Here is a 60,948-nt window from a genome sequence, read left to right as displayed (position 1 = left end):
TGTGAGCAAAACGTAATCGTTCAACATGATGTTGCTGAAGCAATTCTGGGCCTTTAGCTGGTCTTCTGGAATCAGCCCACATTCATCCAGACGTCCTCTTACAGTTCTCTCACGCACTTTAACTTGTCATATTTTCTGGAAGGCTCTTCTGGTCTCAATAGCTGTGGAATGGCGATTTCTTAATGTGTTTAAGACAATTTAATGGTTGTCACGAGCCGAAGTTACTCGTTTTCTCCCTGAACCGGGTCTTCTGGAATAACTTCCTGTCTCTCTAAAGCGATAGTACACTCGTTGTATGGTCGATCGAGGAATCCCAAGAACTGCAGCCACATAACGCTGACTGTTCCCACCTTCTATCAATGCAACCACTTTTGCTGAATCGGTAGGACTTAGTGACATTTGTATACAATGAAATACTCCAATATTGCCTCAAAAGAGCTTACCAGTCTGTAGACATCTTCAGCTTAGCTCGAAACGAGACCGAGAAGTTTACACACAATATTACAAGAAGAACGAATCTTCTTATCAGATCATTGTTGGCTATTACGTATTCAGTATTACAGTGTTACGTATTACAAAATAAATGAATAACTAAATAAACCTCAGCACACCTACAATTATTTAAAAAATCCCACAATTTTTAAAAATTTTAAAGAAAATGTAGTTGGCCCGGTTCTTTTGCAGATGAGTGTATATTAAAGAACAAAAGTACGGTGTCAAAATAAACTAACATATTATTAGCAAAATATTATGCAAATAAATTCACTGATAATGTTTATTTATCGTACTGAGAACTACATTCATTAGGCTTATTTGGATCCTTTGAATCTCCATTTCTCTTGTAATTCTGAAATTGAAAATAGATCTCTCTTTTTTGAGACGCATTTGGGGTCTTCAATTTGTTTTATTATGTTTTCCTTTCTAGAGAATAAAATGTCTTCCATTTCTCGCCACCTCAGTAATTGCTGCTTCTTACTATACATGAAACAACAGCTCCAACACTTCCAAAACTTTCCCTGGCCACAATTCCTCCTCATAAGTATCTACTATATAACTATGTGCCTTTAGCATTAATTTAACAGATTTCGTCTTCTTTTCCATATCTGACTCACTGTCTGTAAATATGGAGAGAACACTGGAAGCACCATAATCTGTATCCAATTCAATTTCATCGCTCTCATAGTCACTCACAGGGACGGTTGTTTTCCTTCTACCCTGAAGTTTTCGTTTTACCGGACCATCATTCGTGCTAGTGCCATTGATGCTGGAACAGCCTGTTTCTTTGTTTACTTGACTATTATGTTAAATGGTGTTTTAGAATATACTGAGATACCGTATTTGCAGAAGTAAATAATCACATTGATCACATTTTATTGAAACAAATATTTCAAAATGAAATACAACTATGGTCCACGAAAAATTGTGGTACATAGTTGAGGACTGACTTCTAGCCTTGAGGTTAAACATTTTTCACGCAGAGTCCTTAACCTCTGCCAGTATAATTATTACGTGAAAGTAAACACTATATAGCCAGGTTTAATTGTACAAAGAATCATATATCTATAACGTACCAGTTCTACAGAGGAGAGTTTAATAAAACAGTCAATCACAAATTGAATGATTTCGTGTCTTCACACATTCAACAGAACGATGCACACCGACCTGGTTAAGCATTCATATCATTGCCACGTGTAATGGAAGATAGAAGCATCTATGGGGAACATAATTCCATCACAGTGGCGCCTTAAATGGCGAACACCGAACTTTTGGGGGACTAAGTAGTACATAATGCGTTTTGGACCATAGTTGGGTGCCTGGACCATAGTTATGGGAAATTACGGTACTTAAGAAACGGAGAAAAATAGTTAACTTTAAAACATATTCAGTACATCTGATATATATATATATATATATATATCTTGATTACACAACTTTTAACATTATATCGGTTGCATAACGTATTATTTGTTTTTCTTCTGTTAAATTTTATATTACCTCGTTAATATGTTTCAGCCTGCTATTGGCCATCTTCAGATCTGGTTGTTGCTGGTCTTGGCACCTTTTGTTTGTGTTTGTGGGGGTGTGTTTGTGTAGTGTAATGTGGAGTCAAGGAGTGTGTGTGTGTGTGTTCTGAAATAGAGTTGTATGTTGAGAATTTCATTTGGATGTGTTTTTATATGTCTGTATATTTCGTATTGTTCTAGTGTGTTTAGTTTCTGGCTATTGTTACTTTCCTTTGACCACACACAACAATCCTTGAAATGCGGTCGTCTTACCATTCCGCCCATTGTTTCCTTTGACGGGACCCAGTTGCACAACTGTCACAAGCGGCGTCATTGCCAATCTTTAGCCTTGCAAAAGTTTGTGTAAGCCGTAATACAGAGTCTTTCATAAGTAACGAATCTATCGAAAAATTAACAATTTTACATAATTTTTTGAAGTGATGTTCTTCCCGCGAGAAAGAACCCTTGCCGGTGCCGTAGATTCTATTTGGAAACACCCTCTCTCCCGGCCGCCAGAGCTATTAAACGAAAGAATAGTTAGTCTTTTAACCCTTCAGTACTCGCGTGGATTACAATAGTAATCCACTGATATTTAATCCTGTATTACGTCACCGCCTGCAGCACTGCGTAGCTGAGCGTCAATGCAATTTCTCGTCACAGTCTAAGTGAGGCATTACTGGTGTTTAGACGTATTTGTCGCAACGCTTTGGAAAGTTATACGGAGTTTTATCAAGTTATACGGAGTTTTATCAAGTTATACGCAGTTTTTCCGAGTGGATTACCATTGTAATCCACGCGAGTACTGACGTCAGTTTCTTGCTCAGGTAAGTGAAATAGTTTTTATATGGTTATGAGTGATGCAATGCAGGAACTTTATGAAAAAAGTGTGTGATATCGTTCCATCCTCTTTGTAGTTGGCTCCAATGAGTACGGAAAATACAAGCAATATTTGCAAGTGGCTAGATGAAGATCTGGATGTTGGCATTGAAAATGAAAGTGATGATGAAAGCAACAAAGAAGATCTTTTGAATGAAGTTCACGATTCTAATTCAGAACAAGACAATGAGGAGGAGGATGATGATTATGGTGATGGTGATGAAAGACTAATGTCTATAAATGATGGAAACTGCTATACGGGAAGAGACAACACTACAATTTGGCAGGAAGAACCAGTATCTCTACGAGGGAGAAGAAGAGCACAAAATATAGTGATTCATTTACCGGGCCCTAAAAGAGCTGCAAAAAAATGCGCGGACACACACAGAGTGTTTTGACTGCTTTATTGATCAGACAATAATCAATGTAATAGTAAGGTGTACTAATATTTATATTGAAAAAGTGAAGCGTAATTACGGACGTGACAGAGATTGCAAATTAACAAATGACGTTGAAATTCGAGCACTCTTAGGTATTTTGTATCTTGCCGGTGCTTTGAAATCGGGAAGACTGAACGTAAGAGAACTATGGGATAAAAATGGAACAGGTATAGAGTCAATTTACCTGACTATGACCTACAATAGATTCCAATTTTTGTTACGATGTCTACGCTTTGATAACATTCATGACAGGCAGGAAAGGAAAGAAATTGATAAACTGGCTGCTGTACGTGAAGTGTTCGAGTTATTTGTTCAGAATTCACAAAGGTGCTACATTCCAAGCGAATATGTAACTATAGACGAGCAGTTGGTTGCATTCAGAGGACGATGTCCCATGAAAGTGTATATACCTACTAAACCAGCAAAATATGGGATCAAAATTTTTACTATGGTGGATGTGAAAACATATTACACTCATAACTTGGAAATTTATGCTGGTATTCAACCAGATGGTCCATTTCACCAAAGTAACAGTGCACATGCAGTGGTGAAGAGGCTGGTTCATCCCATCAAAGGAACAGGAAGAAATGTGACCACCGATAACTGGTTCACGAGCATACCTCTGTGTTTAGATCTTCTAGAAAATGACAAAATTACACTTGTAGGAACCTTGAAAAAAAAAAACAAAAGAGAAATCCCTCCTCATTTCACAACTACTCAAGACAGGGAAGTTAACAGTACATTGTTTGGATTCAATGAAAACTGCACAATTATTTCGTATGTACCAAAGAAAAACAAAACAGTGTTAGCATTATCAACCATGCATTATGATAAGGCAATGGATGAGGAAACAGGAGGAAGCCAGAAGCCTGAAATAATATCTTTCTATAATAGAACTAAATGTGCTGTGGATGTCCTGGACCAGTTATGCTCAGCCTATGATGTAAGCAGAAATTCACGCCGCTGGCCTCTGACTATTTTCTTTGACTTACTAAACATAGCAGGTGTCAATGCTCTTGTTGTTTATTCTGCAAACAAACAAAAAATTCTACGGAAAAACTTCCTAAAAACCCTTGCTCTGGACCTAATGAAGCCACTAATTTCCGAGCGTATCACCCAACAGACAATTCCAAGAGAAATAAAGAGAAGAGGAGAGCAACTGTTAGGCATTCCACAAACAGGTCAAGAAGAAGGAACACGGCCAGAAGGTATTGGTAGGTGCTACATGTGTGGTAGAACAAGAAACAAGAGCACAAGACAATCTTGTTCCCAGTGCTTGAAGAGAATTTGTCCTACTCATTCAGATGTAATTTGTTTGAACTGTGTAGAAGAAATGCATAGGCCTACTCAGATAATTGAATCAGATGTAGATTAGACTCACGTGTGTAAAGTGTGAAATGCAAACATAAACATGAAAGTGCATCAATATCCTTCTTACAATACACAAAAACATCTGTAAAATATTACAAGTGAAGTGAGAATGATTGTTACATCCCTGAATTTTTTCATTGCTACACCCCTGAGTGAGGTATTCGGTTATCAAATATGACGTAAGTAAGGTCAGCAGTAGTGAACTTGCGTTTCCCGTGGGAGAGATTAAGAGAGATCAAGAGTTCAGATGACCTTCAAACATCGAGTGAGCAACAATGCTAGATAACCTACATAATTATGATGATAGTGAACTAACTCATAACTATGATGCAACAATAAATTATGACTCAAAGACACGACCAGTGTTGAAATATTATGCAAACATGTCACTTGAATGCAATTTGTGTACTATCCATTTCATTATTAATATTTATATTTAATACGTTCCGTTATGCGTACCATATCTATTCTTATTACTGTAATAACTGAAAACAATATATTTCTTAACATTTAAATCTAATTCCAATGTTTAAACCTTGTCTGTAAACAAAAACAAATGTGGATTACCATTGTAATCCAGGTGAGTACTGGCGTTACGGATTTTAACGCGAGTAACGAAGGGTTAAGCTTTATTAAAACACATTAAAACACATAAATGTAAAAACAGTTTCAATTGTTGACAAATTATGGTGTACAATTTTCAAAATTTCTTCCATTCTGCTGAATTCACAAATGCAAGCGACGTATCAACTCTTCATGGACTCTGGTGAGCATGCCAGGCCTAACTATTTGTATCGTGTGTTCAATTCGTTACACTAATTCAGGAATGGTGAGTGGTTTAGTCGCATAGACACGATCCTTGATGAATTCTCAGAAAAAGAAGTCCATAGGAGACAAATCAGGTGATCGTGGAGGCAACGGATTGGGCCTGTGCGACAGATCCACCTGCCTGGAAACACTTCGTCTACGGAATAAACGCTTAATTTGAGCGACACTGTTTCCAAGTTCAAACCAGGCAGAAATGTTCCTCTTCTGCAATAACGTTAAGCGGCTACGTGGCATTTTATCATTCCAGTCTAACACAACAATATGTATACGCATGGCCGTGTGCCATTATCCTTGACGTATAGAAGGCCATGCTGGTATCAAATGCACTTTACACATGGAAAATTAGCGTATTTGATTCCAAATCGACTGTACGGGACCGGAAAGAGTTCTTTCTCGTGAGGGTGAACACTATTTAAAAAAAAATATCAAAAATAGTTCATTTTTCGATAGATTCGTTACTTATGAAAGATTTTGTATAATATTGTAACTACTGTAATGGTTACCTAACAATTGTTTTGTTTTCTTTTGTTGCAGGTAAGTTGTAATCTCTTCATTGAGGCTTTTGTGTTTTCTAGACATAATAAGTTACATAATCTAGTAAGTACTAAACTTAAGTTGAATTATTCCATCTGCAACTGTTTGCATTAACAAGTATTGTATTTTATGAATTTGAACCTAAGTTTATAATCACTAACTACAATTTAATTAACTTGATGTGTTATGTGATGTTATTATTATTCCATGGCAAGTCGTTTCAAAATATTAACTTTATGTCACAAATTACGCCACCAACCACTGAACGAAAACGCGTGCTTTCGAAAGTTATCTTGATTAAAAATTAGGTATATACGGGTTGATACGATTTACAAGGAATAGTAAATATTTTATGGGGTTGTATTGTGGCTTACTCTGACTAAAATGTCCCAACAAACACTCATCTAATGTTAACCTGCTGTTACATAGAATCTAACGATTTTTATATATTTTCTGTTATTACTTCACTGTTGTTACAGATGTGGAGCACTTCCTCCAACAATGCCTTCTTCCATACCTCTGTTTTGTTGCGATTATCGCATCCAAGATTGAATTACAAGCCTGTTCGCAGTGTTATTAATAAAGTGGTGCACCAAGTTAGATAAAATCTAGCGCGGAACTGATTACGTTAGTCTTTCGTGAAATTTAGTGCAGTGCGGTTTATTGATTATTTATAGCACCTTTCACGACCTTAACGCCGATTAGTGTTTCTTCCTTCTTCTGAGTATTTTCTACACTCGTTTTTATTACAGTTTTGTTCTGTATATACCAAGCATTTTATTTGTTTGTTTTATTTTACTTTATCGTAAAACAATATAAGAATTTATTTCTTACATAGATAAAATTACAGTATGTCTGATGTACCAAGAGAAAGAAAATATTTAAACAATATCGTTGTAATAGTTCTTCTAGCCCAATATGTTAAGAACACACAGAAAGAGCTGTGTTTATCTGCTGTGAATATAAAAAAAAATTACTCTGATTCAGATTAGTAAAATATGAAGTGAAAAACATTTTGAATTTGAAATTAGTTTATTTCAGTCAAAACTGTTCGTTGAAGTATATTTAAAAAACTTTGTTTTCATTCTTGGTGAATTTCATTTTAAAACAAATTTATTTATTAATTTATGTACTCACTTAGTCACTTAATTATTTACTTATTTATTTATTTGTTTATTTGTTTGTGTGTTTGTTTATCTATCTATCTATCTATCTATCTATCTATCTATCTATCTATCTATCTATCTATCTATCTATCTATCTATCTATCTATCTATCTATCTATCTATCTATCTATCTATCTATCTATCTATCTATCTATCTATCTATCTATCTATCTATCTATCTATCTATCTATCTATCTATCTATCTATCTATCTATCTATCTATCTATCTATCTATCTATCTATCTATCTATCTATCTATCTATCTATCTATCTATCTATCTATCTATCTATCTATCTATCTATCTGTCTGTCTGTCTGTCTGTCTGTCTGTCTGTCTGTCTGTCTGTCTGTCTGTCTGTCTGTCTGTCTGTCTGTCTGTCTGTCTGTCTACTTATTTATTTATTAATTATAAAACCAGAAAATATTAACTATATTATTTTACTCAGATAAATAAAATGAGGACTGAAAATATTTGAACTTATAAAATATTAGGCTATTTGTTTATTTCAGTGAAAATTGTTGTTACAGAATATTTCAAATACAGATTTCCAATATTGTATAATTTGTTTATAAAAAAACTGTTCTTCTTATTATAAAAGAAAAACATATACTGTAACTGTTATGTATGTACTCAGAATAACAGTATAATGATAATAATAATAATAATAATAATAATAATAATAATAATAATAATAAATAATGATGATAATAATAGGTCTAAATTATTATTATTATTATTATTATTATTATTATTATTATTATTATTATTATTATTTCAATTCAGTAAATTTGGAAGCAAGATTGTGTGGACCGATTAATACTCGTAACACTCAACAGAATGAAGTCTTTACTTTTTTGGGAGTAAACAGTAGATTTAATTTTCTTTACTCCTGCCCGTTTTTGCCGTCACATTGTTCATCACAACGCTTGTATAGTATTTTTAATATATGGATATCAAGAGGATTGTTCGTTTCGACAAAATAATATAATTTTGGATTATAATTATATTGTACAGAGTGTAACAAAAGTTTCTGTAACAGTATGTTAAAATTATTCTCTTGTTTAGTTTCCATTTTCTCAGGAACCATGACCAAATTTTGTGGTGTAGGAGTAGGAACTAGTTGATTGTGGTGTGATGCAAACCTTTATTAATAATTTGGTTGAAAATGTGATATTTACCATCAAATATATATATTTGAAAAAAAAAAAAACTAAAATTTTCACTGTACCAGAAACTTTTGTTACACTCTGTATGTTCTTTATTTCCTCAATAGCAGCAGGCATACTTTCGTATGAAAATTTATTAACACAAAGCAATCCAGTTGTATTGGTTTTGTAAATCGTATTGTGTAAGAATAAAATATAATTTGACACTTGATTAATTAAATATTTATTTCCACTCAAATGACTATCAAAGTTTTTATAAACAAATATTATGACATATAATAATTTGTTTTCGTATTACATTTAATATATTGCGAACGTTTTCGCCGCATGGCATCTTCAGGCACAATTTCAGAATATTTAAATTATTACATATTGGATGATTACAACAGTATTTAACAAATACCAATGAATTGTAAACACTTAAATGAAACAAGAATTTAAAATATAACATATTAAGACAATAGTTACATTTAGTAAGAATACCACCGTTAAATTATTTGAAACATTAAAAACATAGTTATAGTTAATATCATATACACATCTACAATTTGCTACACAAAATGACTTCACTCATCAATATATATTTAGAAGCTTGTTTAATTATAATATATAATTTATATTGCATAAATTATATAATTTATATTTGTAGGATATACTAATTCACTATTCAATAATGTAATGCGGCAATGAACGTGCGGGTTCCTTAAAAGCCATTTGTAATAATAATAATAATAATAATAATAATAATAATAATAATAATAATAATAATAATAATAATAATTATTATTATTATTATTATTACTATTATTATTATTATTATTATTATTATTATTATTATTATTATTATTATTATTATTATTTATTCCGGCGAAGTTAAGGCCATCAGGCCTTTTCTTCCACTTAGCCAGAAACAAAAGAAGCTGTTACAGTCTTACAGACCAATATTTAAAGAGCACTAACAAAAATTTATATAGTCATACAAGCACAAGTTGAGTAAAATAATTCATAGATACTAAATAATAATTACAAAATAATATAAAGCTAGAAGTTACACTCAATGACTATGCAAGCATTAAGTGAACCAATATTACAAATTACAAGAATAACATAATTGAAATATAAATTGAGGGGGTCTCGGCAAGAAAGTGCCAAGCCACATTTTTGGCCAAATTGAACTAATCATGCCATTTGAAGGGAAATAATACATTTAAAATTATGGTGTCAAGAGTTTCTGCAGAAAACCTAACAGATGGCTCTATCATCCGTTGTATGTTCTTACCCTAATACTTCATGCATCTTCTATTAACGGCAAGACAATGTCAAGCAACAAAGATAGTTTGGAGAGAATGGTAAATAGGAGGAAGCTTAAGTTTTCTAATGAATCAAATGATGAAGGAAGTAATTCCAGCTCTGATTCTGAATATTTGCCACTTTCTGAAGAAGAATTAACATCAAAACTGAAATATAGTTAAATGTTGCTTGGCATTCTATTGCCCTCAGAATGTTAAATGTAGATGTGTTGCTTGGACAAAGTACACATTTCATTTCATAAAAGATGTTTCTAATTGCTTTTTCATTATTTATTTAAAGTAATAATACTGTCCATTAATGTCTAACGTTTTGTTCCTTTTATTACCTTAAGTGAGTCAAGATATTCTTAAATTTAAAATTGTTGCTTGGCATTTTCTTGCCCTAAATTTTTGCAATATGTTGCTTGGCATTCTGTTGTCCTAAATATTTAATATTTATATGAGTGCATTACCATATTATTGAATTGCCATCAAGTAGATTTTTGAGTATAAATATATGAACCAATTTGACTTTTATAATACGGTATTTTATTTCTGGAAGAAAAAATTCATTATTAAAATATTGTTTAAAAAATCAGCTTAAACATTAAACCGCTATAAATATAATAATATTTGAGATAGGAAAAAACAAAAAACATCACAATGCTGGGCAAACAACAGGGTTTACAAAACATTGGGAAGATGTCCGTCGTTCTCTTGTTCAACGTATAGCATTCTGTCGGCGACAACATGCACAGCATTTTGCAGATAATATCTTGGAATATTGGCAATTTCTTGCGAGATGGCATCTTTCAGTTGCAGTAAGGTTGTTGGATGTGTCAGAAAAACTCGTTCTTTAAGGTAACCCCACAACCATAAGTCGGCCGGATTGAAATCTGGAGATCGTGAAGGCCACATTGTTGGAAAGTGCCTACTGATGACACAATCGCCAGACATCTGCGTAATTTTTTGCAGAGATAAAGATGTGGGGTGGAGCGCCATCTTGCATGATGATTATGTTTTCCATATCGTGATTCCTCTGTCTAGGGATGACGAAGTTCTGTAACATGCTGTAGTAGTGCTCCCCGTTTACTGTAACAGTCTGTTTTATTGCAGTATTGTCCACACCCGTGGAGTGACGGTTAACGCATTTGGCCGGGAAACCAGGTAGCCCGGGTTCAATTCCCGGTCAGGGCAAGTTACCTGGGGTTTTCCCTCAACCCAGTATGAGCAAATACTGGGTAACTTTCGGTGCTGGACCCCGGATCCATTTCACCGGCATTATCACATTCATCTCATTCAGACGCTAAATAACCTAAGATGTTGATAAAGCGTCGTAAAATAACCTACTAAAATTAATGGTGGAGTTAACACGCGTAATTGAGGTTCGTTTTTTGACCAAAGTCATCAGTAAGCACTTTCCAACAATGTGGCCTCCGCGATCTCCAGATCTCAATCCGGCCGACTTTTGGTTGTGGGTTACCTTAAAGAACGAGTTTTCCTAACACATCCAAGAACCCTAAAGATGTCATCTCGCAAGAAATTACCAATATTCCAAGACATTATCTGCAAAATGCTGTGCATGGTGTCACAGTCAGAATGCTGTACGTTGAACAAGAGAACAGCGGACATCTTCCCAATGTTTTGTAAATCCCGTTGTTTGCCCACACTGTGATGTTTTTGTTTTTTCCCTATCTCAAATATTATAATATTGTGACGCCCACGTGAGATTCGATCTCACGACCGACGGAGGAGAGGCTAAGTCGGCCGTGTTTTGGGCGGGTTGCGCGCGCATCTGCCTCCTGGGGCATGGCTACGCGCGGTGAAGGAGGGGAGCAGCAGCGTGCGAGATGATTCGAGAATGGACACACGCGTCGAAATATCGCGAACTATCCAGAACTCGTACTTTCTCGCAACGATAGTTTAGCTATAAAAGAAGAAACGCGAGCGAACTTGAGCAGTTTCAGTTTAGTCATCCAGTCAGTCAGTCAGTAAGGCAGTGTTGTTAAAGTCAGTAGAGAGCAGTGAAGCCAGTTTCGAGACCAGAGCGCGACTTGAGTTGTGTCCGTAACTGTGGAGCCTGAAGCCCGGAGTTCGAGTGCAGTGAACCGCAGTTGGAGGGACCTGAGTTCGAGTACAGTGGACTGTCTCTGAAGGTCTGTGGTTCGAGATACTGTGAACTTGAGTGACTGAGCTAGAAGAACTGTGAACTGAGAACTGACCGTTCTGTGTTGTAAATAGTGCTTTGTAAATATTAGTTAAGATTAACAGTTCATTGTTGTTCGTAATAGTCCAAGTAAATTGTCATTGTCGTCTGTGGAGTGCACTAACGAATATTGTGTTACTGTGTAGAAAGTGAAGAGTTATTGTTAAGAATAAAACTACATTGTTGTTCAGTATAAAACTTTACAATATTTATAGAGGTTTAATATTTGAACTGACTTTTGAAATACCCTATATTTTAGGTTACTACTGTTTGTCTTTTGAGAAATAACGAAATTAATATCAAGTTTGTTTGTCTTAAAAATGGTAAATAATAGTTGAAAATATAACATTTCTAATGTCAATAAAACTTCACACTATAATATAATTAGTAATTCTTTTGACCAAGACAGTGTCAAGCCACAGAACAGTATACATTATACATTAAAATATAAATTTGTAATATAAAATAATAAAAAATGTGTATAATATATTTCATATTTTCATTAAAAATGTATCAGGGAAATTAATTATATCTATAGAATCAAAATTTAACTTTTTCTGTGATTTGAGGATTTGATCAAACATTCAACTTGCATTATCTCAAAAGTGTAAAAATGTGGCTTGGCACTTTCTTGTCCGGACCCCCTCAATTATAACTATACATCACTGAGGAAAATTGCATATATTCACACATACAGACAAAGGAGAATTAAACCTGATTATTGGTCACGTGTTTAAACAATTTACTTTTAAATTGCGATATCGTTCGACAGTTCCTGAGGGAGCTGGGTAGGGAGTTCCAGAAACGAATTACTGATACTGTGAAAGAGGAAGAATAGTGAGCTGTTTTATGGCAAGGCATAGATAATAAAGGGTCATTTTTAGAACGAGTAGTCAGGCTATGATAAGAGGACAAGAAATTAAAACGCACCGAGAGATAGTTAGGCGAAGAAGTATTGATGATGCCATTTAGGAAAATTAGTGTGAATTGATAGCCTATATCTTCGGTCCTGTAATCTTACCCATTGGAGCGTTTCAAGGGAAGGTGTAATGTAGTCGTATTTGCGGATGTTGCAAATGAAACGTATGCAGGCATTATGAACGCGCTGCAATCTTTGGGCAAAGTTAGAATTTAAATTTATTAGTAGAATGTCGCAATAGCCAAAATGTGGCAGCACCAATGTTTGTATGAGAATTGTTTTTAATTGAAAGGGTAGAAAATTTTTCAGGCGATTTAATGAATGAAGGATGGAGAAGACGGTCTTGCATGTGTGTGTGACTTGGACATTCCACTTGAGGCCCTCGTCCATGTACATACCTAGATATTTAAATTTGTAAGTAAGTAAGTAAATTTGCCTTTAAGTACTCAAGGATATGGTGTCCTATAGTACTATGTGTGTCAACTTATTTCTATTGTAATGTGTTATTACAGCTTTTATTTATAATTTTATTAACTATGAAATAGTCATATGTCAAATATTTGCTGTTAATTCATTTAATCTGAAGACGTAGAAGTGTTATTGAAGGATGGTATATGCCCTACTATCGTTGTTTTCAAATTTAGATTTCGTGTAAGTGTAGTAGTATACATATTGAAGACGTTTTTTGAAATCTTTCAAAAGGGACCAACCAAGTTTTATGATTAACGTTGAAACTTAGGCCTATATACTTTGGTTGTAACGTAGCTTTACTTATGATAATGATTGATGACGTGTAGATTATGAATGTTATTTTATGACTGGGGATTAGATTTTTAGGTTTTTAAAAAGTCCATTTTACGTTATTGGAATAGGTGAAATAATTTCTTTTAGGTTTTCTTGTACAAACTGTGAAAAGAGTCACAAAAATTGCAAGATTTTTAAAAATGTACGTTTACAGTCTATTTGAAATAACATAACTTTTCCCTCGGTGGTAAATATGGAATTATATGGAATTCACTGCGTAATAAATGTGATTTTACTTATTTTAACAAACAGAAAATATAAAAATGCAATGTTAAAACCAGAAGCATCAAAATGAGACAGACTGCACAGAGGATTCAGAAAAGTTTACAGCTCGTACGCGCAAATGCAAGATCACAGTTTTCTATCAGCGAACATGCCCGAAAACTTCACGAATTTCAACAATGCGCCTTTTTCGCAGTTCATTCACCTCAAGAAAAAGTTCAGTCACTTCTTACTCTTCTACTGGCATGTCATATCTGCGATCAGTGTAAATTCCAAAATACATACAGTCCCAATCAGTGTCCTTGAGAGGGTGAAGCCTCTGATGAACGGCCCGCTATACAAAGAAAGACAGAATTCCCTGTTAACCATTTTATCCAAAACAACAAAGTACTGAAGGGATAAAGATCGCAGCTTGGGTCGCTTTGTCCAATGCGTAAGAGAATAAAAATTGTAAGGTGTATTGAAATTTCTAAATATATAAAGCACAGTAAATATAGAAAAATACATATTAATTATGATTTAGGATTTTTTAGTTCTTAAGATTCAATTTAGGTTTTTATGGGTTCAACAGAATTTACATGTATGACTCTTATGACCATGATTCGGGAAATTATCTAAAAAATTATGAGTTTAGAACTAAGGAAAAAAATTGGTAAAACCTATAAATCCGGTGTCTACTTTTGACTATCATCGATCATTCTCTTCTGTCTTAAGGCACGTATGCTGGTGCTTTCTTAATATTCTCTTCTTCAAAGTATTAATGAGTTTCCTTTCTGTATTAGCCTGTTTATAAATTGAAGGTTTGCTATTGTTTCTTAAACCGTATGTGTCCACCAAATGTCCTCTTATTTGGTAGTTTTTTAATTGGTTATTTAAAGATGCTGTATCAATAACTAGGTTAATTAACGTCGTTAGGATCGGTGATAACGAGATGGTATTTGGCGAGATGAGGTCGAGGTTTCGCCGTAGATTAACTCACATTGAGAAAAACCTCGGACAAAGCTCAACAAAGTAATCAGCCCAAGGGGAATCGAACCTATGTTCAAGGGAAACTACGGATCGACAGGCAAGCGCCTCAGTCGACTGAGCTACGCCGGTGGGTCTCTTATACTTGCTCCATATTTCACTGCATTGGGAGCGTCTGAGGAGAAACACAGCTCTTGGTATTTTGAGAGTAAATATACATTTTTTGTTTTCTCTACATATTTAGTGTAAGAGTCATTAACGAGGTAAATTTTCTTGTAACATTTTTTCGCCATCAAGCTTGAAATCCATAATTTCTCTTGTTTTGATTTCAGCTGCAGAAAAGATATCTTGATTTTCTTTTTATGATGCTTTGATTAAACAAGAAATTAAATTACTTCTGGGGATAGTATAGTAACTTTTTTCCTATCTGGGTTTCCTTGTGATGATGATGAAATCCCTCAGCAGGAATGAATTAATTAATTAATGACCTTTTACAAGAAAGTGCAATTTAATTTTGTTAAATCTACTATTCATTTCATAAAAAGCTATCAGAAACCTTACAATTGATTTATTTTTGTTTTGGCCTGTGCAGTTCTTGGCAAAAATGTGAAGTGTTTCAGCATTATGTTTGATTTTATTATTAATATACCAATTCAGTCAAGAACACAGTTCATCAGATTCTTTCTCATCCTTCCCCTCATGGTAAACAAAGCATGTTATTTCGTGAGACTCCAGATCCATAAACATCCACCGAGAGTGTCTTAGACAATACAGAGCTTGAACTGGAATAAGGAAAGAGAAAAATCGAAGACATTCCCGAGAAAACGGGTAAGCCTCAAATTGACATTGTCGAGTTAAGCGTTGCAGTCTGTTGTTGGTTATGTGATCTATCTTTTTCAAAGTTGTAATATCCTCCAGGGATCGTATTAGGTAAAAATTTAATATAATGAGCCAAAATTCTTGTGTTTCACGATTTGCTTTACTCATAGGCCAAATCTCAAAATAATAATAATAATAATAATAATAATAATAATAATAATAATAATAATAATAATAATAATAATAATGATAATAATGGTAATGATGATGATAATAATAATAATAATAATAATAATAATAATAATAATAATAATAATAATGTTATGTTTAAGGAGTGGAAAAGACAATTTTTACATCGTAGTTCAGGCAGTTCAAGTTAAGAAAACATTCACAAAGCAGGTAATGAGCTTTATTATTCATTCGCTGGGTTAATATTGTAATAAACGAAGCAAATAATTCCTGATATGTAAGTTAGTCCCAGGTTTCTTTAAAAACGTTGTCTATGTATAACTACTAAACCCAAGTCTACCCCGCCTGCTAGTGGTGAAGTAGAGGAACGGAATTTTTGTGCGAATTTAATTCCACTGCCGCGATTAAGAAAGCTGAATTTTCTACTTTATTGCTTGTATCCTTTGTAGACTCAATAGGAAGCTCACTACACTCCGTGTCAGACCAGCAAGTTTCTGTGCATTTGAAGTAGGGAACTATGTTGCTCATTTAACAATAGCTCTTGGAAGAAATACTGTATTTAAAGGACCTTTGTATATTGCAACTCAGCAGGTACAGAATTATAAGCTTTAAATCACCACCGCGTCTTGATTGACAGTTACCGCTTGTCGCTGGGCTCGTGCAAACGTATTACTATCCTGTTTGAAAGTGTCGATTGCCAATCTATTCGGTGTTGTAATTTGTGTAAATATTGCGTGTTTTTTGTATACAATTAGTTTTTAGTTTAGTTTAGTTCAGCTTCAAATCGCTGTGCAAGAATAAGTCAGTGTAGTTTCCTTCACTTAGTTTGCTCTTTCTTGTCGTACTGCAACAATGGACAAGTCGCCAGAATGCTTCAAAAATTGCGAACCCAGAAAAGAATATTGAGTTCCAACGAAATAACTATGATGTTCAACGTGTATTTGTACTTTCGTACTGCCTTTTTATTCAATGTAACTGAAACTCCTAACATACGGCGTTAGCCACAAAATGTTATTACAAACTGGTGCTAACAATAAGATTTGTGATGAGTTACACTAATTTTATTCTTTAATCCTATTAGTTAACCCTGCAATGCACCCGGATGACGCGTCACCCCAGATGACTTCATTTTCTTCTGTAGTTTAGTATAATAATCTAATAATAGCTTGGGCTATTGAACGACAAACGTTTTAATTACTTGTAGTCGAGGGAAGGAGAAGAGAAAAGTCGTGGGGTAACAACATACCCCAGGTGAGCAGTAATGAGTCTAAAATAGGGTGAGCAGTCCAGAGTTAAATTGTGTGCGTGATATGAAAGAAAACATTTTTAGAATGGATAGTGTACACAAGGAGCCAATACGCTCTGCCGTACTTGCCCTCCCCCACACTCCTGGACAATTATTACCGATTGTTTGGCTGTGGCTATGGTGTGAGGGTTTGTTGTCCCATAAAGCCTGCAGTAACTTGCTGGTCTGACGCGGAGTGTAGCAGAGACATCACAAACAAGCTTGTGTTGACTCCAGTACGTGTATGTGTAATGGCAGTTTTGTCTTGCTGAGGCGGCAACTTCTCATACTTATCAATCGTGCTGGTTGCAGCCCTATTAGGCATTACGAATTGAGATTTGTTCACATCTACAGATAATGAACGTGTCAGACGCGTAGCGTGGCAGACACGACAAAAAATTAATGTTCTTCAGTGTATTATGTGTAGGAGCATTCATATCTAGAGTAGTGTAACTGACACGTACAGACCAAAGACGTTTTGTAGTACAGTACAGTGCCTGCCACATTATGCATTTGGCACGTTCAATGTCTGTAGATGTGAACGGACCTTCAATCGTATAGAAAAATTTTAGTCTTGTTATTTTGATAATCTTATTCATGCCAAGTGACAATAATGCGTAAATGTATGTTACTTCAGACAGCAAAATTGATTTTATAGTACCGTTCGCATGCTTCCATAATTTCCATATGTAAATCTTTCAGCCTCAAGAAACATATTTTGTGTTTCCAGGTAATAGAGTTAGAATTGAAGGATTCAGGACCATAGCGGGCCTTCCTTAACAAAAACAAAACAAAGCTAGCTCACCTTCTAAATTATGTGTTCAAATTGGTAGCCCTCATCTGCTTTACAGTGTGTCACTCGATCATAGAAACCATTTAAGGAATGATTTAACCAGGCTTTAGGAATATCTTGCACCACTTCCATTTTTATTTAGCAACACTGAATTTGTACAGAAGTATCAAGTGTGGGTACTTTTTGGAAAGATCGTAATGAGCTTTATTCAAAAATAAAAAAAATATATTGGGTGTTCCATTTAAAATAAGAGAGTTGGAGTTACTTCCGGTTAAACCGGATGTAGAAGAAACTCGGTAATACCATTATTGAGTTCTTAGTATATGGTTATCCTCACATACCAAGTTTCATGTCACTGAACTATATGCTTCAAAAGTTATTTAGGTGGTGCGTTTATTATTTTAATATTCGATACACTTCTCTGTTTGCTTGACTTAGCAACACTGAATTTGTACAGAAGTATCGAGTGTGGGTACTTTTTGAAAAGCTCTTAATGAGCACTATTCAAAAATAAAAAATACATATTGGGTGTTATATTTAAAATAAGAGAGTTGGAGTTACTTCCGGTTAAACCAGAAGTAGAAAAACTCTTTAATACAATTATTGAGTTCTTAGTATATGGTTATTCTCGCATACCAAGTTTCATGTCACTGAACCGTATGCTCCAAAAGTTATTTAGGTGGTGCGAGACTTTTAACTAACCCTGTATATTCCTATACCAATATTTTAGGGCTTGTTCCGATTTATATTGGATTACAATAAATTAGGCACAATCCATATTGCTATGATTACTAACATCGTCGTCATCGTTGTGAGTTTATCCAAAATTATTTATTTATTATTTAGTCAGTGACATCATCCATTCGCCCAGACTTCTGTAGGTTTTGTTCTTCTAATGCAGTGACGTGTCTGCAGTGCCCACTCCAATCCTTTGCTATCACTGCAGAAAGTCCCTTCATTGTGAAAAAAATATTAAAATGTTATGTTTTATTTAACGACACTCGCAACTGCCGAGGTTATATCAGCGTCGCCGGTGTGCCGGAATTTTGTCCCGCAGGAGTTCTTTTACATGCCAGTAAATCTACTGACATGAGCCTGTCGCATTTAAGCACATTGAAATGTCACCGACCTAGACCGACCGCCCGCAACCTCGGGCATAGAAGGCCAGCGCTATACCAACTGCGCCAACCAGGCCGACTTCATTGTAAATATTTCTGAGTTAAAGTAATGTTTCAGCATGTAGGTTTTCACGGCAGGCAAGAATGAACAAGGATTTTCCAGGATGAGAAGCCGTGGTGTTTACCAGACTTTTCGTATACTGCTGCGGCAGATATCTTCAGTGGCGAAGTACAATATCACAGTGCTCCACTGTATCTCAGCCCGGAAAATCCTTGTTCCAAAGTAATGTTACCCATTGTATTTCTTATATTTTTTAGTTGGTTATTTGACGACGCTGTATCAACTACAAAGTTATTTAGCGTCGATGAGATTGGTGATAGCGAGATGGTATTTGGCGAGATGAAGCCAAGAATTCGCCGTAGATTACCTGGCATTCACATTACGGTTGGGAAAAACCTCAGAAAAACCCAACCTGTTAATCAGCCTAAGCGGGGATCGAACCCGCTCCCGAGCGCAACTTCAGACCGATAGGAAGCGCGTTAACCGAATGAGCCACGCCGGTGGCTCCCATTGTGTTATATGCTCGAATGTTTTTATAGTTTTTCACCTTATCACAGGCCGACTCAGTCGCAATGATTTCGCAGTTGTAAGGAAGTATAATTGAAGAGTTGAGCGCCATAGTGGGCAAAGTGCCATTTATTAAAAACGGAGAAAATAAGAGTTAAAGTTAAGTGAATACCATAGTTTAATGTAGATTTACATATCATTTAGTTTTAATGTGCATACTTTACATTACTTGCTGTATGTTTCATTGAATTTTGGTAACCACTTAATTTTAACCTTTGTTTTCTCGTTTTCAATATATGACATTTGGCTCACTATGATTCCGAACCCTTCAATTGAAGGACTCTATACCATCTGCTTCCAAAATCTTGTCTACCTGCCATTGCTTTGTCTTGGGTTTACAACACTCACTTTGCCTATGGCCGAATGATTAGCCTCTCTGCTTTCAACTGTAGCCATTCGGGTTCGATACCGTTTGAGTCATGGAGGAATTTGTGGTGAATAACATGGAAGTGAAGGATTTTTCTCGGGGTTCTCCCGTTTCCCCTCATCATTATCATCGTTATTCCAGCAGTAGGTACTCTACAGTCACTCTCAGTCTGTGAGATCTCGACATAAGTCTCCAGAAAAAAATGAAATATTGCTGAATCACGAAGGGCAGCCTGTTCAGAGCGGCATTGTAATCCACTCCTCTTTTTTGCAATCAATCGACCATATCTCCCCTAATGGCAAACCTGTTTGCAGTGCTACGGGGCGTTGTCCATTACAATGACAGATTATACAGGAAAATTGGATGGAACTTGATTCTGAATACATTTTTCAATATTACTTGAAATCATATTATCTCAATTGTAGTCTCCCGCTGATGTGCTAGCTCTATAAACCGACTGGGCATCCGATAGAAACTCACTTTATGATTCTACATGCACAAAAATAGGACTCTTCCATTTACTTCCCCATGCTGTTATACTTTCTTCGTCATCTTCCTTCATCTTCCTTCTGCCATCATTTACGAAGCATAATATTGCAGTCAATCCATATTTTGTCCATATAAAATAAAGTTTTGTTTGACTGTCTAAACTGCTTCATAGCAATAATGTATCTTGTGCACCAATTCACAACACATACTTTTAATGAAGAACTTTCTTTCACAGGCGCTTCTTTCATACAAACCTTATTGTTTTTATCTAATTACGGAGTGAAGAATTATTCCAGCTCTGCCGAATTTTCTGTTCTAAATCCGAAATCATCTATATTGCCATGTATACAATTAGGGGGGAAAGAACTGGCAATCCTACTCCATTATCTCCTGGTCTAGTTGCCTCATAAGTGATTCCGTATTGGTATTACTTATGACGTTCAGACCTGTCTTCGGACAGTTGACTAAACAACAATATATAGTACCGGTGAAGCGTGAACTGTTGACTCGCAACTTACTCTCTGTACCAAATGAAGCTAGTATAATCGACGTACACCTAACTTGTATTCACAAAGTATCCAAACGCAGGACTCTAGTGATTACAGAGAAATAAAATTCTTACAGGAACAATAAGAATACACAAGAGTTAAATCCATGAAGGAACGGATGGATTTATCATATTGGAGATTAGATATTTGGAGATTAAAGAAAAGTATAGAATACTACGTAGAAAAGAGTCCGTTTTGCTTACAATAAGAGAACGCCATACATATACTATTGTCTTCAAATAAAATTATAGAATCATGAAAATATTTATTGAATTTAATTCTAGAACTGAATTTAAGATTTGCATGTAGGAAAGTATATTATGTAGATCGCTAAAAGAAAGAAACTTGAAGAAATGAGGAACGTTATTACATATAAATATAGTAAAGAAATGGAAGACGAAAGCGAAATGTTTAGAAATTTCATAATAATGAAGACTAGTTATGTAAAGTGAGAGATCTCATTTTTTAAATTAAAGCATAAGAACCAACTAAGATGAATAATACCGGTATATGTTTCGTAGTAAGTAAACAAATTATAACGACTATCTGGAAAACAGAGATGTCACAGAATCGCCATTAACTGATGATTATTATGTAAAGTGTATATGATTTGATAACTGATAGCCGAATTGAATATACAGGGTGTTTCAAAAATACGGGGCATAATTTCAGGTATGTATTTCCCACATGTAGACAATCAAAATAGTTCATTACAACATGTGTCCGGAAATGCTTTATTTCCGAGTTATGGCCTTCACAACATTGAAATTCACCGGAACGTTTTTCTTTCCGCAGGTCGTTGCCGTCAAAGGAGCCATTAAGAGGGCACTCTGACAGTTCATTCCGAGGCGAAGGTTACATTCAGTGTTGTGTAGGCGTTAGACTGTGCGACATGTATTCAAATCAAGAGCTGGCAGAGATACACTTCATGTACGGTAAGGCGGACGGCAATGCTGCGCTGGCTCGTCGTTTGTACCAGGAGAGGTACCCACAGCGACAATGTCCAGATCGGAAGACATTTGTACGTCTCCATTACCGTCTGTGCGAGTATGGAAAATTTAACTCTCCTGGTTTGGGAAGGGGACGACCAAGATCTACAACTCCAGAAGTATAGGAGGAGATTCTGGAGGCTGTGAACATGACTCCTTCTATCAGCACACGAAAGGTAGCGTTGCAAGTCAATGTTCCTCATATGACTGTCTGGAGACTGTTGAAAGAGTATCAATTGTATTCTTATCATTTGCAACGTGTACAGGCCCTGTCACAGCAGATTACCCTGCACGAGTTAGGTTCTGTCAGTGGTTCTTGCAGCAGTGTGGTGTAAATCCGAACTTTCCTGCCTTAGAATTATTTGCAGATGACGCACATTTCACACGAGATGGCATAACAAATTTCCACAATCAGCATGTATGGGCGTATGAAAACCCATGTGCATCTGTTTCATCTCATCACCAGGTGCGGTTCTCCCTCAACATGTGGGCCGGTATCATTGGTGATTGATTAGTTGGACCCCATGTACTTGTAAACAGACTTACAGGGCAGGCATACACAAACTTCCTGGAAAACACCATACCTCATGTTTTAGAAGACACTCCATTGATCAATCGTCAACACATTCACTTCTTGCATGATGGCGCTCCTGCACACTTCAGTCGTACGGCTCGCCGGTACTTGGATCGAAGGTTTTCTGATCGATGGATAAGTAGAGGTGGCCCAATTGCTTGGCCTCCACGCTCACCTGATCTGAAGCCTCTCGATTTCTACTTGTGGGGCCATTTAAAATCATTGGTTTATTCGTCTCCGGTGCCTGATTTGAAATCCCTTCGAAATCGAATTGTGGCATGTTCTGAGGACATACGCAATACTCCTGGAATTTGGGATCGTGTTCGCAGGTCAATGAGACATCGATGTGAGGTCTGTATTCAAGCAGGAGGTGGACATTTTGAACATCTTCTGTAATGACAACGACCTGCGGAAAGAAAAACGTTCCGGTGAATTTCAATGTTGTGAAGGCCATAACTCGGAAATGAAGCATTTCCGGACACATGTTGTAATGAACTATTTTGATTGTGTACATGTGGGAAATACATACCTGAAATTATGCCCCGTATTTTTGAAACACTCTGTATTTCTTACTAAAGCTGCTTTATGCACAAAGTTTTTCGCTTATATAAAATGACGAATTGTTATATGCTTACGAATTACGACGTATTCTATCCTTCAGAAGTCTAAAAAGAACTATACATTGAAATTGCAGGTTGGAAGAAAGCAAAACAACAATGACATTGTATTTATATTTTAGTAAGTAAAATACTACCTTATATTTAAGCCATGTAGTGTGGATTGTATCAATTTTACGAGCTTAAACTCAGAAATTTCTTGAATTTATGAGGTGTGTCGTTAGTACCTATACTATTTAACCATCTTAAATTTACATTAGGATGTATTTAAATAAAAAGTATTCACTCAATTGAATGTAGTATGCATTTGAAGACATTATTACAAAAACAACTCTTGTCATAATTGATATTTTTCAGGAGAACAATAAAAATAAATACAACAACATATGTCAACTGTTTCCGAACAACTGGTGTTTATCCTTGTGGCTATTGCACCTGACGTGTGTCATTTTTGGAGTCTATAAACATTTTAAGTAGTATCAAATGTGTCCTTAACTCAATTTCATTAGAAATGACTGGGCTGTTTTTGTAATGTCTTCATATGTCACCTGCCTCATATAACTGTACAAGAAGATTGATGAAAGATTGAAATTAAGTAAAAAATTTTTCACGCAGTTGAGCGAAATGGCATGTAGTGGGCGTGGCCTTTCCTCGACCAACTTCGTCTCACGTTATAGCTAACTTATGCCGCTCCAGTATTTTACTTCCTTCAAGGCTATGACACGGAGAGTTTACAAATTTTAGTGCGTAACATTGCAATGGTCTCCTAGCCAGCCAGCCAATCGCACAAAGTGCTGGATATCTGTTTAGGAATGTATAAAGCCTAAAATGTAAGTTGTTGTTTAGTCAACTGTCCGAAGACAGGTATGAACCTTCACAAAAAGCACCACTTATGAGGCAAATAGGCCAAGAGATAATGGGATAGGGTGGCCAGTTGCTTTCTCCCTTTATTGCATACACCGCCGATTAGCTATATGCTACACTAATCACACAAAAAATGTAAGAAATTTAATTAATCGATCTACCTGTCTGTCAGACTGCGAGATAGTTCAGCTAATCTGCTGATATGTAGCCGGACTTGCGTTCAGAGAGCCAGTTAGTCTGCAGCAAGTCGTTCATTCAAGTTGTCACCAACACTGCTGGTAGTAAAAACATGCAGGCATTCATAGGAGTGTTTTGTCAATTCGTCAAAATTTGTAGACGAAAACAATCGTGAATAGATACAGAAATAAAATTTGGAGATCCCTTATTACGTGTTCCGCATACAATACACTGCTCATGTGCAGTAAACAAGAGTCCCTGTATACATATTACTTGTGGATATACGTGTGAAATTGTTCTCTACATACTCGTGGATCCCATCAAAATTCGCTCAAATTTTAATTCCGTACCTGTACAGATATACCGAATTAAAATTGGAGCGAGTCTTGATGGGAGTCGAACTGTATATAGGCAACAGTTTCACACGACTGTCCTTATAGAGCATATATACAGGGAATCTTGTTTACTGCACATGCGCAGTGTTTCTGTACATAGTCAGCAAGTCAGATATCCAAGTTACTCAATGAGCAAAATTTAATATTGTAAATCAGTGAGTGAAAACGATTTTAAACCTGTCAGTCCAACGTACAGTCTCAAAAAGGAACCTTTCATAATCGTTAAGTTCAAAACCTCCTTCAAAATTTATACACGCAGAATTATAGTCATAAACTTGTAAACCGTATGTAAGTATTGTGCCATTGATTTTTATATAATATTATTTCTATTAACAGATTCGTTTGGTAAATCCTCATAAATATTCAATGAAATGAAAGCAGAGGTCATAATACATGTAGACAAAGTTAAACTGTAACATCCAATTTACATCATTAAACATTGTTTGTATCATAGGCTGTGACATAGTTATCCATATGTGATGAGTTTATTCTAATATTACCAGAACAGAATATAGGCCTATTATCCTATTTACAAAATAAATATTTCTATGTTCTCGTATTAGAGTTGGTATTGATTGCCAGTTTTCTGTGAGCAATATTTTTTAACAGAATGTTAGTCATTAAGACAACTAGAAGTAGTAATTGGTAAAAGTAGTAGTCAATTTAGTCACACTTCCAGTCAGTCCGAGAGCTAGTCACTTTATCCACACTATTAATCAATCACTGAAGAGAGCAGGACTTTTATATGAACTACTTATATAGGTCAAACTATGACAGGATAAACAATGAAATCCATATCGTAAGTATTAAGGTTCGCGTGTTGCATTCCACTGAAACACTGAACGCCGCAAATGTTAGTTAATGTTACAATTGCGACAGGAAGTCTATTACAGACTGACAATTCTTCTGCTGCGCCCATTGCAGTGGCGTATTCCCGTCGTTAGCACGTGCATGGATGTTCGCTCCTCTTGCTACGAGAGCCTGAGTCCCCTCCAGGCAGTTATTCCACGCAGCGGAGTGGAGACATGTTCCACCAGAATTTGTTCTTTCCTCCAAAGATGCCCCGCGGTCCAACAGTAAGTACAGTACGTCCGGAAAGCAGCAAGCGTAGTGCAAGGCAGTAGCTTCATCCCTCTTAGATTTGACGTTCACAGGCGCGCCGGCGTCCAGCAAGATTCGAATCACATTCACTTTGCCGTAGCTTGCCGCCACTTGTAGAGGAGTCTTTGTTTCTTTATCCGTAACGGAGATGTTTGTGCCCACCTGCAGTAGGCCCATCAACAGTGTGACATTACCGCTATAGGACGCCTCGAACAGGCGACGCTCCCTCTCAGACTTGCTGAGTGCAGCGAGTTCCTATAACAGATAAGTCAAATTTAATTCGTATTAGTTTTAATGACAACAGTATGCTGATAGTATGGCTGATAGTATGGCTTATTAAGCATTAAGAATAGTATAACATTCTAAATAGTACTAACAGCAACGTAGGTGATATTCGCACGTGTATAAATAAAATTAAAAGCAAAAATAACATAATTATTTATACAGGATGTATCAAGAGGAATGTAAAATACTTCAGGCTAATGTAGTTTGGGTTAACCTACATCGATTTAACTTGATATATCTATGTCCGAAGAAAAACGGTTGCCGGTTGGGGAGAAATTAATGGGAGAAATACTGGAACGTCTTGCGGTTTCGTGTACCATTCTTGACGTGGTGCGCGAGATCTTTTCCACACGACAGCATTTGAGCACCGCAACGCCTGCGCAACACATAAAACTGAATACACGTTCACTTGACATTTAATTCGTGTATTCGCATAGTGAATAGGCAGACATGTTTTTTGTTTATGGACTTTGTGGTGGCAATGCATTGGCTGTTATTATTCGGTTGAGAAACTTGTGTCATCCAGTCTGCTCTCAAAGAAGCTGAAAGCTAGAGTTTATGAAATAGTTATATTACAAGTTGTTGTGTATGATTGTGAAACTGGACTCTCACTTTGAGAGATGAACAGACGATAAGTGTTTTAGAATAAGTTGCTTAGGGAAATATTTGGGTCTAAGAGGGATGAAGTTACAGGCGAATGGAGAAAGTTACAGAATTCAGATTGCACTCATTGTATTCTTCACCTGACACAATTAACATTAAACATTAAATCCAGACTTTTTAGATGGACAGGACATGTAACACGTATGGGTCAATTCAGAAATGCATATAGAGTGTTAGTTGAAAGATCTGAGGGAAAAATACCTTTGTCGAGGACGAGACATAGATGGGTGGATAATAGTGAAATGGCTTGAACGGAGGTGGGAAATGATGGTAGGGACTGGATTAATCTTGCTCAGGATAGGGATCGATGGAGGGCTTATATGAGGATGACTATGAATCTCCTGGTTCTCTAAAAACCATTTGTAAATAAGTAAGTAAGTTGCATTAATTAACGGAGAAAAATAGTTGAAATGAAGAGTTCAGCGGTTATTTTAGATCTCACAGTGCAAAGAAACATTTCTTTACATTGGTAGCATAAGAATTCGGGGAAATTTCATTCTAGCCTTGCTGTTTCCCCTGAACTTGTATTGCCAACTGCTAATTATATTCGACATTTCGTAATTTACCCGATACTAGCGAAACAGCCACTAGTTTGGCAGCATTGCTTCTGGCTGATGTATTGTACTGGTGTACAGTCTCAACAGTGTATTATATGTTGAAAATTCAGGCACATTAGATTGAAAAGTACAGATATCAAACAACCTTGCCCTCTTTTCATTTTTCGCTATTTGCACCAAGTACGGAGTTTGTCTATGTCGCCGCCCTTTTGAATCACTCTGTAGTTACCCTGTATTTCCATTGCTATTTTGTGGAAAACCGCATATTGCAGTAGATGGCTGAGCTGTGACCCATTTTGAAGTTGCACACTATTTCGGCGGGCTACGCTGTACACGATGTGTATCTGTAGAGAGTTGTGTCATGTACTAGGGTGAATTCTTATCTAATAACAACATACACATTTCATTCCATGGGATGGGACCTACAGATTATATACAATGTGTCCGTCTTATAGATTTAACATTACAAACTTTTATAACTTTTGTTGTATCAGATTCTGATCAAAATTTTTTTCATGTAGCTTTGCTTAGTAGGTCTATTGCAATTTATGAAATTTATGCTTGCAGGAATGACGACAATGATCACGTGATTAATATATGCAAAGACGATGATGTGGACACCACAAGAAAGAGTTTTCTCTGTTCTTGGACTGGATGAATCGAAGTATGTGAAGCGTGCACAACGAAATTTTCGCCGTGAATTTAACCTTGGACGTCATGACGATATTCCCTCCTATTTGAGCATTGTGAACTGGGACATACTGTTAAGAGAAACTGGTAGTCTTTTGTCTACTTGTGGGAACCATAGAAAACGGAATGTGTTCGCGGAAATTGTGGAAAGGACTCGTATGGCCTTCGTAAGAAGTCCGAGGAAGTCAATTTGATACACCAATGTAGAGCCACGGTCCACGGTTCATGATGTAGTGCACAAAATATTACTTTTACGGATCTACAAGATTCAGTTACATCAGCGAATCTTTCCTGATGAGAAACGTAAACGACAAACGTTTACTGCAGACATTTTGAATAAGATTGAAGAGGACGGTGCTTTCCTGAATAAAGTGTGCTTCTTTAATGAAGCGACTTTCCACATATTATATAGCAAAGTTAGCAGATTTAATTGTTCTATCTGGGGTAATAAAAATTCTCGTGAGGTTCTTGAGATCGAAACAGACCCTCAAAAATTAAATGTGTTGTGTGCACTAATGAAAAATAGGGCAATAGGCCCGTTTTTCTTTGCTGAGAAACAGTGACAGGAACAAACTATTTAGGTGTGTTGGAAAAGTACGCTGTGCCTAAATTACTTCTTGGAACCATTTTCTATCACGGCGGGACCCTCCCCACTTCGCAGTCCAGGTGCTAGAATTTTTGGGTGAGACGTTCCTCGGTTGATGGATTTGAAGGGGCCTGAACCATTCGCTTCGCCTCCACTATCCCCAGATATGACCCCACTGGAGTTTTTCCTATGGGGATTAGTGAAGAACCAAGTGTATAGCACTCCTGTGGAAAACTTAGATCGTATACGGCGAAACATTTATAGACCTATTCACATTGATCTTGATACGCCATTCAAATAGTTCCTTTCATAATCTTGCGCCGCTACATGCCTCAATACACACGATTATCTAGGCCTCAGTTCTCTTAAAACCACCAACACACCAACACCAGCACATACAAATGTAAGTATTCGAATGCCGTCAAAATTCATTAAAACAATTATATCCCTCATATCAAAATTGAAAGTAAATTAATAGTTAATATTCTTTTAGTTATAGAACTTCTTCATTTATATACTTCAATAAACCTGAGGACACGTAATAGGATGTCATCACATTAGAGTAGCCATTTCAAAAGCCAATGACCTCTCTAAGTAAGTAATCTTATAATAATTATTACCGCTGCCTTAAATCACTTACATATATTTGGTATTATAGCTCATCTAATTATTACGAATTATAATATTGATTTTTTTTACTTAATTTTCAATGAATGATTAAAATTCATACCTAACTCATGATTTATCTATTACGAAATTTATCGTACATTCCACTACATTTGTAATCAACGAGCATTTATTCAATATCTTAACTAATTACACCTAACAGTAATTCTTTAACATAAACAACATTAGTTCAATATTGAACGTTTTTAGTAAGTAATCTTATAATAATAATTATCTGCGTCTCTATATAATAACTTGTCTATATTTTTGCATTTATTATTATTTCTCAATCTTTATTTTCAAGTGAAACAATTACAAAACATACGAACATCAACTACGCAAAATATCTTGTAACTTACGACAATTTTCAGCCATGATTACTCTAAATATCTTATTATCTCCATTATAAATTTTACATTTTAACATTGACAAATTTTAATCACTGTATATTAATTGTAAAGTAGTCATCAACGTCAAACAACATCCATTTCAAATGCCAACGGCCTCTCTAAGTGAAATAATTACAAAACACACGAACATCAACTACGCAAACTATCTTGTAACTTACGACAACTTTCAGCCATGATTACTCTAAAATATTTTATTATCATCATTGTAAATTTTAAATTTAACATCATTGACAACTTTTAATCATTGTATATTAATTGTAACATGAGCTATATGTATAAAATAAAATATTCGTCCAGCCTAAGTTCAAAACCCAAAGATTATCTCAATATTCATCCTGTATTATGTCATATTTTACATAAAGCTCATGAATTTCATGTATCACATATATTGTTCTCTATTCCTTGTTATTTGCATAATTTACTATTATAGGTCCAGATTATATGTTTTGTTATATCTGAAGATGCCCTAAACGGCGAAGACGTTCATATATTGTTATTAAATAGCAAATAAACATTTGCAAGTTGATATGTCTTAAGATTGAAATTCATTAAATACTTATTAATGAAACAATTATCGCCAACGTCCACACTGCAAATGTTGCTGAATACCTGCATAGAGGTGGAGTATAGGTTGGACATCTGCCGGACCACTGCGGGTGCACATGTTGAAATTATTTGAAATGTATCGTAAGTGGTATGACTTTCTCTATCAAAAAATATCAGTTTTTCATTAAGTATGGCCTACTTTACATATATACTCTCTTAAAATGTTAAATCTATAGACCGGACACTGTGAGTAACCATTTATTTTCTCTCCTCTTTCCCTAAAATTTGCCAGGATTGTTACACGTTATTTATAGTATGTAGTAGTCTTGAAACTATACAGCTGCACATTGCCGCTAATATCTCTGAAAATGTATTATTGATGCAATTTAGACGAGCTTTGTTAATAGAAGTTTTTGCTGACTGTACTTGCAATTTAGCCATTCAGCTATTGTAAATGGAAGACCTTGGTGGTGCTAAATATGTAGATACAGAAATGCATCTTTAGTTCTGAGTATGATACTGTATATTTAACACTTACTGAACTTCGTTGCATACAGTCTACCGTTTTCCTCCTCTGTTTCTGCTGTACTTGAATCTGGAAACTGAGCTGTTGTTTGAAGATAATGGAAATCAGAGACCGATTACGCTAGTATTTATAACTGAATATAAGAAAAAAAATTCTGTAAATCATTGCACTTTTTTCCTTGTTTGAACTTCCTGTAAACATGAACTTCGCAACGTTAATCTTTTTAACACATAATAGAATCTCGCTTTACACAGAGCTATAACAAATAAAAAATAGAAAGATTTATGAATTAAAAAAAATAGTACAGCATTTTTGTTTTATTTGCTGTAACCAATATCCCCTCCAAGGTTTATGAAATATAATATTTAATATACATCTTTATTACGCAACTTTTAACAATATATCACTTCGGAAAACGAATTAGTGTCTTTCACGTGTTAAATTTTATGTTACTTTGTTAACATGTTTCGGCCTGCTATGGACCATCTTCAGAACTGGTTATTGCTGGTCTTGACGCCTTTTGTTTTGTTTCCTTTGGGGGTGTGTTTGTGTAGTGTAATGTGGAGACAAAGAGTGTGTGTGTTCTGAAATTGAGTTGTGTGTTGAGAATTTCATTTGGATGTGTTTTTGTGTGTCTATATAATTCCTATTGTTCTAGTGTGTTTAGTTTCTGGCTTTTTGGTTGGATGTGTAGAATTTCCATGTCTGTGTTGATGTCTCTGTAGGTGTGGTTAGTATTTGTGATGTGTTCTGCATATGTGGAAGTGTTTCGTAATTTTGTTATGGCTGTGATGTGTTCTTCGTAACGTGTTTGAAATGATTTGCCTGTCTGTCCTATGTACAAGTTGTTGCAGGTGTTACAATTGAGTTAGTATACGCCTGTGTGGTTGTATTTGTTTGTATTGTTTGTATGTTGAGATGTTTTTGTAGAGTATTAGCTGTTCTGTATGCGATGTTGTAATTTAATTTCTTTAATGAGGTTGCATTCTTGTGTGTGTTTTTTCTGGTGTATGAATATTTCTGCTAGTGTGCTGGAAATGGGTGATCCCATTGGTAGACCTTCGGTTTGAGTGTAATATTATTGTTATTGTATGTGAAGTAATTTTGTTTTGTGATGATGTCTGTAATGTGGATGATTTCTTTAATATGTTCTTGTGGTGTGTTGTTGTTTTTTGAGCATTTGTTCGAGTATCTGTAGTGTATCTTTTAAGGGTACGTTTGTGTATAGGTTAGTTATGTCGAAAGTTGCTAATGTTTTAGTGCGTGGGTTATGTTTGTCCAAATGGAATTCTCATCACACAACTCAATTTCAGAATACACACACTCTTTGACTCCACATTACACTACACAATCACACCCCCACAGGAAACAAAACAAAAAGCGCCAAGACCAGCAACAACCAGTTCTGAATATGGTCAATTGCAGGCCGTAACATGTTAACAAGGTAACATAAAATTTAACACGTGAAAGACACTAATACGTTTTTCGAAATAATATTTACCATATGATTGTAATAGAAGTAAATTTCATATACGGTCCAAATTTTTATTAGTTCCTTAATTTCTCCATTATCTTCTAATATAAACAGGTTGTCCTATTACCAACATATATCCTCTTGATGGCAATTCACTTTTATTACCGTTTATTTCATTTCATCAATAATTGTTTATTACAGTTGCATATATTGTACGTGTGTAATTAAAGTATTATTTAGTGGACATATTTGAGACGGAAATTATGATAACTTTCCAAAATGCGAGTGTGAAATTGTTTGACATAAGCTAAATCGTTCAAGAATGTTCTTCTCTGAAAAAATTTATAACGGCTTGATGACGCACTTGTAAGTCCTCTAATACCTGATGTTCACAGAACTTCCATACTCCATTATCAAGCCATCCCAATTTACTAATTATGAAATACAAAACGGAAGTGTTCTAATAAATGTTGCTGTGTTCCCTCCAAGTGTTTTATATAGTGAACGTGTGTTATCACTTGACTACCTCGACACGCAGATTACCATCCTGATCATAACGATTCATGGCAAGGTTAGTTTATTATTTAATTGTCTTGTTTTCCAACTAACAAGTGTAGACGATTAGAAGAGAGAGAGCCCGAGTGCGGCGCAACAGTTCCTCAAAATGTTTTAAATTTACTGATTATCTTAGGAATTGAAGCTGTTCACACAATATTACGTAAAGCAACAATATATGCATAAGTTAGTTATTTTTATTACCTGCCTTCTGTTCTTCTTCCAGGCATTTTTGCTAATGCCATAAAGACACATTACAACAATCACAGATTATTTCAACAAATTATAATGTCGTGTCATTACTACTATAAGATATTTTTAATTAAATTTGTGCACATATTACAGTACCGGTACCTTAAAGAAAGAGTGAAGATGACCAAGCTACAATAAAATCAGTATTTTTGGACATTTCGGACGTTCCTAGGGACTCTCCTCAGCACTCGTCAGAGGATTCTGGTTCATAAGAGCTATTATTAAAAACATTATGTTGTAAATAATGCTTAATATATCCTAATTAAATTTTCTTTTTACAAGTCAAAGAATTTTCGTGCAATTTCACTACCAAATTCGTATACTAACACATTAATATTTGGTTCTAATTCAAATAATAAAATGTTCGTGCTATTTCACATTATGTCTTTTGTTTCCGGAGGATATCCAATTGGTGATATTGAGGGACTATGCCAGTCTATAACATTACTATCCACAGTTGGTTTGATGGTAGAAACTACAGTGCGATCCGTATGGGAAGACATAAAATAAAATGACTACAAAATTTATAATGGAGATGCTGTGGAATTGATGTCTGTTTCAATCTAATACTGAAGCACGGGAGTTTTGTATAATCATTTTTACCGCATAAAAAGCAAAAGGAATTACTCAGCAACGACCGAATAAACAAATTGCCGTTTACTGCACAACAACGAGCGAAATGTGTCTTGTGGTTTCCTCAATTTTAAATTGTAAGTCGGCGGTTTCAACGGGAGTATGGTGTCTGGGGGCTCCGAGTTACAAGTCGATAAAGTTATAGTTTCGCACTTTAAAGAAACTGGGTCTCTTAATTATGAGAAGCGGTAGAAAGGAAAAAATTCGAGGAGTCATTAAAAGTAATAGTGTTCCTATAGAGCTGAAGAGTGCGTAGTGGACTGAACACGATAGTAATATCCGGACTTTATAACAGGAAGCTACTTGTTCTTACTCTCATAAAGCACTGACATACAAAACCGTGTGCATTTGTTATACAACATTTACTCACCGAATTTTTCACTAACGGACATATTTGAACAGAGTAAAGTACTAAAATGTAAATATAATAGTGTCATTTCCTAACGGAGACAATAAAGATATATTTTGTTTAAGACTTCATTTCTTTACTTTTTACACTAAATAATTTGTTTGTTTAGTCAAATGTCCATACACAAGTTTCAGCCTCATAGGTGACACAATAAAGACATCACTCATGAGACAACTAAGCCAGAAGATAATGGGAAGGTTGGCCAGTTCGTTTCACCCTCCATTGCAGTCATCGCTGACAAGAAACAAATTACATTAAGCAATATACGAAATAACATATAATAGAATTAGCCGGGAAACCATTATACCATTTACTGTATAGAGTCGTAGAAATTTTTTACGGTATGTAAAATAAAAGGAAAAATTTGAAGTTATATGAAACATATTTTCTGATTAGCAACCGGTAGGAAAATTAATAACTGGAAAGTTATCGTCCATTGCACAGCTAATGATACATACAAGAATGGAGACATAATAGGTAATAAGTTTTAAATGTATTAGTATAAGACGTGAAATCCATACTAAATTTACTTGTGGCAGTAGTAATATTATGTAAGAAAACTATGAGCGACATTCTGATTATTATAGTAAAACTCTCCAGTGTTACATAATATATTAACTTCACAAATGGAAGTGCAGTATTTGTAATGTTCTGTAGTGAATATTAGAAGAAGGAGCATCGTAAATTGCTAACTTACCTTTCGAAGACCTCCCAGAGTATCTTTACCATAACAGGCCTTGGACTGACAGTTCTCTAGTTTATCTAACTTCTTCAATATATTATCACCATTCTTGTTTTGCAGCTCGTTGTGATAATCCAACTTCTTCTCTATAAAACCGTTATGTTCCTGGATTTTCTTTTCCAGAAAACTGTTATAATTCTCAAATTTCTCTAATTTTTTCTCTATTATTGCATCCTGTTCAAGTATCCTCTTCTCCAGAAGATCATTATAATCTTTTAATTTCTTCGTTATGAATGCATTCTGATCCTTGTATGTTTCCTCCATAAGACTTTTTAGTTCCTGCCATTTCTTTTCTCGCAAATTTTTATCATCGCTTATTCTTTTCGAAATCAGAATATTCTGCTCCTCGAAACACTTATCTAGAGTTTTTAATTTATTTTCCAAGAAACTCTGCTGTTCCTGGAAGTTATTTTCGAAGAAAGATTGCATCGTTTCAAGTTGTGTGTTGTATGTGGCGTTCAAGTTCAAGAGTTCTGCCATCGTGCCCTTGAGATTTCCATCCGTGGCATTCGTGATGGTATGTACGGCCAGGTTGAACAACTGCAGTAGTAACAGCTGCAGAGGTGCGGGCAGCGACGTCTGCGCTTGCACTGAACCAATGGACATAGTCTGCAAAAGAATACATGATTACCGCCAGCATTTAGAGTACAATGCACATATCATAATATACAGAATGTATCTTTATTAGACCGACACACTTTGGTATCGGATAGAGAACTTATTTTTAAAACTTTTTGTTAAGGAATCCCCGTATTGTGATGTTTCATATCAGCACAACTATGTAATTACTTTTGTTGGTCAAATTAACACAAAAAATTGAGGAAATCAGATATTTGAAAATTAATGAGTCCAAATCGCGTACTCTGCATAATTTTCGGTAAATTTAATGTAATGTAGTAAGATTTTGTCAGTTTGGGAATAGTTTCTAGTAAATCGTTTGAGTCTCAAGACTAGAACCAAATCCTACTAACAATGTCGTGTGCATATCCTCAAACTCGGTCCATAAGGAACTTTTAATGATGTGCCTTGGTATACTCAGGTTAAAAACTGCGTGGAAATGACACTCAACACAGGGGATGTAATTAAATGAGGACGAGCATAATGTCTAACATTGAAGATATGCCTCGAAACATGGAAGCATGCACCCAGCGTCCATATATTCCTTACCAGAAGCGTCAAAGAAAAGGTTCTCCATCTGATCAAAAATTTGTCTAATTAATATGCATCCCTGGTATAAATTCGTTGACTTCTTTCGTTACTTAAATATGCCCATATTAAACTAATGATCAATGATGAAATTCTTATTGTAATTGATTTTACCTCACACTACTTAAAAAATGTAAGAGTCAAGAAATTATTTATTTTATTTTATAATTTATAACAGTAAAATTGATATTAAGTATATTAACATATCTAACTTTATCTCACACAGAAAATAAGTTACTTTATATTAATGTGTATTTTTAACGTTAAAAACTGAACAGTAATTAAATTATTGTATGTTCACTAAAATGGAGAAAAACTGAAACAGATTAAAAATAAAAATAAGGTACAGATTGAAAAGAATAAAAGTTCCTAATAAGCGAGTATAGTTTTTAAATTCACCTCTACATGCTGGATATCAGATAAGATATGCCTCTTCTTGCGGAAGATTATTGCAATCCTGAATTAGAACAGCCTGGAAGTCTCCAAGGATCTCTACACCCTTCATGCAGGATGTTACAGACTTATGAATTTTCCATACATGCTTTATAGGATTAAAGTAGTGACTTGGCAAGTCAGGGCAATAAAAAGTCCCTTCCTACTTGAACCATTCACAAATCGTTCCACTAATATGGACACGGGCAAGTGAAACGTTCTCCTAGGCCATTAGCAAATGAACTCACAATTGGTTGCGGAATGAAGTTGAAGTATAAAGTAGGCTATGATTAATTATATTTTTCCCAAACCGAACACTGTTTGTTCTGTGCTTCATCACTTCTTGGTACAACATGATTGTTTCTTGTATTTGTTTTGTTATTTATAGAAAGCGCTGTTTCTTCATAACAGAGAACGCATTATTAAACTGATGCTTTCTCCCTATATGCCACAAACTAAACACGTCATGAGTTTTGTCATTTGATTGGTGGGATTGGGTCATGTGACTCAGACTCAAATTCCGCTGACAAATTGTCCGATGCAGGAACGTCAAGAGACTTCTAGCTAGGGAAAAGGACAATGTTCTGAGGAATGCGTCGAAAGAAATCTGGCTAGGGCTCCGCAATGAAAAGTTCGAGAATGACTGTCGCCCTACTAGATAAGATTAGTATTTACGTAAGGTCTTACTTGTACGAGTAAGCCTAATACGTATCGTACGTGGTTATTTTTATTTATCTGTTATTTAGCCCGACTTCTGTCTTTTTGCGAGCACATATGATTAATACTGCAATGGAATATTGCTAATTTATAGGTTTTCTTGCCGTGTTTAGTACGTGGCTTTATGTTTATTAATTCATTGTTATAGTTTGTTGGTAAGTTAAAATAACGACTAGAGAACTGAGAAATAGTACCAAAATAACAATCATTTATGTGGTTACAATTACTGAGTGTCTTTACTGTACACGGTTGCGCTGCAAGATGGGCATTACGTCACCATTTGCAGTGACGTTGTACTGTACCTACATAACCAATGCAATTACTGTTGATCAGCAAGTGAGCTAATACAGTAGTTTTGTGTTATTTCAATGCCCAAAATGCCGAAGATAAAAATTATTAAAAAGACTGGATTAAATAAGAAAGGAATTCAGTAGGCCCTACTAAACATTTCAGTAGTAGAGATCATAAAATTACGTGTAAGCATACTTTGTGCATATAGGTATTGTACAGACAGCAATACTTATATTGTAGAGCAACATTGTCGAACAATAATATGTACTGTAAACAATGAAAGCACTACAGAAGCAACTGCGTCTTCAAATTGGAATCCCATGCTAAATATGAAATCTGAGTTGAACAAAAATTTGTATAGAATGATGTTTAGCGATAATATTCCATTCAAATTTTTAAAAGGTTTTTAATGACAAGGAAGCTTCTTCACTTAAGACTAAAAAATTTATACTCCCTCAAAATTTATTATCAAATTTAAATACAATTGAAGTAATCTTGAAAATATGTCAAAAACACGAAACATCTGGAAATATTTAATTTATAAATGATTAAAACTCTACGTGTTGTGTAAAATCTGTCGCACATCATTGATGTGACAGAGCCTGAACTGATTTAAAAAAAACTGGCGAAAGGTTTATATAGTGTTCTCCAAAAGAATTGTGGTCAATTTGAAATGTGTTATAGAAGAGATGCTCTGATTAATTCTTATAAAATAACTGGACAGAATACATATTTTAAATTGTGTGTCCTATTTTAAATATGTGCCCACCACTTTGTTCAATGTCTAAAGAAGTTCGCCGCAATGTAAACTTTGCCTTGGCAACTAGAGGAACTTCATTTTTGAAAACTGTCCTTTGTATATTGTTGTGCACTGCAATAAATGACCTGGGAAGACGGATGACTTCTGTTTTCTTTTTTTTTTAAAGTAAATAGATTGCATGAAAAATAAATGTAGATTAATCACATAAGTGTAAAACATTAGAAATCCCAGGTGTTGAATTTATTTTAATGCTAGAGCGAATCAGGTTATAAAATACTATTAAATAAAAGAATGTCGTCCACATCTGTGGAGTAACGGCTAGCGCGTCTGGCCTCGAAACCAGATGGCCCGGGTTCGATTCCCGGTTGGGGCAAGTTACCTGGTTGAGGTTTTTTCCGGGGTTTTCCCTCAACCCAATATGAGCAAATGCTGGGCAACTTTGGTGCTGGACCCCGGACTCATTTCACTGGCATTATCACCTTCATCTCATTCAGACGCTAAATAACCTAAGATGTTGATAAAGCGTCGTAAAATAACCCACTTTAAAGAAAAAGAATGTCGTATTTCGATGTGCAGCTGTCAGCATAAACAGACTAAAGCAAAGAATAGAGCATTGTATGAGTCTCCAGCCTATCCTGTGCTTTTATGCCTTAGCCAATCGCTCGCTCATTATAAACAAAGCTAGTGCATACCTAACTTCACTTCTATGTTCATTTCTTCGCCTCACTAATAATGGCGAAGAAGGCTGAAAAAAATGAAGTTTTCATACATTTGGTGTTCCCGTTTTGAAGAGGCCAATAATGCATATTATGTAGGCATATTCTAACACTACTAGTGTAACGGCCTGAGGTTGATTACTCTCACAGTTTGTTAAAAATACTGAATAAACAATATTTCTAAGTATCGAGTTACCCTGCCATAGAACGTTATGATCGGGATGGTAATCTGCTTGTCAAGGTAATTGAGGAAAAACACATAATATAAACTCAAATTCCCTCAAAGAAACATTTATTAATAATGCAACAGTAAAAATGACGGTACTGCGTCTTCACACTAAAACTCCAGTCACTGATAATTTACGTTTGAAGTAAATTAGTTGTTACTATTCATTCATTGGCCTGGCGTTCGTCAAAACTAGAGCTAGGAATGCCATCTGTCTTCGCCAACACAAATCAGTAATAGATATTGAAAATCAAACTTGTCTCCCACAACATAACTTTAAATTACGAATCTCCCTACAATTAGTATAGCCCAGTTTGAGGAAGACCACGTACAAACACTCCACGTTGTTGATATCTTACTGTTATGTTACACATAACCAACCCTGTAAACATACACCAAACCTGTTACAATCTGGTCGGGACGCTATCACAGTCAACGCAGCAATGCTTTCTCACTTTCGCTTTCAAGTATGGTCTCACACTCCATGTATTACTTCACAAACAGAGAAGACCGTTATAAACACAAAATAAACGGCCTCGTTCGATTCTCGGTTGGTCTGGTGTCACATCACAGCTAGAAGCTTAAGACGCACATATCTAATACCCGCCGGTATTTAGTGAACCGCTTTCCTACCTTCTCACTTCACTATAATTCCAAGTCGGCTGCACTCCTGCCTGTAAAGATTATCGAACCCAGTTCGATTCCCGTTCAACTTCAATGCTCGTACTTTCCGAACTTTCCACCTTCGTGATCCAATCGCGAATTCCCACAACCAACAACCCCGGTTACCACAACGTAACTGCTCGTAGGTCTGCCCGCTACTCTCCAGCTAATTACGTCGTCAACACATCCTTCTTCAACGAGCCATCCCAATAGACTGACGCTACTACTAAAAATTTATGCTCCCCTAAAATCAAAAGTGTTATGCTCCCTCGCCAAAATATCCAATCATAAATCCAAGCCAAATCACGTGATACACTACTCGCTCCTTGTGCGTGAAAGATAGTTGAGCTATAATAGAAGAAAAGAAACAAGTTATCTAAAAGAGAAGGTAAGACTGAAAATGGAGAAAAGATAAAAGCCATCTGTGATGACTGAGGTAAACTAAATCCACAACGAAATACGAATAATGGAAAGGAGAAAAGAAAATAAAAGTAATGTGCCGAAATAAAACGGCACACTAGTGTTCGGAAACGTTACCTCATCAGAAAGTAAGATGTTGCTGAATAATTTCCCAAAATATTTCTTCCATCTGTTCAGGATTGATGAGATTCTGCAAGCAAGTCACCATTCTCATCCTTGATCACGTTTACCCTTGCCTGATATCCGTTCTTAAATACTTTCTTTGTACCCTTATATAAATCTCGAATGTTTTTATTCTTACTGTCTGTTTCTACCTCATTCAGTTTTTCCTTCAAGTAATCTCTCTTTTTATTCCTCAGTGTACGACTTGCTTCCCGTCTGTCATTGAAATAATTGTCTCTATTCGCCTCAACTGGATCCTGTAAGAATTTCAATTTTGCCTGTTTCCTTCTTTCTACTATCATGCAACAATCTTCATCAAACCACGGTTTCTTTATCTTAGTTTCATAATCCTATGCTCTGCTCGGCTGCAATTTTGATACTATCTCTGATACTTTCCCACATGCTATTAACATCTAACTCTTTCTCAACTTCATCGGAGCTTTCTAAAGTGGCAAACCTATTTGAAATTTCAACGTGATAATGTTGCATAGTTTCCTCATCCTTTAATTTCATGACATTAAGTCTACTTATATTAACTTGTTGCTCTACTCGCTTGGCTATTGATAGTCTTTCTCTTAATTCTCCAATTACCAAATAATCAAGACACCAGTGCCACTTTCAAAAAGGTTGGGAAAATGAAAGATCACATCTTACAAAAGAATAGAATACAGATCCAATAGCTTGACTGTAAGCACAACATCAGGTGGCTTTGTTACCGAAAACTTTCAATTTAAAGGGAAGTGCAACATTGATCTCGCTTCCCTTAAAATGGGATATGTATGTGTATTTATTTACACTGCAAGTGGGCAAGCACCCGGTGGCAGTGGTATACACAATATAAACAATACACAATAAAATTTACAATACACAATACAATTATACAATAAGAATACACAATACAATTTAACACAATAATTACAATTAATAATAAAACATAAATAAAATACGTAATTTTACAATACAACCTACTTAATTATGTATAGGCCTTACATAAGTTTCAATAATCTTTCACTTTACTTTCATCTCACTCACTGTATGAAGGTGAAATAAAACTGAAACCTGTAAAGACTGCTGATATGAAAAAGTATGTCTGTAATTAATCCTCATCACCTACCACGCTATGAAAGCCTTATTCAGAAATATGCAAATAAGCAAAGTGTTAATGATGAATCTGGTAGTGAAGTGTGGGACTCTGATTAATGCCAAGTACTCTAATTGAACATAATGAAATAATATTTTATATAACTTTAAATATTATTGATACATTTAAAATGCATTTCTAATATTAAATACAAATATTTAACATTCATTACTCAGTATTTTTCCCCAATAAATTCTTTCTTGTGGCAATGACATTCAAAACAGCACAAAAACATGTTTATCAATTGAGTAAAGATATGGGAAATTTGGCTTTTTATAACTTGCCGACATTGTTTCTGGCTTAAAATATTCCTAATTTATAGTTTTGTGAAAAAATAGTTCGGTAGTGTTAGTAAGTTCAGAGATATACATAAACTGATTATCCCAAAATTTTAGTCAGTGGACGATGAAAGAGTAGTGGAACGGAGAAAAATTCTCTTCGGCAGCGGGATTTGAACCCGGGTTTTCAGCTCTACGTGCTGATGCTTTATCCACTAAGCCACACCGGATTCCTATCCCGATGTCTGATCGAATCCTCTCAGTTCAAGTTCCACCACTTGGGTTCCATCTAGTGGCCTGCCCTTTGCACTACGTCATAGATGTCTACCAATGTAGGACAACGTCCACATATGTGCGGAGGTGCACTCGTAATGAGTGACTAATTGGCCAGGATCCGACGGATTAAGCGCCGTCTTAAATCATTAGGTGATTTACGCATATCGTCGGACTAAGCGCCGTCTTAAATCACTAGGTGATTTACGCATATCGTCGGACCCCGGCAATTAGTCACTCATAACGAGTGTACCTCCGCACATATGTGGACATTGTCGAACGTTCTTAGACATCTGTGACGTAGTGCAGAGGGCAGGGAACTAGAGAGAACCCAAGAGGTGGAATTTGACTGAGAGGATTCGATCCGACATCGGGATAGGAATCCGGTGTGGCTTAGTGGATAAAGCATCAGCATGAAAAGCTGAAAACCCGGGTTCAAATCCCGGTGCCAGAGAGAATTTTTCTCCGTTCCACTACTCTTCCATCGTACGATGACGCAGAATATCTGCATGGAAATATCATATGTACTTCGGTATATTAAAATATGTATTTAGTCAGTGGACTTGTGTTGGTCTGCATATCATAGCTTCAATTTACAAAACATAGTGCGAATCTGATAATCACTTTCTGAGAGATGCTGATACAAACAAATATAATAGGCTATTATAAGTTTTCCTGCTTTTGGTTACTTTGAGTACGAGTTAGTTTTACGTCGATCTTACTAGCTTCGATTGATACGGAGAGCAAGCTGCGAGTTAACAGTTCACGCTGCAGTGAAGTAGTTTCCCCTAATGATCCAATCCTGTGTGTTTACATCTAGTCATATTTTCCAGTGTACCTGTGTGTATACGTCGATGAATAACAGGAGTAGCACTCATATACAAAACACCACTTAAATTTAGTAACAATAGTAACAAAATGTTTATTTGAATGCAGCTTATATGCAGTAAAAATGATTTTAACTAGGGATAAATTAAACTAAATAATTTTCAGGAATCAGCACATTTTTCCTACACATTCAATGAGAAAACCATTGAACCTGAGATAAAAAATTATTTACTGAAATATATTAAACAATATTAAATATTTATGGAGTGCGTGCATCACGAGTCTCTGCACATTACAATCAGTGACAATAAAAATATAAGACTTTCAAATGAACTATTGCTCCTTCTTTCTAACAAAATACATTTTCTTCTGTCCATATGAAGTGCACACTACCAAACCAAATTCTTCTACTAGAGCGCTAATTTCCAATCGTCTAGTTTTGTTTTGCTTTCTTATGTTCATTGAACACCAGAATTGAACTGTTTAAGTAGATGGCGCCTATCTATACTTCATACATGTCTATACTTTGTAGAAATTGATAATGGATAAATTTTCATTAATTTACTGACATTTGCTGTGCAGCCAATCGTCCTGTATTTTCAAGTCTCCACTTCAATCTTGATGCTGGTCGGTTGTGAGACAGTACTATAGTCAGCATTTCATCGGTGAAGTCAAAATTGATACTAACAAATATCGCACGCATTTTGCTGTATTGATATATTTATGAACATATTCAGCCTTTTTACTTGGTTATTTAACGACCCTTTATCAACTACTGTAACAGATTATTTTGTGTCGATGTGGTTGGTGATAGTGAGATTGTATTTGGCGAGATGAGGTCGAAGATTCGCCATAGATTAGCTGACATTCGCCTTACGGTTGGAAGTCTAGACCGCGGATCTTTAGAGGGGAGGGAGCTATTTTTGTATTGATAACGTAAGGACTTAGTACCGTATTTACACGTTTCGTGAACAGAGATAATTTGTATAAACAAAAGCCGCCCTAAATAAGGGTTCGATAGATCGGCCTACTAATCAATTCATAAAGAATAATAAGTAAACAAAACAATTTTGTGACACTTAGAAAGAAAAAAAAAACATTAAGATAAGAAAACGTAGGAAATCATTTACAATAAAAATTTTGTTGGGTACAAATGATTACTAATTATAGCTAAGGATGATTTTAACATTTGAGATCCTATGGCATCAATCGTTGCATCAGAAATTTTATATTGTTTAAGTTGATCTAAAGTTTCACGTGGGATCGTGCCACGGGCACCGAACATGAGCCCAAAAAATTTACAATGTGTAATGTGGTATTGTACTCCAAGATGCTGACAACAAGGCTCATAGATGACTTGTTTTTCACGACACACCTCTTGTGGCTGTTGCTCATGCATCTCAAAACGTATTGTGGGATCAAGAATGACACCCTTATCCTTCTACCGATCAATTATGATGATATCAGCACGTCTAGTAGAGCCATCAGAAGAGACGCAACCAACCTCCTCATAAACCTCATAGGAAGCATTCTGACGGATTGAAGCTGCGATAAGAGAACTGTATTACAGTTCATCTTAATGGCTTGCGTCCACTGACTGCTCGAAAGTCCCTTTTTGGTTGAGATCCACGAATTACCTTTCTTCCAGTGAGAATAGAAAACAACTCCCAAACCTTTACTTTTCAATTTGCTCCATTGATGAAAAGAATCTGCACGTAATGCTTTTCTTAGTTTTTGAGAAGAAATACGTTCAGAGCAATCGAAGGTAATTGGTAATTGTTTGATGCAATGTTCAATTTCGTTTGGAAGATTTCGAGTGGCTGCTACATGAGGGTTGTCAACGTGTAAAAGTCTTTGACAAATACTTAAGTGCTGAAGGTAAGCTTCCCACTGGGCTTTAAATACTCCTAAACCTCGCAATCTTCTTGGTGCATACAACATAGCATCCGGGGTGTCAGTAGGAATGTTAATTATTTCCTTAACAGCGGTGCGAATAATTTGTCAATATCAGATAGAAATTTCACTTTAAGATCTTTTAAAGGAGCACATTGGAAGGGGTAAACCAACTGAGGCCAGATATATTCATTTAATATATTTATCTTTTGGTCAGGCATGAGTAAGGGTGAAGTGACCAGCTGATTAAGATTTTTTGTCGGTGTATCAATTAGTTGCGCCGCATTAAATTTTACTCCATCATTAAAAGTAATGCCAAGATATCTTATACCTTCATCCGATTTGATGCAAGATATTTCTTGTCCATCGATCAAGGTGAGGGAATCAGAGCAGAGACATCCTTTACGTAGGTGTATAACATTACTTTTATGCGGGTTTACTTCAAGACCAATTCTAGCTAAGGAATTCATAGTCAGCGATGTTGAATATTGAGCGGCAGATTTATTTTTACACAATAATACTAGATCATCCGCAAATGCAGAATGGAAAGATTATTTAATTGAGGTGATATATTCTATCCATATTCTCCAGAGATATTACTTTCGCTTAATTCCTTCATCACGAAGTCAATGGCAACATTGAATAGAATTGGTGAGAGTGGAGCCCCCTGCGCAACTCCTTGCTTGATCATTATAGGGGCTGTCTTTGTAGTTTTATTAATAGTGATAGTAGTAGAATTTCCTATTAAAAGCGATGTTATAAGCGTCTTGAGTTTTGGAGGTATAGGCATAGCATTGAGGGTTTGTTCAATGTGTTGATGAGAGATATGATCAAACGCCTTAGAGATGTCCAGAAAAACTACACAACAAATGCTTAAAAATGCTATTTGAGAGTGCCTTTTTTTTTTTAGATTCTACCTATTTTCCCCAATTTGAAAATAGACATCTAAGTTTTATTCTTTTTTTTGTCTCTGTTTGTGAAGTGTTATTAAAAAGATCCAAGTTATATTTTGTGAAAACTGCAACAATTACTTTTCTCATTTATATTGTCTCTCTTTCTCTCTCTGTGAGTGAGAATGATTCTATGATTGATGTTTGAATCTAGCTAACTTTACTGATAACAATGGGCGCAATCACATTTTGGTAATTTGAAATACGCTAGGATTTCGAAATTCAATATCAAACTGTTTGTAAAAGTCTTTTCTTTAGTTGAGTTCAGTTTTCATGTCAGTGCAGTGGTGACAAGGCCGAAAGAAGCGAGTTCCAAAGAAAGCCGTATAAGGCAGTGGCTTCAAGATTTTACAAACTTTTCGACTGTTGAAAAAATTATATTCTGCCAGGCATGTAACAAAGAGGTTAGTTGTTATGTTTTATTTTTTCGTAGTTATTTCTTGATTTTGTTTCAGAGTTAGTGTTCTTTCACGACATTATTAAATGAATGCGATAGGCATAATATTAAAGTAAGCAAATATCTAGCAGATGATATTGATTTCAAATCATCTTAAAGTATGAAATAGTTTACATTCTGCGCACTATACAGGATTCTCTCTTTTTTAGGTTTCCAGTGATAAAATGTCGCATATAGTTCAGCAAACACAATGACCGTTACATAAAGCAAATGTCGAACAGATATTTGAAATTAAGTAAACTCTTTTGACACCATCATCTGAAGTATAAAAAAATAAGTTTTATGGTGACTTATCTCAAGCTGTTGTGGCAGCTAACATTCCATTTCGGAAACTAGGAAATCCAATATTCAAAGCGTTTCTTGAAAAATACTGCCACCAATCGGTCCCTTCTGAGTCAACTGTGGGTAAAAATTACTTGGACTCAACCTACGATGACGCAATGAACAGAATCCGACAAGATTTTGGAGACTAACATATCTGGATATCGGATGACGAAACGACTGCGATCTTGGTCGATAGCCTACATTGTGAATTTATTTGCCGAAATATTGAATTCATATGCTACATCCCGAGCTTACTTAAACAAAGACACTACCGAACACAAACCAGGAAACAATCGCACATTTTGTCAACATTGGACCGAAAGTATACTAACTTATATCAAAATAATGTTGACGAAAATAAAGTGCTTCTCGCCTACACAGATGCCACAATGACGTTGCTTGGGGTGTTCTATCCGGTTATATTAAAGGTGACGAGTCTTGCCCAAGGTATGCGCCGCGTAGCAGAACAAATAAAAGTAGAAATTAAATGAAATTACAGCCTAATCCTCTGCCCTAAATGTTACGCAACAAACCATTAAAAACACATTTGTTGGTATTTCCTCTACAATATCCTCCAAGATTACTATTATAACGTATCCCGTTTTCCTGAGTTACGCATTCCAATATTCAACTTCAAATATTATTTTTCTCAACATTCTGTAACAATAAAGAATTAATTATTATTTTAGACTTGTATGTTTAATTCCCTTCTCTGATTTATCTCTCAAAACAGTTCTATTTAATTCCATTATACCATATTCATTATACCTTATTAATTTGCCGCATATAATTTGAAGTATACAGTATACTAATATGTAACAACACTTTCAAATAACTTACAGAGAATTTTAATACAAAATTAAAAAGCGTAGAAAATACCAACTCTTCCGAAATACAGTAAGTTATCGATCCTTGTTACCTGTACAGTGTTCAGTGAAGGTAAATTGTACACCATCCTTGTTTATGAATATCTTCGTTAGTTTAAACTGAACTGATATTAATCTTTATCCGACCATTCGTTACATCAAGAACTTTTGTCGAGTTTTTATTTTCTCTATACAAATTTAATTAATGTTGCACAAATTCTCAACAATCACCAAATGATTCTTACATTCTAATTATTTACAACAATATTTCGCACTTATGATACAGCTTCAATAATTGAAGCGTTGGGCCGAATAACGGTCTATGTTACAATTGTTAAAAATCTAATTTTAATGGAATAATACTCCATATTGTCTTGAACAGCTGTCACAAAAATTGTTTTTCAATATCTGTACCAGAGGCGCTTCTAGACGAGTTGCAACCATGCATTTCTTGGTTGGAACAACGGTCTATGTTACTAGTCACTTATAGCGTATCCAGTTATTTACAACGTATCGAAAGTAAAATAGTGGATGGAGAAAGATAAAATAGAAAATTTCTATCTTCATTGTATAATAAATATCCTTGACTAATAGGACGCTCTGAGACAAATAATTTATATTGTTATGCCTGTTTTCTGTTTGGGGTGAAAACAGGGTTGCCAGAGGAGTCTTAAAGGAAGGGTGATATGATTACGGACAGAATGGACAATAAAATATAATGATTGTACAGAAAAAAGAGAATATAAAATATAGATATAGATTTTCCCAGCTGTTTATTATTAATTGTAAAATACAAATTCTAAAAGATGACATCACATGTGATAAAATATTTAAATTTCAAAGTTTCAAAGTGATTACAATGACAAAGTTTATTCATACCTAAATTCATATTTATTTCGTGACTTAGCATATTACAGGTCCAAGCCCATCATCTAACATACAGTATACACTTTCAGAGCTTATACAGGATGTTAAAAAAAGTATCCAATATTTTAGGAGGTGATAGTATGCATCAAAACAAGAAAATAATGTCTAATAAACATGCGTCCTACGACACATACTTTCTGAGATCTGAACACTTGTTCATAGGAGGTGCTCAATGTGACGTCCATTCATGGAATGCATTTTTCTGCCCTACAATATAGCAGACTACCAGATAATCATACCGTAACCCCTGGCATGGAATACTGATACGTCGCAAGGAATACTGAAAACAAAAGTCTGGTTGCGGATATGAGCGGGGTTCGGCAGAGATGGTTTTGTGAATTTTCGTAATCAATATAGTGTAGGCTGATGAAAATCCCCATGGATTTGAAGGAATAAGGCATCAGCACCGATTCTCAATCAACTTATGGGCAGGTGTTCTTGGTCATAGATTAATAGGGCCGTACGTGCTACCACAGAAATTAACTGGGGATCGTTATTAGGACTTTCTTTTAAAGTATTAAAACAAATTTCAAAGAGTGCGTGATTCCTTATGCCGAAGGGCAGAGGAATGCATTGCCATGAATGGACGTCACATTGAGGATCTTCTGTGAACAAGTGTTCAGGTCTCAGAAAGTATGTGTTGTAGGGCCCATGTTTATTAGACATTATTTACATATTTTGATGCATACTAGCACCTCTTAAAATATTTCATACTTTTTTTAACACCCTGTATACATATTTTTCATTGGACTTCAACATTTTCAACAAGCTTTCTTCCCTTCTCTGTGCCATGCATATTTTCTGATGAACGTTTCTTTCTAAATGTTTAGAAATATCGTATTTCATACTGAATTGGCTGTCTCAAACCTTACACTTGCAAAAATCTTCATTTTTCCTACATGAAAACCTACATTGTTGAGGAAATTGATTCAAATTTAATGAAATTATGTAGGTCTCGAAGAAAATAATTACTAGGTAATGTTAAAATTATAAAAGTGACATCAATTTTCTAAAGAAGAGACTTTTTGCGTCCCGCCTTCAATCGGAGCGGACTCGGGATTTTTATTTGAAAATTGGGACATTCCCTGCAGATAGAAAAGCCGAGAAACATCTGCTTTATAAAAAAGTATATGGTGAGAAAAATTTCAGCATAGCCAGTTTTACACCTTATCTTCCGTGTTGATTATTATTATTAATATTATTATTATTATTATTACTATTATTATTATTATTTGATTACTGATATTATTAATATTATTATTATTATTATTATTATTATTATTATTATTATTATTATTATTATTATTATTATTATTCACAAGTATTGACAGTTATTTCATTCCATTCATTAAACACACTTAAATGTACAGCAAATTGTACTTACTTATTAATCCGTATTCAATTACATTATCTTAAATCCGTACAGAAATTAAACGGAACCATAGCGATATCCTGTCTCTTTTTTGTACATATTTGTATCGTTTAAATTAGGCATGGAACTTTCAGAGAATTTTTGTCTATTTGATTCAAAGCGTTTATATATTCCACAGGCAAATAAATTTGCTTAATGTATCATATCGCAATATTAACGAAATAGTGTCAATAGAATTAGTCTAGTTTTAAAAATCGGTGACATTTTCAGTAAGATGAATTGCAAGATTACTCATGGGTTCATTTGACATTCGCCATACACTGATAATCGTATGATTACTGATTAAAACCAGCCAATAAATAGACCAAACTGGAATAGAACCAATAACCGAGCGCTAGTTCGGCTTACGAGTCATCCTAGCTCTCCGTAGACCGAAACGTGGCTTTCTGACAATGTATCATCCATCTCTAGACAATTTTAAAATAATTCAGGAAGTACTTTTACCAAAACAGAGAGAGAGGGAGAGAGAGGGAGACAGGGAATTTAAGCAAATCCCAATGATTGCGTGAGACATTTATTTATTTATTTACTGACTTATTTATTTATTTATTTATTTATTTATTTATTTATTTATTTATTTATTTATTTATTTATTTATTTATTTATTCTGGTGTAGTTAAGACCATCAGGCCTTCTCTTCCACAACACCAGGAATACAAACACAATAATAGAAATAAACAGAAAAAAATACACTATATACAAAGTAAGCTACACAAAAAATAAAGAGAGAGAGAGAAAAAAAACACTATATACAAAGTAAAGCCACACAAAAATATACACAGGTTGCAGTCACACAAACTTTAAATGAGTGATTAAGTATCATAATTAATTGTATCCTAAGTAATTAACTAACATAAACAAGAAACTTTCAATTTTAATCTAGATTAAAAAGGAAAAAGAAAAAAAACACAAATCAATACTTCTAGCAATACCTAAAAAACATTAACTGAGACAAAATTTTCCAATTTAATTTTGAATTGTGATAAAGTCCGGCAGTCCCTGACGTCATTAGGTAACGAATTCCAGAGGCGAGGTATTTCTACAGTATAGGAAGAAGAGTATAAAGACGTTCCATGATGAGGGATAGAAAGAAGTGCTTGATGTCGGTTTCGAAGAGTTGTAAGAAATTGAAAGCGCGATAACAGATAATTCGGAGTAGAAGTATGTATGATTCTAAACAGAAGAGACAGTGAATGTATTGTTCTTCGTTCCTTCAGACGCACCCATGAAAGTAACTGGAGCGAATGTGTTATATGGTCAAATTTACGAGTATTGCAGACGAATCGTATGCACACATTATGAACATGTTGTAGTCTCTCAGCTAAGAGTGAACTTACATTAGTTAGCAAGGAATCGCAATAATCAAAATGGGGCATTACAAGCGTCTGAATAAGATTCTTTTTTAGAGTAAGTGGTAGAAATTCTTTCATATGAAACAAGGAGTGAAGTAGAGAAAATATTTTTTTGCAAATGTGTGTTACTTGAGTGTTCCAATTTAGATCGCTATCCATAAAAATGCCAAGATTTTTAACTAATTCACTGTATTTAACAATAATCCCATTCAATATTAAATGTGGTATAGTACTACTATCAAGAGTGCTCCGTAGACGATTATGTCCCTTTACGATTGCTTGCGATTTCTCTGGATTTAACTTTAATCAGTTGGTCCCTATCCTATGCAAGTTTAATCCGGTCTCTATCATCATATCTCTAAAAGCCGTTTCTAATGAAGCAAGTAAGTTGTATTGCTTAATGGAGAGAAATAGTTAATATGCAGAGTTCAGCTGTTACTTAAGTTCTCATATTACAAAGAAACATATTTTCGTTACATTGCCAGCATAATGATTCAGGAAAATTTCATTTTTGCCTGGCTGTTTACCGAACGTATTATGGAAACTGCTAATTATAGTCATCATTTTGTAATTTACTCGATACGCTAAGTATCTAAAATCCGATAGAACTAGTGGAAAAGTTATAAATCTGGCAGAATTGGGACAGGCGTTTGTGTTGTAGGCTACTAGTCTTCGATTTACTTGAAGGCTATAATTTTGAAAATTCCAAAATAAATCATTTTACATGTGAACATATTGATAAATGCTTATAGAAATATTAATTCAATTTTTTAAATGAATTATAAGAATAGTTCAGAATTTGTGAATTTTATTAACGTTTGTTTGTTTAGATTGTAGCCAAAACTGTGCTAATAATCTACTTACCTTTATCAATATTATTTAACTGTCGGTTCTTCTATATTTTTGACACGAAATTGGATGATTACTAAGATCAAACTATAGCTATGTACTGGTTTTTAAGGAACCCAGAGATTCATTACCGTCCACACATAAGCCCGCCATTGGTCCCTATCCAGTGCAAGATTAATCCAGTCTCTATCAATATATCCCACCTCCCTCAAATCCATTTTAATATTATCTTCCCATCTACGTCTCGGCCTCCCCAAAGGTCTTTTTCCCTCCGGCCTCCCAACTAACACTCTATATGCATTTCTGGATTCGCTGATACGTGCTACATGCCCTGCCCATCTCAAACGTCGGGATTTAATGTTCCTAATTATGTCAGGTGAAGAATACAATGCATGCAGTTCTGTGTTGTGTAACTTTCTCCATTCTCCTGTAACTTTATCCCTCTTAGCCCCAAATATTTTCCTACACCTTATTCTCAAACTATAGCTCCAACAGAATAAAAATTGAAAAAAAAAAACATAATTGTACTAAGTATTGAACGAACATAAAGTAACGAATAGAGGGAGACAGACCCAGTAGGAAACCACTTACAATTCTGTCTCCATTATACCGAGTGACGTCATTGTATTACAATAAAATGACATAATTTTATCGGTATATGTTTTCATTAAAGCTTTCCATGTTAAACATTTCTCTCATAGCAATAATTAAGATGTAAGCACTCTGTTATAAATCAATGAAAACAGAACCTTATCAAATAATAATGATAAACATTTTCATTCGACCGAATGGGACTTACAGATTATATATGTCCCTACTTTTAGCTATTTATTTTCTCTTCTTGCACAGAACTTTGCATAAAATTTGATAGGAAGCGTTAGAAATGATTTCTAACGGTATTAAACTGCACAGCTGTTCATCGCCACTAATATCTCTGGAAATGTATGGTTAAGATAATTTAGGCGTCTTTGCTAATAGGACTTTTCGCTGTACTTGTAATTTAGCGTCAGAAATTTTTTTAAATAACATAATATTTCTTCTGAAAGGAAAACATTCTAGGTACGCAATTTTATTTTTCAATCAGTGTTGCAATATGCGCCTTAGACATATCAATGATTTATCTATAACAATTGATGTAAATATGCACACACTTTTGGAAGGCATAAAATATATATCAGCTTGTGTAAGTGGAAGATCAAATGCATTGTTGAAGATTTATTAACACAAACACGAATTTAATAATCTGGGTATGAGAATATATTTAACACTTACTGAACTTGGTTGGATACAGTCCACAGTTTTCCTCCTTCGCCTCTGCTGAACTTGACTCTGAAAACTCGGCTGTTGTGTGATGATGACTAAAAGCACAGACCGATGACGCCAGTATTTATAACTGAATATTAAACATTGGTGTAAAAAGATTGCACTGTTTTTCTCGTTTGAACTTCCTCTAAACTTGAACTGTGTAAGATTTATTTTTGTAACAGATGGCACAATCTCGACTTACACAACGCAATAATAAATAAAAAATAGAAAGCCATATCAAACAGAAAAAAATAGTGCATCACGTTTTGTTTTACAGTTGTAACCAACATGCCCTCCGAGGTTTATGAAATGTAATATTCACCATACGATTGTAATAGAAGTAAATTTCATATAAGATCCAAATTTTGATTAGTCCCTTAATTTCGCCATTATCTGCTAATATAAACAGGTTGACCTATTATCAACACACATCCTCTTGATCACAATTCACTTTTATTATCGTTTAGTTCATTTCATCAATACAGTAGACTCTCCTAAGTTCAACAAAACAGAATTGAAAGTTCAGTCCAATAATGGTAGTGGGTGTGGCAGGTGAAATGAATACAAAGTCTTATTGGTTATCCATCAAAGAATACAGTACTGTACTTGCATTTCCTGTCCGCCCCGATACTTGTGTGGTACTAGAACTTGGATCTTCCACTTACACAAGCTGATTAATTAATAGGGATGGCTGAAAATGTACCACACTGAGTTCCGACAGTTCCGTCCCACAAACAGAACAATTCTCAAATAGAAAAAGAAGAGGTCATTAATTTAAAATCAGTGATCAATATAGATGTCCTAATCAATAAAATATTCTGTTTTCCTTTAACTAAAATATCACTACAACACACAGAACCAATTCCCATTCACATGGCAAACCCATTTCTTAGTGCCCTACAGGTGAGTGTCTAATTCTCCTACGTAAGCAGTCAAACTATAGGATGTCGAACTTAAGAGCTGCCACTGTACATGTTTATTACAGTTGTATGTACTGTATGAGTATAATTTATATATTATATAGGGGACATATTTCAATCGAAAAAGTTGGTAACTTTCTAAACAGCCAGTGTGAAATTCTTTGATATACTAAGCTACGCCATTCAAGAATGTTTTGTCTGAAGTAATCTATAATGGTTTTATGATGCGTTTGAGTGTTCTCTAATGCAACAGTTCTGTGTTTCTTCTTCTTTTAAAAATTCTTAATGTTCACAGAAATTTCATACTGCATTTTCAGCCATCCCTATTAATTAATAATTAATAATTATTATGAAATACGAGACGGAAGTAGGCCTAAGTATCCTCCAAGTTTTAGCAGAGAACCTTGAAATATGATTTATGCTGTTCTTCCAAGAAAATCTTTCCAAATAAGTATTTTCATTATAATTTTATACTTGGTTACTACCAAACAAGAAATTCATATACAGTACTGTGGTTCTTTGCTTTTAATAAATTTCGCATACTTTTTTATCCCCCTGAGAAGAAAAAGACGTTATTATGTTCCTTCTATTTTGGTAATCGATTCACTGAATAATCATAGGCAGCCATTCCCTTATCACCTGCTAACACTTCTTCTGCTGTAGTTTAAAATAAATTAATTTACAGAATTCAAATACCGGTTCATAACTTAAAAAATTGAATACTTCCCTGGGAAACGTACGGTAACCAGTCTGTCTCGTGCTAGCCATAATGTTTTAACATATTTTGTTAACAAATATAAATATGTTTCCCTTTTATTATCCTAACATTTTTTAAAATCAATTGTGCCACTACTATGATGATAATTTTATTATATTCTTTCGTACACAATTCTTCAAAATATTTCCAAATTTACTGTTTAAGTTGAGGACTGAAGCTGTTCACAGTAAACTGTGTAAATTACAATGTATTCATACTTCTTTTTATTATACTGCCTTCTGTCCTTCTCCCTGGCATTTTTGTGAAAGCCATATATACACATTACAACAATTACAAATTAATTCAACAAACAACGTCGTGTCATTACCAGAATGACATTTTTAACTGAATTTTTGCAAATATTACAATACTTTAACTTCCTGAATCCTGTGACATTTGTTGCTTCATTTTTGAAGTTAAATATAATTCTACATTAAAAAAATGTCACTGACATGAAGAAAAATACTGAAAACATTCTGCAGGTTACAGATAGGGCACAAATGCAGGTATATTACACTATACTTCGGATCTCTGCACATACATCTTATATTATAATCATGTATGAAATATACTCAGGACTCTGGAGGTAAAAGTAAGAGTGAAAATGTCCTAGCAACAATAACAATCAGTATTTTCGGACATTCCTAGGGATACTTCTTAAGTTATTTTCTACACTCGTCAGAGGATTCTGTTTCATAGTAGGTATTGTTTAAAACACTATGTTGAAACAATCATAAAATATTTCCTTATCAATATCTGGTTACAAATCAAAGGATTTTCGTGCAATTTCACTACCAAATTCGCATACTGCCTCATTAATATCTGATTCTAACTCAAAGAATAAAATGTTGTTTGTATTTCTCAATATGTCCTTTACTCTCCGGAGGATATTCAAATACTGATATTGAGGGACCATGACAATCTATAACATTACTATCCACAATTGGTTTGATGATAGGAATTCTATCTGACCCTAACAATTTTATTGTCCTTGGAAATTTTCATTTCGCATTAATATTATTTCCAATATTTTTCTGTGTTCATAGCCTCTCACCTTAAAATATAAGTGACATAGGATTTCCCTTCCTTTAACAAAAGTTCTCTTTAAGAAAATTCATCCCATTTCCTATAACATTTTGGCGATCGAGATTGATTCTGAAATGTAAGAAATTGTTTGTTCTTATTACAATCACAGTTTAATATATACAGTTGTGAAGCTAGGGATGATTTTTTGCATTTCTCGCGATAGTTGCTAACCGCTTGGAGCGCTGCGAGTACTAGGAACGATAGACTGTGTCACTGCCATCGTGATTTAATATAGGCAAACCATGTGACTCGCTTACCTGATCACGGAGGGTGGCGTTTCAACCATATAAATTAGTTGCAATGCATAAAGAGTAACATATAATTGTCTAAAATGTAGTGTAATTGCATTAATAAATTTAAAACAATGATTATGAGACACTTCAGACATAATTCACTTGCGAGTGAAGGGGTAATATTATTTTTGGTGTGAAAATTACGTTGTTCGTATGTGTAATACCTGACTTTATTTGGATTAAATATTGCGAAATTCTTGTATATTCATTTATGCACGATTCAATAATTTTCAGTTACACCGCACGGATATTTTGATATGTTGAAATTATAGGTTATGTTTATTGTATCAATACTTCAATATTCGCATTTATACATTATAATTAAGCATAAGTTACGTGTGATAACTTGGAAATGCAATTTGTCTCTATTTCAGTTGTATTTATTCGTTTCTAACGGTACTCCAATCTGAAGTCTGATTAATGTAGTATGTTAGTAGGCTAAACTAGCGCAGAGGTAGTTCCTTGCTTATACGGATCTGTGACAGGTTAGGTTTGGTTAGTTTTGGCTTTTATTATGTCTTGCTTATACGATCACCTGCACCTCCACAAAAAATCTCTTATAAATTCAACGATTCCCACTTCCGAAATCGCAGGAAATACCTCAGCGCTAGTTCCACCGCTTTATGAGTGCTGTCTTATTGGCCTTCGGACACTTGAATATATTGAAATACGATAAACTCACAGCGCTATTACTAGAGCAACTAGATTTACAAAGTCTCCAATGCCCTGCCATTACATATGTAGGCCTATGTTATGTCATATGGAAATTATAGGTTATTATTTATATTCCCATATTCGCAATTATACGTTATAATTAAGCATAATGTCATGTATGATACGCCGCACATTCAATCTGTCTGTATTTTAATACTACAATCGAGTATGTAATGAATTATTGTATTTATCTACTTCCTAAGATACGAAGTAGCACAATCGTACGTACGCTAATTTCATAGGAGTGGTATGGTAAATTTTCTATCTACAATTAAGGAAGGTAGATGTGCTAAATTAAAATCACAATATAAATTCTTTTTTATTAAACCTCAAAATAGCTTCCATTCTAAACTTAAAATGTTGATGCGAATAGATTATGTTAACATGTAAAATTCTCTTCGCATTAAAATAACAGAGTTTTGTAATTATTTCTGCAACAAATTATGCAATAAGAAGTAAACGGAACTTATGGACCCATTAGCCTACACTAAATAAAACTTAGCAATGATTCGCAATAAAGTTATAATATAATAATTCACTGAGCTCCATACACTGAAATAGAAAATCCGAACATACATTATCGTCTGCTCGGGAAAGGATCTGTGCTGAGGCGATAGTAGCGATCCTGGTGGTCAGCAGCTATCTATGTATGCATATTTATTAAGTATTAAAGCTTCGCAACTGTATACGGGTATACTAAACTGTGCTACAATCCTCAGATTGACTTTTTGTTTACCCCTTACACTGTCACTGGGTCCTTTACCGTAACTAGTTCCAAAGAAATGCCACTCCGCAGGTATTTGAAAATCGTGTTCCAGATTGAGTAGATTAACGGAGTTTTTTCGTTCTTGTATTCGCTAGCTGCTCCATCACTGAAATAATATATTTTAGATATTTCGGTATGTGTTTGTTTCAGATGCTTTGTCGTTTTCCTTTAAAAAATGAACTGTTGCACTATCGTGAACTAAGCATTCCGAAATTGCTGAAAAACAAAGGTTCTCTAAATTACCACCAATTGAATTTCTGTAATATACTGTGAATGGGTGTATTGTTGCTTGAGAAGTACTCCAGTGATGGCCTTGTGTAGCATCCTGAATAATGAAACTGTAATTCTCTTAAAAATCACCAATGATAATGAACTCACAGGGCTTTATTTCATTTTTCAGCTACTTTAAATGATTTGCTTGGCACTTTACAATGTTGTTTTGTACAGTATCTTGAATTTTTTAAGCCAACCAATGAAGTTATTAATGAAATTTACAAAGTCACTTTTCACTAAAATCATATTGGCCCTGTCAGTTGTCGTCCATTCCCTGTACTAAATTTCTATTAAATTTATCTGTAACAATGACGTCAATATTTCTGGTAGATTTCTGATAGATACATTTATAGTTCCTTACGTTCAGGAGCATATGCTTCTTCTCTTGTTGAATTTCCCGCCTCTGTTTGTAAACATTCTTCTTCGCTTGTTGATTTGTCGACCTGACTTTCAGTCCCAGCAACTTCACTAATTATTTCAGTTTTTGAAATCTTATGGCAAAAGCGTTCTCAAATAGCATCACCTACCACTAAATGCGGGACATTTTTACACATGCTACTTGTCACTTTTCTGTTACAGACTTGTGACGAATGTTTTTAAAGTCCGAAAGTGTTGCAACACTACAGATGACTCCAACTTTTCGTCTTTAATTTAGGCATATTGAACACTTACAACTTACAGTAACAGAACAGATCAAAATCGCCGTCTAAACTGAAGGGAAAAAGTTACAATAACAGAACAGAACAAATTCACCTCTTAACTGAAGGGAAAAAGTTGCGCTGAGATTATAACAGGAAAAAAACAAACTCTCACGTGAAATCTATTAGCGTACCGTTGAGCGGAATTCGCAACACCTGGCATTTGTCATATCGATCGCTAGGCACGCGTGTGGGTGTCTGGTATAAGCGCGTGAAGTAATACACTGCACGCGACTTTGATCCTTAATGACATCATTTGCAATTCTGGTTTATTTAATATTTTCCAAAGTGTTAGAGATCCCATCGTAACATTTTTGTAAGAGATTAAGACATTTTATATCTCACCGTAAAAAAAAGAGCACAGTAAAAAAAATATTCGATTTCAAAATATTAACATTTTTTATTTTACTGTAAGTTTTAATACATGCTCGAAGTAAAAATCCATAATAACTCATAAGCAAGTTTAAATATACAGAGTCATCATTGTATTGGTAGAATTTTTACATTGATACAATGAAGCATGTCATTTTAATAATATTTTAAACAATAATCTACATATCAACTCCCCGAATATTTCACCCTTCATTACTTTTCAACCATTGGTGAGATGAAGTTCATATTAGGCCATTTAACTATTTATTATTATGACATTCATTTACTAGAATATTGAAAAAATCCAGAACTTGACGTTACAAATTTTAAAATTTTGTATGGAATGACCCTCGTGATGATTATACCACCAAAAAAACCAAATAAAACATAGCCTGGCTTTCAAAATTCAATTTTGTTTCAACAATGAATAAGTTTGAAAATTATGTTTCTTTGCATCGAGTCTGATATGCTTCGTCAGATCGACTTTGATAATATCATCATTGCTTTTTCTGTGAAGAAAGTGCGGAGGAAATCTTTATAATTCACAAATAACATGCATGTATTTTGATTCCAGTAATTTATTGTTTTCTGATTTGAACCCGGCGCCGGAGAGAATTTTTCTCCGTTCCATTACTCTTTCATCGTATGATGACGCAGAATATCTGCATGGAAATATCATATGTACTTCGGTACATTAAAATAATATATTATATGATATGCGTAAATCACTTCGTGATTTAAGACGGCGCTTATTCCGTCGGATCCCGGCCAACTAGTCACTCATAACGAGTGCACCTCAGCACATGTGTGGACTTCAATCCTACTTTCATAGACATCTACTGTATGACGTAGTGCAGAGGGCGGCCACTAGATGGAACCCAAGAGTTAAACTGAGACGATTCTGTCCTACGCCCGGGGTGGGTATCCGGTGTGGCTTAGTGGATAAAGCATCAGCAAGTAGAGCTGAAAACCCGAGTTCAAATCCCGGCGCCAGAGAGAATTTTTCTCCGTTCCATTACTCTTTCATCGTGCCTATAAACAGTTTGTGGGAGTTGGGGCGGCAAATTCTAGTACTGTCTAGGGGCGGTTAGAAATGTCAAGTAAAATTTATACCTCGGGACTAGGAGAGGTGATGGTGAACAACTTCTAATCACTAGATTGTGCACCAATATGTTTGGGTTAAATCCCAAATATCTCCTCAGTGTATATGAAGAGAAGACTTAACATATGTCACTGTTGATAGTGATTCGTCCGTCGGACGGAGACATTAAGCCTGGGGGCCCCCTTGGTGCTAATCGACAGGAGTAGGCTACGTGCCGGCACCGGCTTTCCCCTTCTCCCTTCCTCATCTTCACCATCATCATTATCATCATCATTCATTCCATACACTATGTGTATTTACACGAACACTTACACATACACTCATCCTAGTACATGCCATAAACTTTCCACAGATACATATTATGTACAACGTGTCCTGTCGAAGTGGTGTGAAACTATAAAATTGGTCACAGGCCTGCATCTATCCACAATATGCGGAACCCGAATTACGTGAAGTGAAGTAGGTAGGCATTAGATACATAGGCTACATACAAGTACATATATTTTTTCCTGCAGCTTTCAATGTTTCCTGACATATTAATTAAAATACAAATATTTCGTCTTTCTTTCCAGGAAGGTCTTGTCCTTTTATGTTGTTTTCCAGCGATATCCATAGTCTCAATATTTTGAGTACCGGTACGGTATACACTGTACTATCAACCTTCCTAAAAATTGTAATTTATGATTTACGACTTCGTGTATAAATTCTTCTTTCTCTAAGCCTTTGTAAACTTTTCTTCTGTCACTTATGATTTCTGTACC

The 60,948-nt window shown here is 35.0% G+C and overlaps 1 protein-coding gene and 1 non-coding gene across 2 annotated transcripts; one reads left to right on the top strand and one right to left on the bottom strand.

Moving 5' to 3' along the window:
- Positions 1-17,990: 17,990 nt before the first annotated feature.
- LOC138691372 (ankyrin repeat domain-containing protein 1-like) lies at positions 17,991-53,387 on the bottom strand. The gene is made up of 3 exons (XM_069813277.1): positions 53,174-53,387; positions 34,694-35,347; positions 17,991-25,999 (listed from the first exon to the last, which is right to left on the bottom strand). The coding sequence occupies exons 2-3, from the start codon at positions 35,342-35,344 to the stop codon at positions 25,508-25,510; spliced, it is 1,143 nt and encodes a 380-aa protein (XP_069669378.1). The 5' UTR covers positions 35,345-35,347; positions 53,174-53,387; the 3' UTR covers positions 17,991-25,507.
- TRNAF-GAA (transfer RNA phenylalanine (anticodon GAA)) lies at positions 42,406-42,477 on the top strand. The gene has a single exon. It is a non-coding gene; the product is annotated as a tRNA-Phe (tRNA).
- Positions 53,388-60,948: the final 7,561 nt, after the last annotated feature.

This window comes from Periplaneta americana, chromosome 16 (assembly GCF_040183065.1).
Source record: "Periplaneta americana isolate PAMFEO1 chromosome 16, P.americana_PAMFEO1_priV1, whole genome shotgun sequence".
NCBI classification, from domain to species: domain Eukaryota; kingdom Metazoa; phylum Arthropoda; class Insecta; order Blattodea; family Blattidae; genus Periplaneta; species Periplaneta americana.
The sequence above is the reverse complement of the archived record's forward strand: the minus strand, read 5'-3'. Positions and strand labels throughout refer to the sequence as shown.

What these genes read in the sequence shown, in the direction of transcription:
- LOC138691372 (XM_069813277.1), bottom strand. Translation starts at nt 35,344, where the DNA reads ATGTCCATTGGTTCAGTGCAAGCGCAGACGTCGCTGCCCGCACCTCTG. An exon ending in CTCTGGGAGGTCTTCGAAAG is followed by an intron (nt 26,000 to 34,693) that starts GTAAGTTAGCAA and finishes TATCTGTTATAG; the next exon opens with GAACTCGCTGCACTCAGCAA.